We start from the raw sequence: 72089 nt of genomic DNA, 5'->3' as shown, positions 1-72089 counted from the left end.
CTGTGACTCATAATCAGGCTCTCAGCCTCACTCAGTCGTCAATCTCTACAGTCTTACCCACGGGCTCACAATGTCATGGAAGCTAACCCGAAACAATGATATGATGTATTAATAAATAAAAACGGAGGCTGAGATATGATTTGAATGCATGAATATGACTAAGTACGAAATATTAATGAAATCAGTAAGATGACAGCAAGCAACGACCACTCTGGGCCCTAACAATATCAACATAAAGCCTGAACATGATATCTAGCTTGATTGACAGCTCGGTTATTTTATCACATGGTGAAAACGCAGATATCAATAAAATAGGACCACTAAACAATGCCACGAAAATAACAGAATTACAATTCACAGGGTGCACGTCCAAACGCATGTCACTAGCATGTGCGTCACCTCATCATCAATCACATAACATGTAATTCGGGGTTTCATACCCTCAGCACTAAGTTTAGAAGAGTTACTTATCTTGAACAAGCCAATTCCAACACCGAGCAAGCCAAAAGATGCTCCAAAAATTCCATCACGCGCGTAACGACATTCGAACGGCTCACATCTAGCCAAAAGCAACTCAAATACATCAGATAAAGCCCAACGAAATAATTACAAATGATAAATATCGAATCCTACATCAAATCCCAAATCCAGCCAAAAATCACACCCGAGCACACACCTCGGAACCTGGCAAAACTCCTAAAATCTGACAACCCATTCAATTACGCGTCCAACCATACTAGTTTCACTCAATTCCGACTCCAAATCGATGTTCAAAACTCAAAAATTCATATTATAAAACTTTAGGCCAAAACTCCCAATTTCCTCTTTAAATTTCATCAACCAATTGCCAAAAACGAAGATAGATTCATGAAATGTAATCAACACTGAGTAGAGAACACTTACACAAATCCTTTTGATAAATTTTTCTTTAAAAATCGCCTCAATCCGAGTCCCACATCTCAAAATATGAAGAAAGAACCAAAACCTCAATTTTTATAACTCTGTCCAGCACTTCCGCATCTGCGCTACCTTAGCCACTTCTACAGCGTCGCTTCTGCAACATGAGATCCGCTTATGTGGACTCCACTAGCCACTGACCCCTCGCACATGCGAATCAATATCCGCTTCTTCGCTACTGCAGGTGCTAAACCAAACACGTTTATGTGCTAAATCTTGCTTCTGCGCGCAAGATTTTTGCTTCTGCAGGGCCGCAGATGTACCCCTATTCCCGCTTATGTGATCCATTCCAACCAAGCCTTCCTTCGCTTCTGTGATCGACTGTCCGCATCTGCAAACTCGCATCTGTGTGAAATCTTCCGCAGATGCGGAAACACTAGAACTAGCAACCTTTAGCTATGCACTATGAAACGAAGATGATCCGAACCTCGTCTGAAACTCACCTGAGCCTCTCGAGACCCCGTCTAAACATGCAATCAAGTCCCATAACATAACACAGACCTATTAGAGGCCTCAAAACACATATAACAACATCAAAACGATGAATCACACCTCAATTCAAAATCAATGAATTTGAAACTTCAAACTTCCACAACCGACGCCGAAACCTATCAAATCACTTCCGGTTGACCTTAAATTTTGCACACAAGTCATATTTGACATACAGACCTGCTCTAACTTCCGAAATCGGAATCCGACCCCGATATCAAAAAGTCCTCTCCCGGTCAAACTTTCCAAAATTCCAACTTTCGCCGTTTCAACCCAAATTCTACTAAGGACCTCCGAATCACAATCCGGACGCGCTCTTAAGTCCAAAATAACCCAACCGAACTAACGGAACCATTAGAAATCTAATCCAAGGTCAAATTCTAAAAAGTCAAACTTGGTCAATCCCTTTTAAATTTAAAGCTTGTAGCTGAGAATCATCCAACATGACCAGTCTAGCAACATGACACATCAATACAATCTAAAGCCGCAACTCGTGCAACCCATGCACACATATGTGACATTCCAAATGTACTCAATCGTGGAAAATGACCCAGACGAGAGAATTATCTCGCAAGCTCAACAGGTACCGCCACAATGCAATGCTAAGAACCTATCACACACCATATAACCAAGACACACGAATCTAACATAAGGGATCATGTATCAACATAACTCTGCTACAATGCGTGACCCATCCAAATGCTGGTCCATATTATATACCTCGAGCCACCTTGCTCAAAATCAATAACCCCGCAAATTTCAACATCAAGAACACAAAGTGCATTACCATAACCATGGAAAAGCAAATGACACAACGCCACACAAAACGCAAAAGAGCATAAATAATACGCCATCAACCAAGCAATACCCAATACTCTTCTCGCTCAAATTCCGTTATAAGACCCCAATAGAACCGCACTATATGTGCATATAACCAACGTATCACAACTCCTTATAGCATAGAAGAGTAACTCATAGATCATTTCAGAACACGAATAAGCTCAACAACAACCGAATGACACTTCCCTCAACAATAGTAGTATGAAGCCAACCAATGGACCCCCACATCAACTCTAGTCATCCACAATAGATAAATAACCCTTCGAAAGTCCACAATGACTGAATCCTAACACATTCTATCATCTGGATAGCTTCGGCCATAACTTCACAGTCCATAACCATGAAATAATCTACTCATGAGAACTCCTAGTATCCAAATCCATAAAGCACACGAATCACCATATCTGATCCCAACTCCACCGCCCGAATATCTGACACATCTCTCATACACGATCATCCCGCGAGGAATACTTCTAAAATTCTTCCGTGCCACATAGCAAAATTTGAATATCAACAGTCGATCAACTAGGAGAGTGTCGCAATACCAATGAAGCATCCATAAATCAAAACACATTGCCCCTTTTGAAATGTATACTCTCATCAAGTCATACCAAATAGTAATGTCATTTACCTAGTCATATGAAACTGTCCATGCTGTCTAAGAATTTATGTCCTTCCTTTCAACATTGAACCGTGACCTTAAACATGCAAATCTCAACCCTACACAACACAGCGCACACACCATGCCATCATACGAAAAATACGAGAACTTTGTAATCCACTCCGAGTCACAAGCATCTGCATACTTAATTAGCTAAGAATTTTCCATTTGATCTCATATAGGAGAAATTTACTAAACATCACATGCTCCTCACGCCAGTAGGAAATATACATCTCTAACCGTGGTATAAACCATCAAGAACTCTCTGAATTCCATTTGCACAAAACCAAACCGTCAGGACTGAATCCCTCTAACTCAACCAAGCTACGCCGGCCGTCAAAACCCAAGAGTGTCGCCACAAAACACCTATAGACACTCACCACATCATAAGAACTAAAAGAGACAATCGCATTTGTTACCATACTGATCCAACCCGTTACCAAACTGTCCTTGTAGACATGTAATTTTTGACCCTCCCCAAAATTTTACATATTTTAGTGTTAAATATTTAGTTTAGGCATAATAACGCTATTTCAATTAGTTTTGGCTCTTTTACTTTATTTTTCACGAAAAATAAAAACTACAAAAATATTTTCTCTTATTTAGCTAATTGATATTTTATTTAGTTACTTTTAGTTTATCTATCTTTCATAAAATTAAAAAAATATATACAAAAATAATTTTACTTTTAGTATTTAGTTTTATTCTAGTAATTTATTTTAATTAGGAATGATTTCACAATTTTATAGTTATTATTTAAGAATTAATATTTTTTAGTCTAGTAGAGTTAAATGGCCATCTTAAAAGGTAAATTTGGTCAAAATTTAGCCCAATTCGGATCTAGCCCATAATTTCCAAGCCCAAACTCCCCTAACCTAAAAATAGCCCTAAAACCCTAAACCTAGATTAGACCTAATGCCTAGGACCTAAGGAGAGGATCAGCCGTTATTCATAATCTTGGACCCCAAAAAACCCTAAGCTTCATGATCTTCGTCTCTTAACTTAAGATTTTGGAACCTTAGAGACAAGAAAAGCTTCAGCCAGTTTTCACATAGAGAGAATCTCCCATCGCCGCTACTTCTCATCTTCAACGCACACAGCACACAACCGCGACGAACCAGCCTCGCTGCCATCTCCGCCAGACCTCCTCATCTCCAAAACCATCCTTCTCTTCTTCTCGAAAAATCATACACACACACACATGAAAGAACTAGCAAAAAACAAAGCAAATCAGATTTGTCTTGCTTCATCTCTGCCTCAAATTCGAAAAAATCCAAAAGTAATATAGATTTTCGTCTCTTCTTTTCAAATGCTATTTTTGTTGGGGTTTGGAAAACGGACAGCAACAGAGACGAGAGACGAGGAACGAGAGCTAAGTTCATCCGTTGTCATCTTCTTCACATCACAGAGCCTTGAACCAAATTCCCCATAGCCACCAATTGTAAAGCTCAGTGCCCTCGCTCTACTACTCGAAACCTCCATCGAAATAACGTGAAATAACCCGAAACAACTCCGAATCATGAGTCACTATTATGGGGACCATTGGTTTTGTCTTTCTGATTTAGTTCGCATTTTTCGATGGGCTTTGAGGTCGTCGGAGGTCGTTGTGCAAGGAGTCCATTTCAGTTGTGCGTCGAGGCACTGTCTACTGGTTTTCGGTTCGAGTTTCGTCCGGATTCTAGTGGTTTGAGGTCTATTTCTCCCTTATTTTGCTGTTTTGCTTAATATTGTGCTTTCCTTTGTTTCAGAGATTGTTGTTTCGTTGTCTTATTGATCGTTTGAATTGATATTCTATTGTTCTGTTTGGTGGCGTCTAAGTTTAATGCTTTGTTGTGAGTTCACTGATCTAGATGTTATTGAATCTTGTTCATTTTGGAGTTCCATGAATTGTATGATTCAAGTGATAACTAATTTATATGTGTTGCCAAAGTTCTGGGAAAAGAAATTGCTTTAGTTGTGAAAAATAATCGTTCATTATATTTAAGGATTCATGATATGCTTTCAACTGTTTCATCTAGTTTATTTCTAAAATTAAAGGGATAAGTGGGTCGGGAATATAACTAATAAATCATAAAACTAGCATACTTTTCATATTTAATACACTCAGATGCCTCTCAAACAATAAATGCCTTAATCTATGAACTTGCAATAATCTCAAATTTTAGAAAGAACAACTTTGAACATTATAGCTTGCTTTAGGCGTGCTAATTAAATAAATTGTCATAGCTACGGGTATGGTTCCCGTGACGTAGTTGTGATACCTAATTTCCAAATCAGGAGGTACATTTATGTGATCCGGCCACAATTTCTAATAATGCTAATAAATTAAACATGTTGTAGATCGTGAGCACGGTTCCCGTGATACGATTTGCAATGTGTACCAAACAAACAAGTGTACGACAAAGGTAAGTTGTTCCAGAATAGTTCCATAAATAATTAAAAGTGGTCAAAGGTTAAAAATTCACTATAGGTATAAAAAATATGTAATTAATCAGATAATTAGGCCAATAATAATAGTTGAGCGACCATGCTAAAATTCCGAAATTCGGGAATGCCTAACACCTTCTCCCGGGTTAACAGAATTCCTTACCCGGATTTTTGTGTTTCACGGACTGTAAATCAGAGTCAAACTTCCTCGATTCGGGATTTAAACCGGTGACTTGGGACACTATAAATTATCCCAAGTGGTGACTCTAAATCTGAATATAAATAATCCCGTTTCGATAATTGTTACTTTAATTGAAAAAACTCCCCTATATCCTTCAGGGTAGAAAAAGGAGGTGTGACATCCTAACTCTCCGAGTTCCTTCCGAATTGCCTTCAAATTGATACTTCTCCTCGCCATAATATCACAATCCTCAACCAAGACTCACCACACGAAACTCAAGCATAAAACCACACCTCCCTAAGGCTCATAAGCGGTTGAATGCTCTCTTAAGCACCCCACAAGTACCACAACCGAGATACCCACTCTTAAGAGATCTTCTGTGAGTCTAAAGCTATTTATTTTACCTTCCTAATACTGAAATGTAGAATCTATAATAATATAGAAATACTACGAGTCTCGACACTATCCAATGTTTCTCATATACCCATAGAGCATAACACAACACTTATCCAAATTTTCCTTTACTCGAGTCATCCTCGATCTCAACCTCTGTAAGCCATACTGATTCGCCAATATACCTTAAGCGGAAACCAATACAACACATACCGCGCAATCAACCCATCGATAGTAGACTCCCCCACTTGGCTCAAAGCCAAGGAATAAAGCATCTGATAACTTACAATAGCCACCCCCATACTGGCATAACACCACTATAGGATTCTACTAAATCATTCCTAAGCTCATATAACACAACCATATAATACCTCAAATCATTTGCAAATCTCGCATTCATCTTCGTAACAGTCAAGCCAACTTCCACAAGTGATCCAAACTCAAATTGCACTATATATAATTTACTAGTAAAAGAGAACTCTCAACTAAACAACATAGGAATCACATAACCTCAGGACATCCTGCAGGAGATAACCCACCTGCTTAGCCTCAAACTGACATCTTTCTATACCCTTCCATAGTCATAACTATTACGCAACCACTTAATCTTTATGAGTCTGAACTCATATCACGACATAAAAATCTACTCCACTCCTCAACTAAACAACATGAAAATGATCCTTCAACACACCCATAACTCGAGACTATACGTCAAATAAAGATGAAAATCAAGAACCAAATAGTTCTTTCTACACCTCAAGCAAATCCTTCTCATCACATTCAAATCATATGGACACATCTCGCAGTCACATCATACTCATCACGTAGCCATCCAGCCACAAATTCCACTAATAGGGACACTATTGGACATATAAATCCAAAAGCACGTGCTCATGCAATCAACATCTCTGTGCTCAAGCTACAGTCAAAACCCAGCCTCAAGTCCTCCAGACTGGCCCTTCATCAGCATACTGAAATTATATCTCGCACCTCATCTATGGGATCACAAGCCGTTGATGCACAACTAATATCGAGCGCTCATGTGCGCATACGAATGCGTGGAAGGAATTCAAAGGATTACGCTTCAAGATTAATCAATGTTGCACGATAAGGAAAGAAAGATGGGAAGTATATCCTAAATGCATTGTAGACTCTCGAAGATAGGTATGGACGTCATCATACCGATCCACAAGATTCTACTAGACACTTGCTCATGACTTGTAGAACCTGTGAACCTAGAGATCTGATACCAATCTATCACGACCCAAAATCCACTAGTCATGATGGTACCTAACCCAACCTGCTAGGTAAGCCAATTAACAATTATCCATTTCCAATTAACTTAATAAAAAAATTAAACGAAGGAATTATCTAAATCTTATACATTTCCCAAGGACTGGTAGTACAAATCATGAGCTTCTAAGAATAGAGTTTACAAAGCTGATATGAACTAAATACACTTTGTGTTTGAAAAGTACATAAACAGATTTTTAAAATCTAAGGCTGCCATGAACAAGAGGTAGCTACAACAGGGACGTAGGTATACCTTCCAATCCAGCTCCCATCGAACACAGCAACATCGGTGTGTGAAATTTGCATGCAATGTGCAGGAAGTATAGTATGAGTACAATCGACCCCATGTACTCAATAATTAACAAACCAAACCTTAGGTTGAAAGTAGTAATGAGCTGGAACATGGTCGGGTCCAATACCAATAACCAATCAATAATTTATAACAATGTAGAGCATATGAATAAGGAAGCAACTCAAAAGTAAAATGCTCAGCTTTTTCACAATTTTACGAAAATAGCTCTATTTTTCAAGAATAACAGTGAAAACCCAAATCCTTTACCGAAATAGTCGAAAAATATGAGATAGTTTGAAAACGATAATTTTTTCAAAATCCTCTTCACAATAGATAATATGTTTCATTTTCTTTCCAGATAGCAAGAGTGAAATACCCCTCTACACCCACATATCAATGCGTGTAAAAAGTCATGAATGATGTGATACCGTACAACATAAGAAAAAATGCATCTCTATGCTGTATGTCATGTGTGCATGCAAATGCCATGTATCTTATAGATGAATCATATACTCACACTCTCAGAGTACTCAATCTCACTGCCTCACACTTTCCACTCATCATGCTCAACCGCTCGATACTGTATATGGCCCATACGGCCCAGGGAAATCTATACCGGAACATATATAACACTGACTATAAGTCACCAGTACCGAGAAGGGCAATCCAACCATGTGGAGAAATCCATCTCCAAGTATTAAGTACTTCGGACAAATCCATGTCTAGGGAAATCCATCCCTCAATAGCATTATCCGTGCTCACTGGGGGTATGTGCAGACTCTGAAGAGGCTCTTTCAGCCCAAGCACTATCATAAATCAATATAACCGATGTGGCGTGCAATCCGATCCTATAACTATCACTCATAATCAAGCTCTCGGCCTCACTCAGTGGTCAATCTCTCTAGTCTCACCCACGGGATCACAATGTCATGGAAGTTAACCCGAAACAATGATATGATGTATCAATAAATAACAAGTGAGACTGAGATATGATATGAATGTATTAATATAACTGAGCACGAAATATCGATGAAATTAATGAGATGACAGCAAGCAACGACCACTCTGGGCCCTAACAATATCAATATAAAGCCTAAATGTGATATCTAGCATGATTGACAGCTCAGTTACTTTATCACATAGTGAAAACACAATATCAACAAAATAGGACCATTATACAGTGCCATGAAAACAACAGAGTCACAATTCACAGGTTGCACACACACACGCCCGTCACCTAGCATGTACGTCACCTCATCATCAATCACATAACATGTAATTCAGGGTTTCATACCCTCAACACTAAGTTTAGAGGAGTTACTTATCTTGAACAAGCCAATTCCAACACCACGCAAGCCAAGTGATGCTCTAAAAATGCCATCACATATGTATAGACCTTCGAACGACTGACAACTAGCCAAAAGCAACTCAAATACATCAGATAAATCCCAAGGAAATAATTACAAATAATAAAGATCGAATCCTACATCAAATCCCAAATCCGGCCAAAAATCACGCCCGGTCCCGCACCTCGGAACCTGAAAAACTCATAAAATTTGACAACCCATTCAATTACGAGTCCAATCATACTAGTTTCACTCAATTCTGACTCCAAATCGATGTTCAAAACTCAAAAATTCATATTATAAAACTTTAGGTCAAAACCCCCAATTTTCTCTTTAAATTTCATCAACCAATTGCCAAAAACAAATATAGATTCATAAAATGTAATCAATACTGAGTAGAGAACACTTACACAAATCCTTTTTATAAGATTTTCTTCAAAAATCGCCTCAATCCGAGTCCCACATCTCAAAATATGAAGAAAGAACCAAAATCTCGATTTTTATAACTCTGCCCAGCACTTCCGCATCTGCGCTACCTTAGCTGCTTCTGCAGAGTCGCTTTTGAGACTCGAGCTCTACTTATGCGAACTCCACTAGCCACTAACCCCTCGTACCTGCAATCAACATCCGCTTCTGCGCAACCGCAGATGCTAAACCAAACATGCTTCTATGCTAAATCTCGCTTATGCGCCTAAGATTTTCGCTTCTGCGATGCTGCAGATGCGCCCCTTTTCCCGCTTCTGTGATCCATTCCAACCAAGCCTTTCTTCGTTTCTGCGATCGACTGTCCGCATCTGCAAACTCGCATCTACGTGAAATATTTTGCAGATGCGGAAACACCAGAACCATCAGCAATTATCTATGCATTATGAAATGAAGATGATCCAAGCATCGTCCAAAACTCACCTGAGCCTCTCGGGACCCTGTCTGAACATGCCAACAAGTCCCATAACATAACACAGACCTACTCGAGGCCTCAAAACACACATAACAATATCGAAACGATGAATCACGCCGTAATTTGAAATCAATGAACTTGAAACTTCGACAGCCGATACCGAAACCTATCAAATCACATCCGATTGACCTCAAATTTTGCACACAAGTCATGTTTGACATTACAGACCTACTTCAACTTCTAGAATTGGAATCTGACTCCGATATCAAAAAGTCCACTCCTGGTCAAACTTTCCAAATTCCAACTTTCGCAATTTCAAGCCAAATTCTACTACGGACCTCCAAATCACAATCCGGACGAGCTCCTAAGTCCAAAATACCCAACGGAGCAAACAGAACGATTAGAAATCCAATTCGACGTTAAATTCTGAAAAGTCAAACTTAGTAAATCCCTTTTAAATTTAAAGCTTCTATCTGAGAATCATTCTTCCAAATCAATTCTGAATAACCTGTAAATTAAAACCGACGATCCATATAAGTCATAGTACATCATACTGAGCTACTCATGCCCTTAAACAACCGAGAAAAATGCAAATATTCAAAATGACCGCTCGGGTCGTTACAAGTTGGTAGTTCTATAATTGAGAAATCAAGGATGGCCTCATAGAAATATAGTTGTATAATTGAGAAATCAAGGATGTCATCATAAATTTTTTCTTGAGTTTCACATTTAGTATTTTATTTTTGACTTTTATCATGATCTTGTAGCAAATTTATATATATTAGTTGTAGGTGAATGCATCTTTGTAAAAGAAAATGTATAAAAACGTTTTAGTTCTTTAATTTGTCACATGAATATATATCTATCAGTTCAAGTAGCATAAGAGTCTATTGTGCTAGTTAATGATGTTATTTAAAGAAAAGGGCAGCCCAGTGCACAAAGCATTTCACGTTTACGCAGGATCCAGGGAAGGGCAGTATCCCAAGGAAGATGATGTAGAAAACTTATCACAATGCAAGCATTAATGTCTGATCCCACGACTCGAACCAGTGACCTATAGGTCATACAAAAATAACTTTATCGTTACTAATTAATGGCGCTGTTTAAACCAACAAAAGAAAAAGTTAATGACATTGTTGAGGAGGTGAAGAAGGAGATTGTTTTGGGGGCAAAAAGGTCTTTATAGTTAACATTTTGACTATTTTACTATGGTATTTTTACATACCTATACACTATTTAAAAATTTATTACCCTCCCTACTCAAGTTTTAATTTAATTACATCCTATATACAAATTTACCAATTATATACACTTTAGGAATTAAATGAGTATCCCTTTATATTAGGAATCAATTATTTCCCATTCTTATTCTCTCTCCCTCATGATCTCTCTCTCTCTCTCTCTCTCTCTCTCTCTCGTGCTCTCTCTCTCTCTACTTCTCTCTCTATCTCACAATCCCTAATTTCAGTAATATACAACAAAGGAAAAGAGAGCAAAAAAGAATTAGAGCTTAATTCTCAAAATGCTCTCGGCGCACGTTAGTTAAACGTACGCCGAGCTTGTAGCCATGGCGAAAGGAAGAGGCATAGGTAGAGGACGACCCCGTAAATACCCGCTAACGACAATAGAGAACCTACTGACGACAGTTAAGCAACCATTAATGGAGAAAGTAGCTCCATTAACCACTCCACCAACTTCGGTTCAAAGCATAAATCCATCTACTGGAGGTACTGCATGTTTAATTGGCTCAACTTCACACCAGTCTAATGTCTCTAAGAAGCTGGATCTGGCATCTACAACACCAATTGGAGCAATACCAGATCCGATGAAAGTTTCAACCAATGAAACAGTAACCATGCAACATCTAGAGCAGATTCAAGTCAACTTAGCAGAAGAACCAGTGGAATCAGTGGTAACAAACAAAAAAGCAGAAAAATCTAAACATTCATGGGCAACGCTTTTTCAAAAGAACAAATTTGTTACAAATGGTATGTCACTATCTTATATTCCACCGCTAATTGTAGATGGACATCCTATAGTTGAATTAGACAAATTAGAGGTAGAAGAGGAAGAGAGAAAGTGGAAATGTGCATTGATTGCTTACATCTTAGGAGAAGGGCCAGGGTATAATGTGATGAAGAGATACATCAAATTATATTGGTCACATGTCCTAGAACCAGATCTATTCTATCACGATGAAGGCTACTACATAATCAGATTCAAAACTTTGGAAGATGCTTATGAAATTTTATGTACTGGACCTTATTCCATAGCTAATAGACCTATAATTCTGAAGCCGTGGATCCCTGATTTTGATTTCACGGAGGAATTTCCTACTGTTATCCCACTATGGGTTAAATTTCCCAAGCTTCCTATGTCTTGTTGGGGAATGAGATAATTGATCAGGATAGTCAATGTGTTTGGGAAACCTATTTTTGCTGATGAGTGCACAACCAAGCAAACTAGAGTCTCTTATGCTCGGATGCTTATTGAGATTAATGTTACCAAAGAGCTGTCAAGTGAAGTGTGGGTGATGGATCCAAGTGGGAAGAAATTCTTGCAAAGTGTTACTTATGATTGGAAACCTACTTATTGTGACCAATGTCAAGTAGTAGGACACAGGTGCTCAAGCCCAGTGAGACCTATTACACAACAACCTAACCAAGTGAAGAAAACTAAAATTACACAGGAATGGAGAATCAAGGCCACAGTACCTGCAACACCTGTTCAAAGAGAAATAGCCCCAGCTGAATCACAACAAGTTACTGTTAATAAGGTAACTGATGTTCATAGTTCTAAGAAAAGCTATGACCTACCAAGTATCGTTCCAAATGTTGAAAGGCAGGAAGATAAAGGAAAAACAGTCCAAAGCCCATGAACCTCATTAATTTTCCTCCCCTGTCCCCCCATTCCTGTGAGAAATAGATTTGAAGCACTTTTCAATAGCAAATATGAAGTGCCACCTAGGGATAGAGGTAGAACAAGCAATCAACAATGAAGTGGTTATTCTGAAATATTATAGGTGTAAATAAAGGTATAAACAGAAGGAAGTTAGGGAGTATATTAGATGCAATAAAATAAAGTTAGTAGGATTAGTGAAAACTAAGGTAAAAGAAGATAATGCTGAAAGAATTTCAAAATTTCTTGTTCCTGGATGGGGTATGCTAACTAATTATAATGAAGCTAGAAATGGTAGGATATGGATACTATGGAATGCTAATCATCTTACTGTTACTAGACTTATGATGATCCTCAAATGATTCATTGTCTAGTAAGAAGTATAAGGGGGATATATATTGCTATCGCACTATTGTTTATGGTTTCAATGGGATAGAGCAAAGAAGATCACTGTGGGAGAATTTGCAACAAATTTCAACAAGTATCACAAGGCCATGGTTAGTTGCAGGGGATTTTAATGCAGTTTTATATTCTAATGACAGACTATCTTGTAATCCAGTTAGTTACTCAAAGATTTAAGAATTTGGCTACTATCTTCAGCAAGCAGGACTAATAGAATTGCCTTGGAAAAGAGAGTACTATATTTGGACAAATAGACAACCTGGAGCTGACAGGGTATGTAGAAGGTTAGACAGAGTTTTTAGCAACTATGAGTGGATGATGACTTGGATCCATGTGGAGACAATATATGATCTACCTCAAATTTCTGATCATAATCCTATGGTATTGACTCTAGCAGCTTCTTGGAAAGGAAGGGTCCCTTTTAGGTTCTTTAATGTATGGGCTACTTATGAAGATTTTCATCAGATTGTGGCATCTATCCGAAACTCTTCAAATAATTTTGGTTCTTTGAAAACAATATGGACTAAGCTTAAAGCATTGAAAGCTCCTCTAAAGGCTTTGAATGCTAAGGATTTCAAGGACATTACTCAGAGGATTGAAAAGACTAGATTGGAACTGAAAGAAATACAAGAGCAGCTTGCAAATATCTATTCTGATGGCTTACTACATAAGGAGAAAAAGACATTACTCAACCTTGAAAAGTGGTCTCTAATTGAAGAAAGTGTGTTGCAGCAGAAAGTAAGAGAAAAATGGATTCAACTAGGTGATTCCAACACCAAGTATTTCACTGCAGTTATGAAAGAAAGATCACAAAGAAAACAGATTATAGAAATTATAAATGGTCTAGGAGATAGGGTAACTGATCCTGCAGCTATTAAAAGGGAGATCCTGGGATTCTATAAGGCACTCATGGTCTCAGCAGCTAAATAACTTCCTGCCATAAATAGATTATATATGTCTAATGGTCTTATTCTATCTCAGCAACAAAAAATGGAACTATGTGCAGAAGTAACTGATCAAGAAATTCTGGAGAGTCTTAAAGCCATTGGAGATGATAAAGCTCCAGGGATTGATGGTTATAATGTTGTTGTTTTTCAAGAAGGCCTGGAGTATCATCAACAGCCAGTCAAAGAAGCTATTAAAGAGTTCTTTTTAACTGCCAAGATGTATAAACCAGTGAATTGTTCCACCATTACTCTAGTACCTAAAGTTTCTAAGCCCACCACAGTCAAGGAATACAGACCAATTACTTGTTGTTTAGTGCTATATAAAATGATATCCAAAATCTTAGCTTCCAGACTACAAAAGGTCATGCCAAGTATAATATATGAAGCCCAAGCTGGTTTTGTTCATGGCAGAAAGATAGCTGATAATTTGATCCTGGATCATGAGTTAGTCAAATCCTATACTAGAGCCCATATATCTCCTAGATGTATGATTAAAATTGATCTCCATAAAGCATATAACTTAGTGGAATGGATTTTTCTACAACAGGTAATGGAGGATATTAGCTTCCCTACCAGATTCATTAAATGGATTATGGAGTGTATTAAAACAGTTAGTTATATTGTTCTTGTAAATGGAGAATCTACTGAACCTTTTGGGCTGCTAAGGGACTCAGATAATGAGATCCTATCTCTCCTTTCTTCTTTGCAATTGTAATGGAATATTTGAGTAGATCACTTGCTCAGCTGGGAAAAGAGGCCAAATTCCAATACCATCCCAGGTGCAAAAACTGGGCATAACTCACATGAGCTTTGCTGATGATCTCCTTCTATTTGCAAGAGGAGACCTACCTTCCATTGTTGCTATGTACCAGTATTTCTCTCAATTCTTTGAAGCCTCAGGACTACAAGCTAACCTAGGTAAAAGCTCAGTTTACTTTGGTGGAGTGAAGCAGAAAGTGAAGAAACAGATTCTAGATCATCTTGGATTTGTACAAGGAGAGCTACCATTTAAATACTTAGGCATTCCTTTATCCACTAAAAAAATTGCTTTGATCCAATGGCAACCTTTAATTGATAGAATCACAGCCAAGATCTCCTCATGGACTGCTAAGAAGCTATCATATGCTGGTCGAGTGCAACTAGTTCAATCTGTTATTTTTGGCTTCCAAGCCTACTGAGCTCAGTTGTTTATCCTTCCAGTTAAAGTGCTGAAGATGATTGAGGCTTTATATAGAAGCTATATATGGTCTGGTAGCAACACTATCACTAAGAAAGCATATGTGTCTTGGGAGAGAATGTGTACTCCTAAATCTGCTGGTGGTCTGAACCTCATCAACCTTCTTCTGTGGAACAAGGCAGCAATTGCAAAAATGTGCTGGGATTTAGCTCATAAAGAAGATGAACTATGGATCAGATGGATCAATGCCTACTATGTTAAACAACAACAACTGAAGGACATGCCAATTCCAAAACAGGCTAGTTGGATGGTCAGGAGGATAATTGCTTCAAGAGATATTCTTCAACAAGCTCAAAGTTCAAATGATCACATTGGCACCATCAGACAGCTATACTTACAGCTATTAGGAGATCTACCAAGAGTAAGTTGGAGGAATCTACTATTCCAGAACTCTGCTCGTCCAAAGGCTGTCTTCAACTTATGGTTACTGCTACAAGGAAGATTACCTACCAAGGACAGGTTAGTTAACTGGGGATTGAACATTAACCAACAATGTATTTTATGCCAAGGACATGTGGAGACAAGAGATCACCTCTTTTTGTTATACTCGTATACATTAATGTTGTAGAAACAAGTAATGGGGTGGATTCAAGAAGATCAATCGAATAATCACAACTGGGATCAACATCTTCAATAAATTATCAACAAAGCCAAAGGGAAGTCAAGTAGGGCCAGCATTTTCAGATTGGTGGTTACTGAAGCTTCATATGCATTATGGATGAAAAGGAATACACGTATTTTTTAATAGAGATATCGTAGTAGTGAAGTTTTAGCACGAGAAATAGCTAATATATGTAATGTTAGAGTAGTTCCTAGAACTAGAAAACAAATGCAACAATTTTTGATAGTAGAGTAGCTTAGTATAACTATTTTGTAATCGAATAGATTAGTTGATGATGAGATAGTCAACAGAGTTATATGCTAGACTATGGATTTGTAAAGACTGATCTTTGGTGATCAATACAAAAGAAGTTAATTACCAAAAAAATAAAGGAAAAGAGAGCAATAATTCCACCATTGACAATCATTAAAAAACTTTGAAGCTTTGAATTCGAATTTGGGTTTTCAAAAATATTATTTATTTGAATTATGTGTTGTTGCAAACAATTGAAAAGGAAAAGAGAGGAGCAAAGCCACCATTGACAGCCATTACAAAGCTTTGAATTCGAATTTGAGTTTTTAAAAACCATTATTTATTTGGATTGGGTGTTGTTGCAAACAATTGGGAATATTATTTGGAGTTTATATCTCAATTTTGAGGGTGTTTTGGTGAAGATTAGACTTGATTTTGGATGAATTTCAGATTGAAATTCGAAGAAGAAGAAGAAGAAGAAGAAGAAGAAGAAGAAGAAGAAGAAGAAGAAGAAGAAGAAGAAGAAGAAGAAGAAGACATGACATACATTATACTTACGAAATTGTAGTAAAATTGTATAAAAATTGTATTCTGGTGTTTATATATATTTTTTTATTTAAATATTGTATGAAAGTGGAACAATATTGTATAAAAATTGTATTTAGGTTGTATGTAGATAAGTTGTATAATATATAATTAGTTGTATGAAATTTATTTTTACTATGTATAAATCAAATACAAAATATACAAAAGACATATTGTATAAAATTTATATAAAAATATTGAATTTTCTTAACTTTTTCGCTAGAGTCGTAACCATTAGGCTGCACTTCCAAATTTCTCCTTTAAAAAAATTATTTTGTTTTCTTAATTAGAATTTTCAATTTGAGATATATTCACCATATCCAATTATCGTCCCTCCACTTTTTTCACATACCTTTTCCCTATTAAGATTTTTCAATCACTTAAAAAAACAATCTTTTTCTTCATGACTATCTAGTCAATCCAATTATCGTCCCTCCAATATTTTTGATAATTAAGGAAAATGTCAACTCCAAATTAGGTGTGGGTTTGGACTCCTTTTGGCTCTTCTTGTGAAGCATCATCTCAAAGGAAATTTAAAATTTACCAATTTCAATTGGGAGGCCAGTTGGAAGATCAGAGGTATGATGAGAGCAAGAGGCGGTGGATTGTAGTGTGTGAAGGCAATAAGTGATGGGAATGATAAATTAATTTAATTTAATCTAATATTTTTTTAAACTATTATTGTTTTTATGGGATAACAATAGTCGAGAAATCACAATTTAAATTACGTAGTGGAATGCAAATAAACAGAAGTCTCATCCTGTACACCAGACTTCATTGTAGAAATTGCTGGAGTTATCGAATTCAGTTTGTAAAAAATGGCATTACTGAGAATACGATGATTGAAGGCACTACCGATGATTGCAGAAAAATAAGAAAAGAGAAATAGAGAAAAAAAGAAGGAAAAGGGTGTAACTAAATCCCTTGATTGAAGACATTAATAATGGATTGAGAGTCTTTTAAGGTGAAATGTATATATATTATAAACAAAATTTGTGTAGGTCGGATAAATAACAAAACATGAATAATTTTGATAATAAAATTTCCAATAATGTATAAGTACGTAAAAATCCCTTTCACTATTACTTTTTTAAAATATGGATAAACTCTAAAAGCAGGTAGAAAAAGTGACTACGCAGCCCATTTCCCCCCAAATCATTTAGGGGAAGGAAGCTGCTATCTAGTGGGCCAATTTTTCTTAATTGGACAGTCCGCATAGTTCAAAGGGCATTTATATCTATACCCATTTTTTATGTCATATTTTAACTTGTGTCTGTTTTACAAAAGAATTTACAAGTGTACCCATTTTTTTGCATAACTTCAGCATACGAGGCTGAAGTAGCAAAGGCAATCATACAAACTTCAGCATTCTAGTAATCGGGCCTGAAGTTCAGCTCTAGAGCTGAAGTTTTTGTTTTGTAACTGGAAAACTTCACTGGGTATATTTGCTGATATAATCATCTTTGCAGTCCATTTTCCCTAGAGTTCAAAGTTACCATTGTAATAACCTTTCAGTCAGAGCAATCGAAGTTACATCCAAAATCCAATTTCAAAACTCTTAGATCATGGGTGAGCATCTTTGTATCTCTGTCAATAGCAGCATATATGTACTGTGTCTAAAGTCGTCATCTTATCTGTACCACGCAGCAGAAAGTTAGCACCTTGCAATGTTATTAATAACATATAAATATAGCCTTCTTAAATATGTTCCAAGGATGCTGAAGTTTTTGCGTATGTAAATGGGTGAAAACTCACTTCCTCAGTATATTTGCTTTAGCTTCATTAATCAAAGAGAGCAATGTTGAAGACATCGTTGTAGAAGAAGAAAAAAGAAAATGAAGGAGGAAAAGTAGGAGGAGAAAGGGAGCTGAAGTTGTTTAAAAAGTGATACAAATTAAAAGTTTTAAAAAAAATGGGTATAGGTTAAATGGAGGCGACCAAATAGGGCGCCCCGTGCAATTTTTACTAGTTCAAATATTTAATTGTGCTGGTCTTGGACAGGCCAGTCTGTATCACAAACTCTCACCTTCCCTAACCGTAAGACAACTAGAAGTTTACTGGGCTTTGTCAATTATGAGCTCTTAAAACTAGGAGAAATTCAAAAATAGCCAGATTTATAAGCGGTCATTCAAAAATAGCCACAATTGTAAAAGTAATCGAAATTTAGCCATTTTTCATGTAAAGATAAATATGAACGAAAATACTGTTCAAAATCTAGAAAATACTCCAGAATAATATACTGGAATTCCATTATAATATACCGGTCCAACATAATATGCTGAAAGTTCATACACATGTGCTCGATTTTCTACTATATTATGCTGGAATTTTCCGCGTGTTGGAGTTCCAGTATAATATGCTGGAAGTTCATGCACAAGTGCACCGATCTCCAATATATTATGCTGGAATTTTTCGTGTTGCAACAATATAGTGACTATTTTTTAATGACTTTGCAAACACTAACTATTTTTGAAGGACCAATCCGAAAACTGACGATCCCGTGCTATTTTTACCTTAAAACTCCAAACTAGATGAAAGGCCCTTACTGAAATCTATTGCGACTCTAGCAACACTAAAGTGAAGCTGGAAATTTTAATATGGAAATTTAATGATGTCCATATAGTCAAATGAGAAAAGATAAGAGAGCTCAATGCTGATAGTCTGATGTCAGCCCTTATGTCAGCTACGTTTTGAAAAAGTAAACATTATATACATTGACCACAATTTTCAAAAAGCAAATGAAAACCTCGGAATGCATTAACTAGACACAAAGTGACAGTTAAATTACTAATTCGTGCTTTAATCCATCTTTATCAGATCATTTATTATTGAAACAAAGGAATACGTAAGCACTTAGCTAACTTTATTTTTGAGTCAATCATCTGAAGATTATCTTAAACGTGATGCTACTTTGGAAATTTCAATATACGAAAAAACTGCCACAGTTCTTCTAACTTCCATATATGCAGTGCATCCTTCGTAACTTGAAAATGGGGGTATTCGTGCACAAATTCAAAAAATCGGGTCAAAACTTAAATAGTGCCAAAAAAAAAAAAAACACATGTCGGTGAAAATCACCCACTTATATATAAGGATTTTGTCTATGAGAGTCTCAAACCTTCGGAAATCCATTGCAATCCAGCAAACCTTATTTGGGATTTTCTATAAATATTGGTGTTGGCTTTCTGAGATCTATAGAAATTTAATGCTGTCCATATATATAGTCAAGCAAGAAAAGAATATGAACTCCATTTTTTATGCAAGTTTACTTGTACTACATATAAGTGATACCGTAATCATTTTAGATTGATGCTTACCTGTACATATGAGTGACTTATGTGCTTATGTCACCCACTATTTTAGATGCTTACCTTATAGTTATATCTCTAGAACAATAAGATAACTTATGTGCTTCTGTCACCCACTATTTCATCAAATTATTAGTGGTTTGCTTTTCTTGTCTTTTTTAGATACGATGAGGAAATTCATATGATTAATTATTGAATAATTAGGGGTGGACATCGATCGGTTCGGTTCGGCTGTGAATATTATCGATTTTGCATATCGGTTATTGGTTTATAAATATGATAAACCGATAATCGAATCAATAAGATATTGCTTATCGGTTATCGGTTAATCGGTTATTGACTATTATCGGTTCGGTTATCGGTTTACCCGATAAGATAACTCAATCTAGAGTTAAGCAAAAAAAAAAAAAAACGATTCACTGGAGTAAATAATAAAAGAAAAGAATTCACATAGAGTATACTACCCATTTCTGTGTTCTGGCCACAACTAATATTTGAAATATGCTTCATTTTGACAAATTCAAGACCCGTGCAATCTAAAAAATTGATACTACATCTCCACAAGCATTTCATCTCCAATTCGCTGGAAAAAGAAGTTAACAAGAACATTAATAATAATTTTTTGGTTTCCTGCCAAACCATAATCAAGAGATCAATGTCTTTCTTCAGAGTCTAATTGTAGCAAGAGTAACAAGAGTATTAGTAATTCAACAGTTGTCCAAACACAACTAAAATAGTACTAATTCTTATTGGGTTATCGGTTTACCCGTTAAGAAATTGGGCAAACCGATGCTCGAACCAATAACCCAATAGTCAAAAAATATTAAATCATTACCTAATCGTTAACCCAATAACCCGATATCGATACCCCAATAAGTTTTTTTCGGTTCGAGCTATCGGTTACGCCCGATATATGCCCAGCCTATGACCAACTAACAAATTATAACAATAACCCGAGACAATTCCTGTATTCTAACAAGTAGTTTTATTAGGATCAAGAGAATGCAAAATCTAGAGTCAATAATTCTAAACGAGCTTAAACTTAGATAAATATATATTATAAATTCTTTTCTTTTGCATACGTAAATACAATTAATCTATAGAACTCGTTGTAGATTGATAATTTTATTCTGACACATAATTCGAAACTTCATAAGATGAATGAGGATGTGTTCATTTGGGAGCGGAAGCAGAAGCTGCAGCAGCTTGACAGCGAGATCGGTAAAAAGCAAGCAACTCATCTCTTGGAGGTAGAGATTCCTTGATTTGGCTGCAGTTAATGTACTCACCTCTCCACTTACAAAAATTTGGAAATTTTTCACTTGTCACTAAAACAACTCCAGAGGCTTCTTCGAAAACTCCTAGCCAAAATGCCACCAAATTTGCAGCAATATCAGCAAACCCAAATTTGTCACCCACAAAGAACTTCTTATCCTTGAGCTCATTGTCAAGAACTTTCAGCATCTCACAAACTTCCTCTTTATCTTTCTCTTGCTCCTCCCCTTTGCGCAAGAAAGTCTTCACTACTGCTGGCACCTGCAAAACGCTCTTGGCTTAACAACAACAACACTATGTCTCAATCACAAGTAAGTTAGAGTCGGCACCATTTAAATCCGCACAAATGCTATACAAAATTATGAAAAGTATTTCAAGCTGTTTCTATTTTCAACTTACAAATAAAAATAACATGATTAAAAAATTTCTAGAAAATATAAGACCCAAGTAAACGTATATACTAACATCACTAAAACATATTCTCAACTAATTGATACCACTTATATAGAGATCTTGTATTTCATTGTGCAATATTTTTTCCGTAACATCTGCATAAATTAGGAGATATTGTATGTATTTCAAAGCAACTTCTTCCAGTACGATTTTAAATCTACCTTGTCCCTTTTTAACTCCACCACTATAATAGTTTCACACTATGTAGATGTGAAGACTGACGCATGACATGATTAAACCATCATATATGGAATAAAACATTCAAAATTACTTTAGTCTCAAATAAAAGTACTAAATTATGCAGATAGGTATTTACCTTATCGTCAAGGAACTTAGCCCAGAAACGAGCTAAAGCTCGATCATAGGGGTCTTTAGGCAAAATGGAAGGGCCTTCAAATGTCTCATCAATGTATTCAAGAATAACCATAGACTCAACAATGCGTTTTCCATTGTGAATGAGAACAGGGACTTTTTTGTGAATAGGATTGGATTGAAGAAGTAGAGAGCTCTTGTTATCTCGATCTTCTTCTATATATTCATATTTCACGCCCTTTATCTTTAGAGCCCACTCAACTCTGCGACTAAATGGACTATACCAAAAACCTAGCAACTTCACTTCTGCCATCTCACAACTTTGGTTCTCAATTTTTTTGCTAATTTACTATGTTATGGAATTTCCAGTGGTGGTTCTCTCTTGAACTGTGGTCTTCTTTTATAGAATGAAAAATCAATGAAGTGTATTGCTAACCAAGTAACGATTTAATGTTTCTTTTTGAGAATTAAATTTTCTAATTTAATAAGCACAAGTCTCAAAATTTGAGGAAGTGGTTGAAGGTTCTTATTTTATTATTTTCTTTACCAATTCTTCTTATACTATATATTTTGGTTGCGTTTGCCCGGCGCCAAACATTGTTTAAGACTTGAAAAGGCAAATGATTAATTAAATAAATTAATTCATGTTTGTCCAAGACTTGAAAGACATACGTAAGCACTTAGCTATACTCTACTTTGACTCATCTCCCCGAGATTATCTCAAAGGTTATGCTACTCTAAAGATTTCATGTACAAGAAATTTCTTATAGGGGTTTCGAATTTGAGTTATGTGAATGAAGAAATTTATATCGGGAGTACTTTTTCCTTTAACAATGTGTATATAAATTAGCCGGGTAAATGAATACCACATACATGAGTCTTCCAAAAAAAAGGAAGAACAAATTCTACATATTATAATAGGAATATATATATCTTTTGTGGTACAAAATGCAGGGGCAGATCCCGTCCTTTGGTACTAGGTTCAATTGAACCCAATATTTTCATTGCAAAATATAAATCTAAGTGTAAAAATTCAATAAAATTGTAACAAATAGTAGATACAAACACATAACTTTAAAAAAATAATAAGCTCAATTTTAAAAACCCATTATTTAGGTTTCAGACTCTCATTGTGATACTAGCTTGGATTCTCGGAGATATTTTTTTTTTTTGGTAATATTTGCTAATTTTGCGGAAGTTTAGTTGGTTGAAGGAGCTCTTTTGAATGTTGTAATGCACCACCTAGTAGGTTGATGGAAGTATCTTCCTTCTGTGTATTGATATCTATGTAAAGTATGCAACATTTTGACTAAAATTTACAGTAATATATTCCAGTAGCTCTTTTGAATATTATAATGTACCCCTAAGATGAGTACAAGTTGAACTACATTTTAACTATAATTTTAGCATTCAGATATTCCCTTTTTTTGCAAATTCATTGCTCATAATAGTCCCAAAAGTTAAATGTCAAGAAAACATCTATCTAAAATATTGTTGGAATATCAAACAACATAAACTACAGTTTTTTTTATAGGTAAAGTCCACTGGGCTTGAGCCTAGGGTTTGTTTTCATAAATAAGAAAATATAAAGTACAACAATGGAGGGGACATAAACTTTACCTCCAGAAGAAAGTTTGATGTACACTTAGTCATCCAAACATGACAACCAGGTGCACCCTTAGAGCTATGTGAAGTTAAAACTATGATGGGCTACCAATTGTCTATCCAACATTGATAGGCACTTGGGTAAACAAAAGTATTGTGAAGTGTTGCTCCCAAACGCACACACAAGTATACATTCTCGACAAGTAATATAGGATTGTAAGTCCAGATATCGTACCCACAGGGACTTGTGATTAACTATCAACTAAATTAAATGAAATAATTAATCTATTCAAGCAAATCCTAAAGTATGAATATTTAGCTAAAACTAATCTAGAATAACAAACTAAGAGATTAGAGAAAACAACGACAAGCTTAAAGACGAATTCAATGGGAGAGAATATTCTAGAGCTATGAGTTAGCTAACAACCCCGTTGAATTTTCCACTTAAATCGTCTAATTAATTTATCTGGTTTATTGGTTGACAGGGTTAATATTGCTCGTAGCCTTCTCTCGAAGTACAACTCGCCTATTCAAGCCAATCTAACGCTTATATTCCTATAGAATTAGAATTAACAAGAACGCATTAATAATTCCCGTATAGTAACCAAGCAAGGCAATTAGGTATATTCCTATCCTAACCCCAAATTCGCCCCCTCAGAGTATAGATCTTGTTCTACTCAATCTTATATGCAATCTAGAATTCCCTCTCTCGAGTTTAATCCTAGATTCTTAGATAGTATTCAATTGGTGATCAAACAATCAAAATAAGGTGAGGGACCAGGGTCAATACTGACCTGGGGCTCTTGAGAGGACCCCTGAGTTGGATCCTCCGAGGAGGGATCAGGTCCTTCATGAGGAACCCCAGTAGTATGATCATGTGCCGATTGAGCAACATGCACAAGTGCTCCACCCTCTACCACGATCCTAGACTCTTGCCCCTGAGTCTCAGACTCAACCTTACTTTCTTCAGCAATAACCCCTTCACCAGTTATGGACATCATGTTCTCTTATTGCTTCTCTCTCTTGTACACCTATGGAAAACTCAGGAGAGGAATGAGTGTTACCCGTGGACACAAGCTCTGGAACAGTCTTTGTTGAGTCAACATTCTCAGAACCATCAGTTTGATCTACCTTTGACCCTTCTTCCACAGGAGAACTTGAAATTTCTTGATTTTCTTCTTTGTTAGCAGTACTTTTTTCATCCCCCTTTTTCGGCAAAACACAAGGAGAGCTCGGGGCTATAAACCTTTTAGGAGTCAGGATTTTGTGACTCCTATGAGAACCATAACTTGATTGGGTAGGGGAGGAGATGGAGTGTGGGTGGGTGACTCTGCTCTAGGGTTTTGGCTAGTGGTGGTGTCACTAGGGGCACTTGAGGTTTCGTGATTTTCAGCCATGGAGAGGAGTGATGAGTTGAGAAGCAGAGATGGGTAGTTTGAAAGGGAGAAAGAAGAAGGAAGGTTTTAGTGTTTGATGTGAGGAGATTTGACAGTGATGGATGCATTTAAGATTGATGAGGGACCGGTTAGGAAAATGCGCCAATTTTGGGAGTCAGATCAATTTCTAACGGGTGAGACATTTGGGTTCAAGAGACGCAAAGAAAAGAAACTAACACACTGATGATGTGGCACTTGTTTTAACCATTCAAAATTGTACATGAGAGAATAGAGAAACTACTAACCTGTGTCAGGAGAACCTGGTTCCCTAACTAATCTTGCATTTGTAAGCTTTGCTTTTTTACTAGGGTATTGCATCAACTGCCTATTTGTTCTGTAATCACCATGTGTGTCTACCTATAACGGTATAGAGGTGAGTTAGACTTTGCTAAAAAACACTTTTTAGCTAACTTTACCAAAACATTTCTTTCATAGCCAATCATTAAGGAACCAGATTCTCAATTGGGTTTTATCAACCCCAGTGCCAGGCAATTTTTCTCTAAGTGTTCTCTGCTCTGGGCTTTGATAAATATATCTGCAATTTTATCTTCAGTGCTATATAATTTCATGCATATAAGCCTTTTTTTCAACATTGTCTCTGAGAAAATGATGATGTACATCAAAATGCTTGGTCCTCTTATGTTGAACTGGATTTTTTGCCATGTTGAGTGCACTTGTATTATCACATAAGAGAGGCACACAATTTGAGAACACTCCAAAGTCTTCCAACTACTACTTGATCTACAGTAGTTGAGCACAGCAAGAGGCAACTGCTACATATTCTGCTTTTGCAGTTGAGAGTGCCATTGAGTTCTGCTTTCTTGTACTCCATGAGATTAGGCAAGAACCCATGAAATGTTCCATTCCAGACGTGCTTTTCCTGTCCACCAGATATCCTGCATAATCAGCATCAACATACCCATTAAGGTCAAAGCTGTCACCTAAGGGATAGTAGAGAGCCAGGTCCTGCGTTCCTTTGAGATATCTCAATATTCTCTTGACAACCTTAAGATGAGATTCCTTTGTATTGGATTGAAACCTTGCACAAAGACCCACGCTGAAAACAATATCTAGTCTGCTTGCAGTGAGATACATGAGCAATCCTATGATCCCTCTATACATGGTCTGATTTACAGGGGAACCATGTTTATCCATGTCTAGACGGGTAGCTGTGGCAATATGAGTGTCAATGACTTTTGATGCTTCTAAGTCAAACCTTTTCAGCAGCTCCTTGATGTACTTCTGCCGACTTATCAATGTTCCCTTATGAGATTTCTTCACTTGAAGTCCTAGGAAGAAATTAAATTCTCCCATCATACTCATCTCGAACTCACTCCCCATGCGTTTTGCAAATTCTTCACAAAGAGAGTCCGTTGTGGCTCCAAAAATAATATCATCAACATATACCTTAACAATGAGCATGTTCCTCCCTCGTTTCTTTAGAAAGAGAGTATTGTCAAGTTTCCCTCTTATAAAGCCATTTTCTAGAAGGAATTTTGACAACCTTTCATACCAAGCCCGGGAGCCTGATTTAGCCCGTACAATGCCTTATCCAGTTTGAACATATGCTCTGGATGCTCGTCATACTCAAATCCAGGAGGCTGCTTGACATAGACTTCTTCTTTCAGATAGCCATTTAGAAATGCACTTTTGACATCCATTTGAAATAGTGTGAACTCCATATGAGATGCAAAGGCAATAAGAATTCTAATGGCTTTCATTTGAGTTACTGGAGCAAATGTTTCATCATAATCGATCACTTATTCCTGATTGTAGCCTTGAACTACAAGCCTTGCCTTGTTTCTTGTTGTATTTCCAAACTTATCAAGTTTGTTCCTGAATACCCACATGGTTCCTATGATAGTTTGATCTGCAGGTCGAGGGACCAAGTGCCACACCTTGTTTTTTTCAAATTGATGCAGCTCCTATTGCATGGCTGTGATCCAATCTACATCTTTCAACGCTTCTTTGATATTTTTGGGCTCTATTTGGGAAAGAAAGGCTGAAAAGGCACGTAAGTTTCTTGCTTTTGATCTGGTTTGAACTCTTGAGTCAAGAGGGGTGATTATGTTGGTAAGTGGATGTGAGCTTTTGTGCTTCCAATTTGGTACCTGAATCTCATTAGTAGAAGACTCAGGTATGTCTGACTGCGGTTCTTGGGCGCTTCTTACTTCAGCAAGTTGAGTACCTTGGACTGCATCAATAACTCTATTTTCAGCTTCAGTTAGTGTGATCATGGAACCAGGTTCCTCTCCAATTGATGGAGGTGCACCTGCATCATCTTCACTGGATTCCTTTACATTACTCATCATGTTTGTTTTTTCATTTTCCATGTCAATAACTTCTCTTGGAACAGATAAGGGTTCTCCATCTCGATCAACATGTCTGTTTTTCTCACAGGAAAGGTGAGATTCATCAAAGATCATATGTATACTTTCCTCAACATATTGAGTCCTTTTGTTGTACACTTTGTATGCTTTGCTTTGAGATGAGTATTCCAGAAAGATTCCTTCATCACTTTTGGCATTGAATTTTCCAAGAGCTTCCTTTACATTGTTGAGAACAAAGCATTTACACCCAAAAATCCTTAGATGTGTCATCTTGGGCTTTCTTCTATTCAGAAATTCATATGGAGTTTCGTTTAGAATGGACCTGATCATGCACCTGTTCACCAAGTAGCAAGCAGTGTTGACAGCTCCTGCCTAGAAATTCTTTGCAATCCCACTGTCAATCAATAATGTTCTTGCCATGTCTTCAAGAGTTCTATTCTTCCTCTCCACAACACCATTTTGTTGAGGTGTTCTTGGAGTTGAGAAATTGTGAGTGATACCATTTTCAGTATAGAACTCATCAAATTTGGCATTGTCAAACTCTGTCCCATGATCAGACCTGATGCAAGCTACCTTATTGCCCATCTTCACTTGGATATTTTTGACGAAAGCAACAAACACTTCAAAGGTTTCATCCTTGGTTTTGAGAAACAAGGTCAGGTGAATCTGGAGTAGTCATCAACTATCACAAAGATATACTTCTTTCCTCCTTTGTTTGGCTCCTTCATAGGTCCACATAGATCCATGTGAAGGAGATCAAGTGGCCTTGAAGTACTGACTTCCTTTTTGGGCTTGAATGAGGATATGACTTACTTTCCTTTTACACATGCGTCACACACCTTGTGATCCTTGAAGCTTGATTTGGGCAGACTATAAACCAGGTCCTTCCTGACTAATTTGTTCAGCAATGTGAAGCTTGCATGACCCAGCCTCCTATGCCATAGTTCAGCATTATCATCTACGACGCTTAGACAACTGAGATCACCATTTTGTAGAGACTCAAATGAGCAACATAGACATTTTTGTATCTTTTTGCTACTAGCACCATCTCACCAATCACTAGGTTTGTGATTGTACAAATTTTTGACACAAATTCCACCTTGTTTCCGTTGTCACAGATCTGGGAAACACTTAGTAAGTTGTACTTCAACCCGTTCACTTAGTACACATTTTTGATTGAGTGTGAGAGAAACTTCCCAATCCTTCCAACTCCTAAAATGTATCCTTTCTTTCATTTCCAAAGGATACACTCCCTCCTTGCAGGGCCTTAAGTGAAAGGAAATCATTTGTACTTCCAGTCATATGCTTTGAGCAGCCACTATCCATGTACCATTGTTGGTTGCTTCCTTTCACTATTCCCTACACAAGAAAATCAGGAGTTAGACTTAGAAACCCAAACTAGTTTGAGTCCCTTGTAATGAGGAAAAGGGTTAATGAGGGATCTTCTGGTCTATGCAGGCATCATGTGTTTTTTATATGAAAGACCAGGTTCTCGACCAGTAGTTACTTTTCTAGTAAAGGATTGGTTTTTCTGCTGTGACTGAAATCTGTCCTTACAGTTTTCTTTAAAGTGCCCATTTTTACCGCAGTGGGTGCAAAGCCAATTGTCAGGTACAATAACGTACTTGCTATGAGGGTTGTAGGGAATCTTTTCCCTTTGAAACCCAATTTCCTTCCAGTTTCCCCCATTGTTGGTGTACATGGCAGTGATAGCATCAGAGGTCCAGGTCCATTTGAGTGACTTTTAAAGATTACTCTTTACTTTGCCTAGTTCTTCCTGAAGTTGTTTGTTTTTCTCAAGCCCAGCACACAAACTAGACTTCACTGAATTTAACTCACTTTCAAGCTTAATGTGTACCTCATTTTCAATTTCCTTTCCCTTTTAAGAATTTTCAAGCCTACTCTCCATTTTAAGTTCTCCAATTGTTTCCTTCAAGTCCATTACCACCACTAATAGGTCATCTATTTCATGCTCAAGTTTAGTAATTCTCTCAACTAAGACTTCTTTTATCCTTTTTACACACTCAATGGTTTCTTTTAGGTCCACCACAACAACCATTAGATCATCTCTTTCATGTACTATATTTGCAATTTTTTCACTAAGGCATTCTTCTCTTTCTTCAGTTTCTCAATTGTTTCCTTTAAATGAACTACAACGACTACTAGGTCATCTCTGGTCTGTTCTACTTCTCCTAACTCTACAGTTAAATCATCTTTATCATTTATAAGACTATGATAAGCATCAATTAACACATTTGCTAATGACATGAATTTTTTAGGAGAGTAAGATTTCAGATTTCTCTGAACATCCAAGAAATTTTCCTCATCATCGCCGTCATCTTCATTATCATCAGACTGAGCAATCAAGGCAAAGATTGAATCATACTCAGTTGCTTCACTTTCCACAGCCATCATTGAACTATGACCATGATCACTTTCTTCTTTAGATTCGCTGGAGGAGTCTCCCCATGCAGCAAGAGCTTGCTTTACAACATTGTCAACGACATTCTTTCTCTTGAAGCGTTTATCAGGAATCGGGGTTCCTCTTGGTTGCTTTGTCAAAGTTATTTTTGTACTGATCTTACTTTAGGAGAGGAAAATCCTTGATGAAGTATCCTGGCTTGCCACATTTATGACAGAGGTCATAATTCTTTGGCTTGCTAGAACTTCCCCTTTTTGGAATGCCTCCATTCCTGCGAACCATCTTCTGGAATTGTCTTGTCAAGTAAGCCATATCGCCATCCTTACCACTTGAATCATTGTTGTCCGTCTTGAGGATCATGTTCTTATCCCCCGTGGGCTCTCTTATTTCATTGTCCTTCTTCTTCTTCTTCTTCTTCTTCTTCTTCTTCTTCTTCTTCTTCTTCTTCTTCTTCTTCTTCTTCTTCTTCTTCTTCTTCTTCTTCTTCTTCTTCATTTCATATATTTTCATATTGTCGACAAGCTCATCAATGGTTAGCTCCTGCAAGTCCTTTGCCTTTGTAATAGCATTCATTTTGCTTTCCCAAGAACTGGACAACACACTAAGGATTTTTCTGACAAGCTTGTTTCTTGGAGTGATTTCACCAAGAGAGTGAAGCTCATTAATGATAGAGGTGAACCGAGTATGCATGTCTTGGATGAATTCATCATCTTTCATCCTAAAGAGCACGTATTCAGTTATGAGAATGTCGATCTTGGATTATTTCACCTGTGTTGTTCCTTCATGAGCTGTCTGAAGGGCTTCCCAAATTTCATTGGCTTTCTGACATGCTAATATACAATTGTATTCGTTCGGACCAATGCCAAAAATAAAAAATTTCTTTGCATGAAAATTCTTTACTACTGCCTTTCGATCAACGTCATTGAATTCTTTCCTTGTCTTGGGAATGGCTACAACTAGGCCGCCAAGATTCTTGGTAGGAACAAAGTGTCCATCAAAGATAACATTCCATTAGCTCTGAATCTTCAGCCATGATGAAGTCATGCATTCTAGCCTTCAACCATCCATAATATTGTCCGTTGAACCTTGGTGGTCTGTAAGTAGACTGGCCTTCTTCTAAGTTTGGCGGAGCAACTATGCGGATCCTTTCTAGGTGTTAACCTGATAGAAAGAACCTACTCTAATACCAATTGATAGAATTTAAGGGTCCACCAAACTCTATAGAGAACCAGGTTCTCTATCAGTTTCAATAGAGAACCAAGTTCTCTATTAGTTTCAATAGAACACACGCATACTATAATAAGTAAATGACAAGAGGAGTTTTACGTGGAAAATTCCCAGCTCAACGAGATTAAAAACCACGGCCTACCCTTGTAGGATTTCAACTTCACTATTGAGCAACTTTCAGATTACAACCTATGCAACCTAAAATATCTCTTAATCTCTCACTAACTTGTAATACTTTATTACAAGCCACTTTGTAAGAACTCTATTACAAAGACTTTACAACTTGACTAGCTCTAGCCAAGACTCAAACACAAGGGTTTAAAAATTACAAAGGGTTTTCTATAGAATTCTTCTAAATAAGATAAGTATGAATTACAATTGAAGAACTATTATAAAGTTACAACTCAACTAAGGACATACAATGGCTTGATGTGGGGAACTGGTCCGTAGTAGTGTTGTTCTTTGTTCTTGATGCACTTGAGAATTGTTTGCTTGATTATCAATGACCGTAGGGTGCTTAAGTAAATTCTCTAAGTATTTAAGTTATTTGTCTTACCTTCCTTGATGTTAATAATACATTTGTGACATCACTTGGATGATGTAAGAAAGGTAGGTAAAAGACACTCCCCATAAAGTTGACTTCTGCACTATTTCTGCACTGTAGCTTGTGCAGCAACTTTATAACTGGGACAGTTGACTTGTTCAGTTTCCTCGGGAAATAGTAGCTATATGTTCCCTCTATTGTTCCTCTAACTCTGAAGAGTTGAAGCATATCCTAAACTGGAACCTTTTGATCTTAAGGTCTTGAGAATATGTAACAGGTTCCTTATCTGATTCTTGACAATAAGTTTGTTAGATCATCAAAACATAAAATAAGGTACTTGTAACCTATCAGAAATAGTAATCAAATTAATGAAAATAAAGAAAAGCATGTACATACAACTAATTTGTACCCTTTTTTATTATGGCTAACTTGCTAGCAGTTAGAACATGTCATGCTTTCCTGCATCTCTTTGATGCTTTCCTGCATTGATCTTTTTTCTTGGTTCATTTTGTCCTTTGGTCTACCAGACATTGGTTTTACTTCAGGTGACTTTGTTGATGGGTTCTTTGATCCAGGCCACATCTTCATATTGGGGATTGGTTGAATGAAGTACTTGTACGCATTTAAGTATGTATTTTTCTGTATCAATGCTCAATAAGACCCTTGTAAAAATTAAAAATGAAACAGGTCAAGAATGCGTAGATACATAATAAAAAACTAATAGGCAAAATATTTAATATAGTACCTTTTATATATCTGTCATTACTATTAATCCATCTCTATACCAAGCTTCAACTCCTGAATGAGATGGCTTAAGAACCAACTCCAAGAATATTTAGTTTTTTGGTCAATGACTGTCAGGCTATTGGGTACATTTGCTTGTTCTCATTCTTTCCAATAGCAAGTAACAATTCTCCCTTACAAGCCCCTTTCAAAAAATAACCATAGGGTTACCTCCTACAACCTTCTAATGACCCCTTCTTCAATGTATCAAAAGATACATAAAAATAACATACATAGAAATACTTGAATAATTATCTTTAGGGACTGCCTCATTACCAGTTCTGACCCAACAAAAAGTCACATGATTTGTTCTCGTAATGATATCAGAGTAGTCCAATAGCTTTGAAAACTCAAGAGCCCAGTCACCCATGAACTTACAAATAACACTAATTTTCTTCTTATAACCGATTAATCTTTCCACCTATAAATGCCACTCTTTTCTTATTATTTCTTGCAGCTCCTCTAATGTTAGGTTGAGAGATTATTTTGTCTTTGAATTTTCTAGTAATATATTTGGCTGAACATATCTTGTTCATGTTCTTTGTATTACATTTATGGGCAGGATAGTACTTTTTTTTCGGAAAAATCTCCTAAATCTTTATCAAAACTAGCATAGATTTCTCACTTGCACAACTTTCCTTTGAATTTTGCCCTTATTTTATGTGGTTCATTGGATCTTAGAGTTAATTGAACCTTCTCCTGAATAGCATAGCTAGCCACAACTTGTCTAAAATTATTTATATTTTCAAATATCACACCTAATTCAAATAAAGTATACTTAGTTGTTCATCATACCATAACTTTCAGCTTCTTCTGGAAGGAAAATCAACACTCAATTGTGCAAGAACATCTAAGCCTTCACATCTGTATTCACTAGCATCATCAGATGAGTTAATAAAGTCTTCATCACTACCCAACTTTCCAAAAAAATCTGTTTCTTATCCATCCCTAAATCCTCAAATCCCTTATCTACCCCAGCTTCCCCAAGCTTCAGTTCATAAAGCATATTATATTTCCTATTTTTTGGTCTTCCATGCACTTATTTTTTATTTCCTAATAGCCTCTCTGAAAGCTCTCAATTCCTCATCAACTTTACTGTTATCAATATAAGGAATATTCTCCAAATTATCTTTTTCAAAGTCTTCATTCCCACTATTATCTTCATTATTAAGAGATTATTCTACCTCCCCTCAAACTCACTGCCTCTTTAAGGTCTCATTTTTAGCACCCTCAATCTGTGTTGCCCTATAATGCACTCCACTTTCTATATTATTTTTTTCTTGGTATATATTACCAATCAGTGGACCTACAACTTTGCCGGCAAGGACGCCATCTTTCACTATTACATGTTTTACATACATGTCAATAATGGACCAGTACTCAAGTCTTTAAAAATATTATATAGTTGGCTATCAGTTTTCAATAAAATAAGTTTAAAAGTGGTAGGGTCTTTGACATAAAAAGCTTCAATTTTATCATACCCAATATACTGTGTATATTTCATCTCGGTCTGAGACAAATGGTCTTTATCTATTATAAATAGAGCCCTAACATATAGCCTTTCAATAAACCACCACCGTGTTGAAAAGCAGCAAATATAAAGCGACTAATATGAACTAACTCTGAAAAAAGACAAGAAACAAAAGTCAAGATTTCCTACCATTTAACCGACTAAAAAGCCGAAGCTTTCCCCAAGAATATCAAAAATTCCATTTTCAAAAGCATGAAAAAGCGTTAAAAAAAGGTAGAAATATGCATACCTCTAAGAAAATGTCTCATGTTATTTTTCTTCAAGCCCCCTCTGATTGATATCGACAAATCCTTCCAACAACGACTACTTAAGACAAAAGAACGAACGCAAATTAAACACAAAAAAATAGATAACGTTCTAGTTCTTTAAGCTTTATCAATAATATTTAAGTATTTCCCCCAATGTTGAATAGATCGATGACGATGTATGTGGGAATTTGGGTTTTCAGTAAAAAGAAATTTACTGAAATGAAGCATCCGTTAACTTTCCTCTCTTTTTGTTTTCTTTTTGATTTTTATTTATCTCTTTTTTTGTTTAACCATGTGTAGTCTACGTTTTAAATTCCGATAGACTCATTTAATCATGTAGGAGCGATTGTGTCTCACACATTATTTCTTTTGGATAAGTGCACTTCTGAGACACACGTAAATCAACTTAATGAAAAAAAGCATATCCGCGAAAGTCACCCACTTAACTAGAAGATTCCTGCTTTTTGTCTATGAGAGTCTTAAACCTTCTGAAATCCGTTGCAATCTAGCAAACCTTATTTGGGATTTTGAATAAATATTGGTCTTGGCTTCATGACATTTATAGTAATTTAATGTTGGCCATATATAAAGTCAAGCAAGAAAAGAATATAAACTCCATTTTTTACGCAAGCTTAGTTGTACTACTTATAAGTGATATCATTTTATAACTTACATTACATGTACATATGAGTGATTTATGTGCTTATTGTTGGGAATAAACCCCTTACCAAAATAATATTCACGGTAATAAAGCGGAATAATAATGTAGCACCGAGATACGGTAATTAACAAGAATAAAAGAGTAACAATGACACCAAAATTTTTACGTGGAAAACCCTTCTGAATAAGGGAAAAAACCACGACCCCGAGAGGAGCAACTGATATCACTATAGTAAGGAATTTTACACTTTGTAGGTCGGAGGTAAATACTCCAAAGACCACTACAACACTCAAAAGAAATAACCCTCTTTTGATATTCTCACCTCACTACAATATCGCTCACTCTCTATTTTCCTCACAGACTATTTTCTTATACCTTGTCTGTGAAACCTCACTCTTTCTTTCTCTCTTTGTTGGTGTGTAGAAATGAGAGTTGAAGCTCTCCTTTTATAGCCAAAGCTTCACTCTCTAAAGCCTACCATATTTGACAATTTACACACACTTTTCACAATTCAACAAAGTTGGCTACCAAACCAAAGAAATTCAACAAAGTTGGCTACCAAATCAAACTAATTCAACAAGGTTGGCTACCAACCAAACCAAGTCAACAAGGTTGGCTACCAAACCAAAGAAAACTTTTATTAGGCACATGGTCTAATACTTCTTCAATGAGATGGACCTCATCAATCTCCCCCTCCAGTCTCATTCATCTAGAGGAGGTAGCACTGTCTTCTAGTTTGAGTGCATGCCGACAAGTTCTTTGCATAGTTCGAACTTGTTCCTTGGTACCACCTTGGTCAGCATATCTGCGGGATTCTCACTTGTAGAAATCTTCAAGACTTTTAGAGATTCATCATCTACCATTTCTCGAATCCAATGATATCTCACATCAATGTGTTTGGTCCTTGCATGGTACATAGAGTTCTTGCTAAGGTCTATTGCACTTTGACTGTCACAATAGACGACATACTCCTTCTGATGCAATCCAAGCTCTTGAAGGAATCGCTTGAGCCATATCATCTCCTTGCCAGTTTCTGTAGCGGCAATGTACTCTGCTTCAGTTGTTGAAAGTGCAACGCACTTCTGCAACTTAGACTGCCATGATATAGCTCCCCCTGAAAATGTAAATAAATATCCAGTAGTAGATTTTCTGTTGTCAATGTCACCTGCCATATCAGCATCTGTATAGCCCTTCAAGATTGGATCAGATCCTCCAAAGCACAAACAATCTCCCGTGGTACCTCTCAGGTACCTGAGTATCCACTTGACTGCTTCCCAATGTTCCTTTCCAGGATTTTCAAGAAACCTGCTGACAACACCAACTGCGTGAGCAATATCAGGTCTAGTACATACCATTGCATACATCAAGCTTCCGACTGCTGAAGAATAAGGAACTTTAGCCATGTTTCCTTTCTCCTCCACTGTTGTAGGACACATCTTCTTACTCAACTTTAGATGACCAGCAAGAGGTGTGCTGACTGGCTTAGCATTCTTCATGTTGAAGCGTTCTAGTACACGTTCAATGTACTTCTCCTGAGATAGCCACAACTTTCTACTTGTTCTCTCTCGAACTATCTTCATCCCTAGAATTTGTTGTGCTGGGCCCAAGTCCTTCATATCAAATGACTTGGACAGATCTCCTTTCAACTTTGCTATCAACCCCTTGTCTTTTCCTACAATTAACATGTCATCCACATACAACAACAATATAATAAAGTTATTCTCAGAAAATCTTTTGAAGTATACACATGGATCAGAATAGGTCTTTAGGTATGTTTGACTTTTCATGAATGAGTCAAACTTCATGTACCACTGCCTTGGTGCCTGCTTCAATCCATAAAGACTCTTATTCAATTTGCACACCATGTGTTTCTTTCCAGCTACTTCAAATCCTTCTGGTTGCTCCATATAAATCTCCTCTTCCAAATCTCCATGAAGAAATGCAGTTTTCACATCCAACTGCTCCACTTCAAGATCTAGGCTAGCTGCTAAGCTCAAAATTGTTCGAATAGAAGTCATTTTAACAACGGGGGAGAAAATTTCGTCAAAATCAATACCTTTCTTCTGTTCGAAGCCTTTAACCACCAATCGAGCTTTGTATCTGACCAGCTTGCCATCTCCATCTTTCTTGAGTTTAAAGACCCATTTGCATTTGAGTGGTCTTTTACCCTTTGGAAGTTCAACCAGCTTGTATGTGCCATTTTTCTGTAGAGATTCCATCTCTTCTTGCATAGCTTTCATCCACTGGTTCTTTTCTGGATGGGACAACACCTCCTTAAGACTTTCTGGCTCCCCCTCATCACTGATGAGGACATACTCTGTGGAAGGGTACCTGCGTGACTCTACCCTTGGCCTCTCTGATCTCCTCAGAGGTTGAGGTTGTTCTTCTCCCTGAGTGGGGTGCTCCACTTCCTCGACACCTTCATCAAGTTGCTCCCCCTGCTCAATAACCTCACCAGGTTGCTCCCCCTGCTCGGCAACCTCGTCGGTCGTACTTTCTGCACTTGTGGGATTGTTAGAAGTAGAAGGAATAGTAACAAAGTTAGGAATTATACCATTCTTCGCCTTTTCTGACATATCAGCAGCAGTTCCAACTTCACTTTCTCGGAAGACTACATCTCTGCTTCTGATGACCTTCTTCTTTACAGGATCCCACAGTCTGTACCCGAACTCTTCATCTCCATATCCGATAAATATGCAGGGAACAGATTTATCATCCAGCTTTGTTCTCTGCTCTTTTGGTACATGTGCAAAAGCTCTGCAACCGAACACCTTCAGATGCGAGTAGGACACCTCCTTGTTGGTCCAGACTCTCTCTGGGATTTCAAACGCCAACGGAACTGATGGACTCCTATTGATCAGGTAACAGGCTGTCTGAACTGCTTCACCCCAGAATGACTTAGGCAGTTTAGCCATTCTGAGCATGCTTCTCACCTTCTCCACAATGGTGCGGTTCATCCTCTCGGCTACGCCATTGTGCTGTGGGGTTCCAGGAACTGTCTTTTCATGTCTGATCCCATGACTTGAACAATACTCTTCAAATTCCCTTGAAGTGTACTCACCTCCATTGTCACTTCGGAGACGCTTTAGCTTTCGACCCGTCTCCCTTTCTACTAGAGCATGAAACTTCTGGAAAACTTGAAACACCTGATCTTTGGTTTTCAAAATATAAACCCATAATTTTCGTGAAGCATCATCAATAAAAGTAACAAAATATTTGTTACCGCCCATTGATTCAATTTCCATTGGGCCGCAAACATCAGAATATACTAAATCAAGTATATTCAATTTTCTTTCAGACGATGTCTGAAATGAGACTCTATGCTGCTTACCAAATAAACAGTAGTCACAAGGTTTTACAGTTGTACCTTTGGCATAAGAAATGAGTGATTTCTTGGCAAGAATCTGCAATCCCTTCTCGCTCATATGACCCATTCTTTTGTGCCATAAATCTACAGAAATCTCATCTTGTGCCGCGTTCAATTCACCTTGGCATATTTCTGCATTTGTCCTGTACAACGTGCCACGAGCAACTCCCTTTGCAATCACCAATGATCCCTTAGTGAGTCTCCACTTTTGATTTGCAAAATAACTCTCGTATCCATCTCGGTCTAAAGCAATTCCCGAGATCAAGTTCATCCGCAAATCAGGTACATGCCGCACATCCTTTAGAACCAATGTGCATCCGACATTTGTCTTGATACAAATGTCACCAATCCCCGCAATCTTTGAGTAACTTGTGTTACCCATTTTCACTGTGCCGAAATCACCTGCTACATATCTGCAAAAAAGATCTCTTACCGGTGTGGCATGGTGAGATGCCGCTGTGTCAACCACCCATTCCGACTCTGAACCTGACAGGTGCATGCATTCCTCTTCCTCATTTATAAAGAGGACAACATTATCATTATTTTGCACCATGGCGGCTGTGTTGTCGTCATTCTTCTGGCCACTGGTTTCACCTTTGCCCTTCCTTGGATTTGGGCAATCTCTTTTGAAGTGACCTGGTTGATTACAGTTGTAGCAATTTCTGACTCTTGATTTGGATCGGTTCTTTGACTTCCCACGAGCTCCGGATCTACCATAGTTGTTCGAACTCCTTTGATAACTCCTGCCTCTACCTTCTGTGATGAGAGCCTGTCCTTGATTTTCAGGCTTCTTTCTCATCTTCTCATTGAGTAGAAGAGCCGATGTGACATCTTTCAACTCAATAGTAGTCTTACCATGCAGGATAGTTGTTGCCAAATTATCGTACGAAGATGGCAACGAGTTCAATAGCAAGATGGCTTTATCTTCTTCCTCGATTTTCACTCCGAGGTTGGCAAGCTGTGTGATTAGTCCGTTAAACACATTTAAATGTGACAAAAAATTCGTACCTTCACTCATGTGTAGGGCGTATAACTGCTTCTTCAGGTATAATTTATTTGTCAGCGTTTTGGACATGTATAGGCTTTCCAACCTTGTCCAAATTCCTCGTGCAGTGTCTTCATCAATGATGTTATTTACCACATCATCTGATAAGTGCAACCTAATTGCACTAGCAGCTCTTTCATCCAAGTCAGCCCAATCCTCAGCTTTCATGGTATCAGGCTTTTTGGAATCAACATCTAGAACCTTGTGTAATCCTTGTTGGATGAGCAGATCTCTCATCCTTCTTTGCCATGTTGAGAAACCGTTATCTCCGTTGAATTTTGCTACCTCGTACTTTACTCCGGACATTTTTATTTTTCACCAAGTATAGTACTACCGACAGTGAATAGTATTTCAGTGAACGAGCAGAACCTGTGCTCTGATACCAGTTGTTGGGAATAAACCCCTTACCAAAATAATATTCACGGTAATAAAGCGGAATAATAATGTAGCACCGAGATACGGTAATTAACAAGAATAAAAGAGTAACAATGACACCAAAATTTTTACGTGGAAAACCCTTCTGAATAAGGGAAAAAACCACGACCCCGAGAGGAGCAACTGATATCACTATAGTAAGGAATTTTACACTTTGTAGGTCGGAGGTAAATACTCCAAAGACCACTACAACACTCAAAAGAAATAACCCTCTTTTGATATTCTCACCTCACTACAATATCGCTCACTCTCTATTTTCCTCACAGACTATTTTCTTATACCTTGTCTGTGAAACCTCACTCTTTCTTTCTCTCTTTGTTGGTGTGTAGAAATGAGAGTTGAAGCTCTCCTTTTATAGCCAAAGCTTCACTCTCTAAAGCCTACCATATTTGACAATTTACACACACTTTTCACAATTCAACAAAGTTGGCTACCAAACCAAAGAAATTCAACAAAGTTGGCTACCAAATCAAACTAATTCAACAAGGTTGGCTACCAACCAAACCAAGTCAACAAGGTTGGCTACCAAACCAAAGAAAACTTTTATTAGGCACATGGTCTAATACTTCTTCAATGAGATGGACCTCATCACTTATGCCAGCCACTATTTCATTAAATTATAGATGTGGTTTGTTTTTCTTGCTTTTTTTTTTTCAATTCGATGAGAAAATTCATATGATTAATGATTGTATGATCACTGACCAACTAACAAATTAAAACATAACTCTTTCTCCTGTATGTGACTACCTGGGGCTAAGCTAGCTTTTCTAACAAGTAGTTTTGTTAGGATGAAGAGAATGCAGAATCTTGAGTCATTAATTCTGAACGAGTTAATCTTATATAAAAATTATTTTTTTTTCTTTTGCATTAGTATACATAATTGAATATATAAAACTCGTCCTAGATTCACAATTTTATTCTAACACATAATCTCGAAACTTCATAAATGTATGTGAATCTGTTCATTTGGGAGCGGAAGCAGAAGCTGTAGCAGCTTGAGAACGAGCTCGAAAAAAAGGAAGCAACTCATCTCTTAGAGGTAGAGATTCCTTGACTTGGCTGCAGTTAGTGTACTCATCTCTCCACTTAGAAAAATTTGGAAATTTTTCACTTGTCACTAAAACAACCCCAGAGGCTTCTTCGAAAACTCCTAGCCAAAATGCCACAAAATTTGCAGCAATATCAGCAAATCCAAATTTGTCACCCACAAAGAACTTCTTATCTTTGAGCTCATTGTCAAGAACTTTCAGCATCTCACAAACTTCCTCTTTAGCTTTTTCTTGTTCCTCCCCTTTGCGAAGAAAAGTATTCACTATTACAGTCACCTACAAAATGCTCTTAACTTAACAACAACAACGACAATACTATGTCTCAATCACAAGTTAAAGTCGACTACATACATATATAAATTCTCATTAACAATGTCACTCCTTTTAAATCCACACCGTTGCTATACTAAAATATGAACAGTATTCCAAGCTTTGTATATTTTCTTCTGACACCTAAATATGACATTATTAAATATTTCTAGAAATATAAGATCTAGGTAGACTTACTAACATCGCTAAACCATTTTCCCAACTAATTGCTACCTATATAGAGATCTTGTTTTTCATTGTGTCGTAATTTTTTTCTTCGTAAAATCTGCAGTAGATATTTCGAAATAACTTCTAAGTCTACCTTGTTCCCTTTTAACACCTCCATTGGAATGGATTTACACTTACGGATCTGTAGATCTGAAGATTGACGCATGACATGACTAAACCATCATATATGGAATTAAACATTCAAAATAACTTTTGTCTCAAATAAAAGTTTACTAACTTATGCAGATAAGATTTTACCTTATCGTCAAGGAACTTCGCCCAGAAACGAGCTAAAGATCGATCATAAGGGTCTTTAGGCAAAATGGAAGGGCCTTCAAAAGTCTCGTCAATGTATTCAAGAATGACCAGAGACTCAGAAATGGGTTTGCCATTGTGAATTAGCACTGGGATTTTCTTGTGAACAGGGTTAGATTCAAGAAGCAGAGGGCTCTTGTTTTGTAAATCTTCTTCTACTAATTCATATTTCACGCCCTTAAGCTTTAGAGCCCACTCAACTCTGTGACTAAATGGGCTATACCATAGACCCAGCAACTTCACTTGTGCCATCTCACAAACTTTGGTTCTCAATTTTTTGCTAATATACTATGTTAAATAATTTTCAGTGGTGGTTCTCTCTTGAATTTTGGTCTTCTTTTATGGAAGAAAAAAATCGATGAGGTGTCGTAGCAACCAAGTAGTAAATGATTTAATGTTTTCTTTCTTGAGAATTCAATTTTCTAATTTAATGTTACCATATTGACCGAATGCTTTTAATAAGCATAAGTCTCAAAATTTGAGGAAGTGGTTGAAGGTTCCTATTTTACTATTTCTTCATCAATTCTTCTTATAGTGTCTAGGGGTGTGCATTCGAATCGGTTTATCGATAAATCGAATCGATTATTTGTTATCGGTTTATCGATTTCGATTTATCGGTTTATCGATTTCGATTTCGATTTCAAAATTTTCCTTATCGATTTATCGATTTCGATTTCGATTTTGTCCTCTTCGATTATCGGTTTATCGATAAACCGATAAGCTACAGTAAATTGTTTTTAATATTTTTTTTTAATTTTTTTTAATTTTTTTACCCTTATTCTGTAATACCCTTTCCTTTACCCTAAGTCTCTAACCCTATTATTTCCTGTACCACTTTTAAGGAATGATCATATTTAAAGCTCAAGGGAATGAAGTTCAAATTAATGGAAAACAGAATTAGCCGTGATAATGTATTTTGATTTTTTGTTTGTTTATACCGTTGGAGTGTTGGTGACATACATTTGATCTCTTACTTTAGTTTCGTTGCATGTGCTTGTTGACACAATTTTTATGTTATAAACGGTGCTCTTCTTATTTTAGCTTCCTTTTGTCCATATTAGTTAGGTGTGTTTGCAGCGATATACTTTCCGTGGAATCCCGTAAATTTTCTTATTGGTGTAATCGATAACTGAATCGATAAGCCCCAAAAATCGATAAATCGAAATCGAAAAAATCGAAACCTTATTGAAACGATAACGATAAGCATATGTACAAATCGATAATCGATAAGTAATTATCGATAAGGGTCAAAATCGAATCTATAAATCGAATGCACACCCCTAATACTGTTTTCGTTTCAATTTAAGTGAACCCATTTGACTAAGCACGAAGTTTAAGAAAAGAGAGAAAACTTTTAAATTTGTGGTGTAAAATGAGGCAAATATATTTTGTGTGGCTATAAATCATTGCATAAGGGTAAATTGTTTCCCAATAAGAAAATGAGTCATTCTTTTTTACACGGACCAAAAATAAAATAGGTTCACATAAATTGAACTGAGGGAGTATATATTTTGGTTGCGTTTGCCCGGCGACAAACGTTGTTTAAGACTTGAAAAGATAAATGATTTATTAAATAAATTAATTCATGTTTGTCGAAGACTTGAAACACATACGTAAGCACTTAGCTAATCTACTTTGACTCATCTCCCAGAGATTTTCTCAAAGGTTATGCTACTCTAAAAGATTTCATGTACAAGAAATTTTTAACAACTGTTTCGAATTCGAGTTATGTAAATGAAGAAATTTATATCGGGAGTACTTTTTCCTTAACGATGTGTATATAAATTAGTCGGGTTAATGAATATTTGATTCATGAGTCTACCCAAAAAAAAGAACAAATTCTACATATTATAATAGGAATATACCTTTTGTGGTACACGATATAGGGACAAATCCAGCCCTTTGCTACTGGGTTCAACTGAATCCAGTACTTTCATTGTGAAGTATAAATTCAAGTGTAAAAATTCATTAAAATTATAACAATTAATAGATAAAAATCCATAACTTTAAAAAAAATAATTGTATTGAAAAAAGTTAAGTTTATATAGGGAATTTATTGTAAGATGACACGTCATGACACGTGGGCTGGTCAAAAGATGATGCTTGGCCAAGAATAATCAAAGAAGCACGAGAGGCACGAGCTTCAACAGGCACGAGTAGATATTCAGGAAAAACAAGGAAGATAGATGCTCAAACCTCTTTATGATTGAAGAGAATGAATCTGATAGTAAATAAGGAATAGATACGTATTACCGGGCATTAAATACGAAAAATATTAGGGAATCTGTATTGAATCAAATATGATTACCAATTATAACGTTTCATTAAAGGTCATTAATTGTCAATTATGGCTCTATTATGATAGAAACAAAACGTATTACCTAGAGATGACTATAAAAGGAGAAAAATGATCATTTGTAAGGACACAAAATACTACTGGAATATATTGATTTACTCTGCTTTATATTCAGCTATTATTTGTCAATTATTCTTATTTTTATTTGATTATTAGTAGCCCGAGTTCTTCTAAAACAAGCTTTGACCGAAATTCCTATTTTTGATTAAACAAATTTGTTCCGTTACCGGAAATTTTATTATCGTTTACTTTCTTAGTCAATTCCTTCATCAAAAACCTTATCATGTCGAATGTCAACGACAATAACCAACACAATTTACCACTCCAAGATCCTCAACATCAGGAGAATGATGCGGATGATAGGACCCACTTCCATCACCGCATGATTCACAACGACAGTCACGAGAGGGAACTCCAGATTGTTCCAAAACAAATAACGGGGTTGCGGACCAAAACAGATTTGAGGCGAATCAAAATATTGGAGTTGCGAACCAAGAAGCACTCGATGATGCTCTGAAGAATCTAATTGCTCAGCAAGTTAGTAATGCCCTCTGGGCTTTTACCAGTCAATTACCAGTTGCGCCACCAACACCAACTCCGAATCATAATACTTTGGAAAACCCATGTTCTAGACTCTTCAATTCAGGCACTGGTGGAACTCCCAGCGAGTCTCGTGATGGCGAACCAGGTAACATAGTTAATTCTAATTTACAAAACTTAGTTCTAACCTTGCAGAAGCAGCTCAAGGAGCAAAGCGATCGCATAGAGCAAATACCTGGAGCACCGCCTGTGATCAAAGGAATAGACATAGATAAATACTTACAGAAGCCTAGTGCTGCTCCTATGCCAATTCCGAAGAAGTTCAAGATGCCTGATATTTCAAAGTATGATGACACAACTGATCCACGAGACCACGTGACTGCATTCACGACCGGTGTGAAAGGCAACAACTTAACCAAACAAGAGATTGAATCAGTATTGGTCAAGAAATTCGGTGAAACACTCACCAAGGGAGCGTTGACATGGTATTCTCTCTTACCCGAAAATTCTATAAATTCTTTTGCTGAGCTTGCAAATTCATTTATCAAAGCACATTCGGAAGCTCAAAAAGTCGAAAAAAGAATGGAAGATATTTTCAAAATAAAGCAAGGAGATTCCAAGCTGCTTAGCGAGTTCGTGGATAGGTTCCAGCGTGAAAGAATGACGTTACCACGCGTACCTGATAACTGGGCAGCTATGGCTTTTGCCGGTAATTTGAATGAGAAAAGCTCAGAAGCTATAAGACGACTCAAGGAAAGTCTGCGTGAATTTCCAACAACAACCTGGAATGATGTTTACAACAGATACATCACGAAGCTAAGGATAGAAGAAGATACCATCTCCCGATCTCAAAAAGAAGAGAAAGTGAGTTCAAGACGTGCAGAAACCGAAAAAAGGTCCGGTAAAAATAGATACGAACCATACATGGGCCCAGCAGGGAAAGACTCACGATCGAAGCAGGACAATTCAAGGTATGATCATAGATCAAGAAATAGAGAGCCGGGTTCGTCATCAAAGTTTGGCAACGATCGAAACACATGAGAGTCGCGAGATGATGATAGAAGCTTGAAGGCAAGATTTCGCGATTACAATTTTAACGTCAGCACTTCAGAGTTAGTAGCAGTATTAAAAAGCATGGGTGATAAGGTGTGTTGGCTAAAGGAAATGAGCTCAAATCCAAATAGGCGTAACCCTGATTACTGGTGCGAGTTTCACAACAATCATGGTCATAAAACAACAGATTGTAGATTGCTGCAAGGAGAGGTTGACCATCTATTAAAGCAAGGGTATCTTACCAAACTATTTAGTGAAAAAGGTAAGCAAGCATACATGAAGAACAGGCAAGCGCCCCCTAAACCCCTTCCCTGAAAAGAACTGTTAATTTTATAAGCGGGGGCAAAGAAATCAACGGTGTAACATATACGACGACCAATAAAGTTTCTAAAGTTACAATTACACACGGGAAGCAGGTCTGGCATGTTTTGGAGGAAAACGTATTACATTTGATGATGCATATGAGGACGACATGTTAACTCCGCATAACGATGCACTGGTAATCTCTCTACTTGTACATGATACTAATGTAAAACGAGTTTTGATTGATCCAGGTAGTTTCGCGAACAACATTTTTCTAAGAGTACTAAACGAGATGCAAGCTGAAGATAAGCTAGTACCTAAGGCACATACTTTGTCTGGATTTGATAATTTAAGCGTTGTGACAAAAGGGGAGGTAGTACTTACAACATTCGTAGAAGGGGTTGTCAAAGATACGAAATTTCAGGTGGTAGAGATGGAAATGGATTACAATATGATTCGTGGGAGACCATGTATCCACGAGATGGATGATGTTCCATCTACTTTACATCAAGTTATTAAATTTCTATCACCATAGGGAATACGTCAAATCCGGGAGGATCAACAGACATCCAGAGTCATCAACTCTGTAGCAGAGTCAACTACGAAAACGACGAAAAGTAGCAATTACAGAATCCAGTTGAGGATACCACGGCACAAGCCTCAACTGAACAAGGGCGAACAAATGTAGAATCAAGGCCCGATTCCATTCAAGAACCAGAAGAAAATGAAAATATCAAAACAACAATTGAAGAACTGGAGTATGTAGAATTATTTACACAATGGCCTGAAAGGAAAGTCTACATTAGGGCCAACTTAAGCCACGACATGAAAGGTAAGTTGATTGAGTTTTTGAAAACTAACATGGATTGCTTTGCCTGGTCCCATTCTGATATAATAGGAATACCCCTAGAAGTAATGACTCACAAGTTAAATGAAGACCCATCGTATCCACCTATCAAACAAAAGAAGAGAAAGCATGGGACTTTCAAAAATCAGGTGATTCAAGATGAGGTTCAAAAACTATTAAAAATTGAGTCTATCCACGAGGTAAAGTATCCTAATTGGTTAGCCAATACTGTAGTAGTGTCAAAAAACGAATGGCAAATGGTGAGTTTGTGTAGACTATACCGACCTTAACAAAGCTTGTCCTAAAGATTCTTTTCCGTTACCACATATAGATCAACTAATTGATGCTACTGCAAGACATGAATTGTTAAGCTTTTTAGATGCGTATTCAGGATATAATCAGATCAAAATGGATCTCCTAGATGAAGAAAAAACTTCATTTATAACTGACAGAGGGACTTACTGTTATAAAGTAATGCCCTTTGGCCTAAAAAACGCTGGTGCAACATATCAAAGGTTGGTGACCAAAATGTTCCAGGAACATTTAGGAAAAACTATGGAAGTCTACATAGACGATATGCTTGTCAAATCTCAACAATCAAGGGATCATATATCGCACTTGTCTGATACATTTCAGATCTTGCAAAAATTCAATATGAAGCTAAATCTCGAGAAATGTGCATTCGGCATTTCATCAGGTAAGTTTTTGGGTTTTCTTATTTCTAACCGTGGTATTAAAGTAAATCTCACGTAGATTAAAGCCATTGAAGAAATTCCTGACATGCTTACAAGTAAGAAAGAAGTGCAAAGACTAATGGGAAGAATTGCAGCCTTTGGAAGATTTATTTCCAAATCATCAGAAAAATGTTTTAAATTCTTTTCGACTCTTAAAAAGCAAGATCAGTTCAAATGGTCCGAGGAATGTCGACAAGCACTCAAAAACCTGAAGGCATATCTGTCAAATCCACCGTTGCTCACAAAACCAAAAGATAGGGAAATGTTACTTATCTATCTAGCTGTTTCAGAAGTAGCGATGAGTTCTATTTTAGATCGTGAAGACCAAGGTAAACTGTCTCCAATTTATTATGTTAGAAAATTATTATTAGATGCGGAGACACGATATCCTCAATTAGAAACACTTGCACTAATCATGGCATCTAGAAAACTAAGGCCTTATTTTCAATGCCACCCTATTTCCGCAGTAACTACTTACCCATTGCATAACATATTACACAAACATGAGTTATCAGGTAGGTTAGCCAAGTGGGCCCTAGAATTGAGTGAATACGACATCACATATTAACCCAGAACCGCAATAAAATCTCAGGTGTTAGCAGATTTTTTGGCTGATTTTAGTCATGGGATACAACTAGTAGCTGAAAAAGATCTACAAGTATTCAATAAGTCTAATCTGGGAACTTGGACCTTACTTACTAATGGCTCATCTAATGTGAAGGGGCAGGTTTAGGAATTGTTTTGGTACCACCTACGGGTGAAACCATTCGGTAAGCCATAAAATGTCATCCTATAACTAACAATGAGGCAGAGTATGCAGCTGTGATTGCAGGTTTAGAACTGGCACGTGAACTTGGCATTGATCAGATCGTAATCAAAAGTGATTCGCAACTCGTAATTAATCAAATGTTGGGGACTTATACAGCCAGGGAAGCACGAATGCAGCAGTACTTAGAGAAGGTATGTGATTTGGTTAGGCAATTCCAAACCTGGAAAGTTGTGCAAATACCAAGAGAGAAAAATGTCGAGGCAGACGCTTTAGCCAATCTCGCATCCGCGGTAGACGTGACGAGTACGAAAATGCTTCTGTAATTCATTTGTTTCATTCAGTACTTGATCTAGACAAAAATGAGGTAAATTTCAATAACTTAATCTGGGATTGGAAGAACGAGATTATCACTTTTTTGCAGTATGGAACCGTCCCTGAAGACAAGAAAAAGGCTCATGCGCTTCGTAAAAAGGCTGCTCGGTACTGTTTAAAGCAAGGCAATCTTTATCGAAAAATGTTCGGTGGTCCTTTAGCAAGATGCCTCGGGACTTCTCAAACGAAATATGTAATGAGAGAAATACACTAGGGGCATTGTGGAAATCACGCAGGAGAATCATGATTAGAGCAGGCTAATATTGGCCCAAAATGGAAGAAGAAGCGGAACATTTTGTGGCTAAATGTGATAAGTACTAGAGATACGGTAATAACATACATAGACCTGCGGAGTTGCTATATCTGGTCGTTGCGCCATGGCCTTTTATGAAATGGGGGATGGACATCGTGGGTCCACTACCACAAGCAAAAGGCAAGGTAAAATTTCTGCTCACTGGCTACTTTACTAAATGGGTAGAAGCAGGTTCCTTTAAATAGGTACGAGAAAAGGAAGCCAGAGATTTCATTTGGGGAAATGTCATATGTCAGTTCGGTGTAACTAAGGAAATCGTGTGTGATAATGGCCCGCAATTTATAGGTGCACAAATCATAAATTTTTTTCAAAGTTGGTAGATCAAAAGGATTACCTCAACACCTTACCATCCGGTGAGGTAAATGGACAAACTGAATCAACAAATAAAATCATTGTCAACAATTTGAAGAAATGATTGGAAGAATCCAAAGGCAATTGGCCATAGTTGTTACCTGGTGTTTTATGGGCGTACCACATGATAGCAAAAACAAGTACGGGTGAAACACCATTCTCATTGGTATATGGAGCTAAAGCCTTAATTCCAGTTGAGATAGAGGAACCAAACACGAGGTATATGCAAGTGACTGAAAGATCCAATGAATAAGAAATACGAATAAACCTTGATTTACTTGAAGGAAAAAGGGAAGCTGCATTAATAAGAATGACAACACAAAAAAAAGTCATGGAAAGATATTATAATCGGAAAGCTCGCCTAAGATACTTCAAGATTGGGGACTTCGTACTTAAGTAAGTTTTTCAATCCACAAAAACCGCTAATGCAGGAAAACTAAGTCCAACTTGGGAAGGACCTTACAAGATTCACGGTATCGCAGGAAAAAGGAGCATATGAACTGGAAACAATGGATGACAAGATATTACCTTCACATTGGAATGTCGTTCACCTGAAGAGATACTATTTCTAAGGAGTACCCACGGTCAGGTATCCTCATTCTAAAATTTTATTTTCGAATTGTTAAAATTTTACTAACGATTTTAGATGATAGGCAAAAAGCTAACCCTTACTAAATGATGAATCACGACCTGCAAGGCACGTGGAAGAATATAAATTCCCGGCCTAGGGCTACACTATTCTGATAGAAATTCAGACGGGTTAAGCAGTCTTCATCTATAATCGCACCTCCGAGTCCCGTATATTTTTTTCCTTTTCAGGAAAAGGACCAGATGTGAGGAGTAATCAAGTGCTCGAGACTTCATACTTCAAAGCTCAAACACTTGAGGGACTATATGAATATATAGACATATATGCAAAGAAGGCAAAAAAGATTGAGATATAATCAAAGTTCAAGTCAAAAGCCCGAAAAGTCTAGTCAAGTGCAGAGCAAAGTTACGAGTCAATAACATAAAGCCAAAGAAAACCTTATCATAGTTAGGTTAAAGGCAATGTATAGAAACGAGTTATGAATAAAAACTTTGTGTTTAATTTTCTTTTTTGAAATCTGTTGTACAGAAAACAGTTACGAAAAAGTTATAGAAGTTATTTAAATACATGCAAGAAATTATTGACAAAGTTCAAATAAAAACTTTATCAAAGTTGTTTCAAGAAACATGTGTGTTCCTATTTCTTTTGTCGTACATTTACACCATTATGAAGTTGAGACGTTTTCTTCATTAAGTGTCTAATATAAAAGGGCCCTCTTTTATGACATTCATGTTTGATTTAAACATCCATGAATTTAAGAAAGCATTTTCAGGAATAAAAGTGCAAATTATTCAGTAAAGTCCTTGAATATAAAGGCAAGAATGAGCAAAACAAAAGCTCAAAATGACTAAGTCAAAATGGAAAACTTCTTAATATTGAAAAGTTTAGACTAAGTATAAACTCAGTCATAAACTGATTACAAAATGCCCTGAAAAGGTCTGGGGGCTTGTTGTTTTCAAAAAACTAAACCCTCAAATGGGACCGAGGGTTATCACCACATTCCACCAAAAAAAATAAAAAAAAGGAGTCACATATCATAAACTTGTCACTGAGGAGTTGAAGAAGAATCTAGAACAGGGTCACTAGCAGCAGAAGGTTCGAATTGGCTTGAAGGAGTTGGAGCATTCACTATACCCATATCATCTTCAATATGCTCGGGAATATCAGCCATGGGAGAGGGATAATCTTGGCCTTGCTGAATCTTTTCAATAGTTTCTTTTATCTTAGCTAATTCAGCCTCCAAGTTAAAGCCCTCTTGGCTAGCCTCCACAAGGGTATCATGGCGAGTGTTCAAAAATGCCCAACTCACTTTAATTGCAGTCTTATCCTCCAGAATCTCATAATCTTTTTCCCATTGATCAATCTCGTTTTTAAGTTTTTCATTCTCAGCCAAGGCAGAATTATAAGAAGCTTGCAAAGGAGCAAAGGAACTTTCTAAAAAATTGACCTTATCAGAAGTCTTATGGAGATCTTCTTGGGTCTGAGTAAGTGTTTGTACGAGTTCTCCAGCATAAGCTTCTTTCTCATTCAACAAAGCCTTCAACGCTCTGTTTTCTTCACTGGCCTTGGAGAGTTGCTCAGAAAAAGATGTTTCAAGAAGATTCTTATCCTTATCCGCTTGATTTGAGAAAGCCTTCTCAATTGCCAATTCTGAAGTCAAAACCCTCAATTGCTGCTCTAAGGTTCACTTGTTCTCTTCTAATACTTCTATATCAATTTGAAGACTTTCATACTGTTCCCTCCAATTGTCTACTTTAGTTTGATAATTGTGTATTAACTGCTATGTGTGAGAAACCCTCTTCATAATTTCTGTGCCAATCAGATTGATCTAAAAAAGAAAAAGAGAGGTAAGAACTCTAATAGAAGAAGGGTGAAATAAAATGTAAAAAATAATACCTTTAAAGATGAATGCACTATGTCATTCATCAAAGTCAAAGAGTTGTGTCTCTCAAGTTTGGATCTCTCAACTGGCCTAATCAGAGGTTTCTTTTCCACTCATCAGCCTGACCTGATTTTCTCAAAAGGTTACTATCGGCGGGAACCTCGATGATAACTTGCTTCATAGCTCTACCTCCACTTGAGGAACTAGATTCAGTGTGATGAACAGTTGTAGGAGGAACTGAGGAAGTAGTGAAAATAGTTTGGGGCGGAGTAGCAGCGGCAGCAGACAAAACTGGTAAAGGGGATACCACAGGAGTTGGCATGGAAAATGAGGCAAGGGGCGCTTTCTCAGAAACTGGGCCCAAATTCCCATCATCAAACCCACGAGCAAAAAGTTGCTCAACGGAATCACGAGCAGCCACGGGAGTGTCATCATCAGATATCACCAAGGTAGTTTCAACAAGCTCGGTTAAAAAGACAGAATCGGGGGGGGGGAGATGCTTCATCATATGAAATAATGCGTCTTCTAGCTCGTGGCCTTTTTCTCAAAGAACCCTCGTCTTGTTATTCTTCTTCCTCAGAATCTTGGTCGGCAGAAGCTTTCCTTTTCGATGAAGAACCCAAGATTTCTCTTGGGCCCTTTCCAAAGAAACTCTAGAAGCCACAACAGCCTTAGCAGTTATGCCTCGAATGGGAAACCCTGACAAAAAGAAGGGTCATCGTAATTTCTTAGGAAAGAAGTAAACAGAAATACAAAAGGTGCAAAAAGAAAAGCACTTACCGTGAGTTTTCACCTTCCAACCAAACTGATGAGAAAGGTTTTTCCAAGATCTACCATCCATCGGAGCAACACTTAACATCTTTTCTACCCAATCACGAAAATTGAAAATTTCATCAACAACTCCCATGGTTGCTGAAAAAGAAAAGGAAATTAAAATGACTATCATCAAAATTGAGAAAAAGGTACGAGAAAGTTATAAAAAAAAACTCACGTGCAAAATTCCACTTCTCAGTAAAGGGAACATTCTCTTGACCCACTAAACCAATAGTGGGGGCAGCAACAAACCTAGAATACCAACCACGGTCCTTATCATCCTTTGGGATGACCAGAACTCTTTTACTTCTCGCTACTAAAGTAAAAATTCCTTGACGAAAGAGTTTGGGTGAATAGAGATGGAATAAATGGAATAAAGTAAAAGGCATGCCAGCCATGTTGGCCAAATGCCTTAAACAAGCAACATCCCTCCATACGATGGGGCCAATTTGTCCTAAGCAGACATAAAAAAAGCGACAGAACTCGATGATAATAGGGTCAATAGTAGGTTTGAAATTCAATGTGAAAGGGTATGTATAAACGAAAGAGAACCCAATCAAATAAGAAGTGATTCTTTGGTTTGCATTGGCGATTATAATGGGGAAATCATGATTCCAATGGAAATCTCTACGAACCACAAAAATCAAACCTTCAGTGATCTGAGTCGGGTAAATATCAGCACAATTTGATGAAGATATAGAAGAAACTTGGTTTCTAATATACTCCCTATCATTGTAAAAAGACAGTTCAACGGGAACAATTTCATCTACCAAAGGTTCACGAAGAGTTTTAGTAGGTTCTTTATTTCTAGATGAAGATCTTTGGGAAAGAGAACCTCTGGTTCTAGAAGGAGGAGTAGAACTCGTCGAAGGGATAGAAGGACCTCGAGAAGACGAAGACCTTAAACTACGAAGTCTTCCTCCTCTCCTACTTTTAACAGGAGCAAGAGGAAGGTTATCAACGATGGGGACTCTCCGAGGGTTAGGGTTTGAAAAAGACATAATAGTACGAGGAAGAAGAAAACAAGAGTTGAATATTCCAAACTTTTTGTGAAAAAGAAAAAGGTAAAAAGTTATATTTATACTCATAAGCAACCGTCGAAGGAAAAGGTGCAATGATGGAAACGTCATGATGAGAACTGTCATTTCGTAATTGGTGAAGCCGTAAAAAAGCCTTAAAAGACGCTGAAAGATTGCAGAACCAAACAGGGAATGCCATGTATCATGGGCATTAAATGGAAGTGACAGATGAAGCGTCAGTTTCAGAGAAGAATTAATGGCGGCAAATATTACCGCTTTAATGAGATCCACTTCCCAAATATTCTATTGATAAATAAATGGCAAGTGGGGGGACTATCTGTATTGGGAAAAATTAAGTTTTTATAGGAAATTTATTGTAAGATGACACGTCATGACACGTGGACTGGTCAAAAGATGATGATTGACCAAGAATAATCAAAGAAGCATGAGAGACACGAGCTTCAATAGGCACGGGAAGATATTCAGGAAAAACAAGGAAGATAGATGCTCGAACCTCTTTATGATTGAAGAGAATGAATCTGATAGTAAATAAGGAATAAATACGTATTACCAAGCATTAAATACGGAAAATGTTAGGGAATCTGTATTGAATCAAATATGATTACCAATTATAACGTTTCATTAAATGTCATTAATTGTCAATAATGGCTCTATTATGATAGAAACAAAACGTATTACCTAGAGATGTCTATAAAAGGAGAAGACTAATCATTTGTAAGGACATGAAATACTACTGGAATATATTGATTTACTCTGCTCTATATGCAGCTATTATTTGTCAATTATTCTTATTTCTATTAGATTATCAGTAGCCCGAGTTCTTCTAAAATAAGTTTTGACCGAAATCCCAATTTTTGGTTATACAATAATAAGTTCAATTTTAAAAACCCATTATTTAGGTTCTGAACTCTCATTATAATACTAGCTTGAATTATCACAGGGCATTTTTTTTGTAATATTTGCTAATTATACGGAAGTTTAGTTGGTTGAAGGAGCTCATATGAATGTTGTAATGTAGCGCCTTGTAGGTTTGTGGAAGTATCTTCCTTTTGTGTATTGATATCTATGTAAAATATGCCACATATTGCATCAAATTTACAGTAATATTTTCCAGTAACTTTTTTGAATATTGTAATATAACCCTAAGATGAATACAAATTGAATTACATTTTGACTATAATTTTTGCATTCATATATTCACTTTTTCTCCTAATTCATTGCTCAAACCATCAAAATAGTCCCAAAGTTAAATGCCAAGAAAACATTCATCGAAAATATTGTTGGAATATCAAACAACATAAACTGTAATTTTAGATTCATCAGTATTACCTAAATGAAAATACTTGAACAAAATACATAAAGTGATATGTTCTCTAGTGGGCCCTTTTCTTTATGGTTTACATCTTCCTTTGTTTCTGAAGTTGGTTTTCAGTAATAACATTCTGTTCCCTTCCATTTCAATCCAGGTAGCTTGAATCCAAGATCAATATTTCTAAATGATGCACTTTTAATTGTCCCCCACTATAGCTAACTCTTTCACTTGGTCTTCTTGCCTGTAAAATTGAGAATTGCATAAACAGAATAATATACATGAATAACTTGTGAAATAGCTATCTTATAAAGATGTGAAAAATCTTACATCAAGGACTTGTACCAGATTATATATCTATAAATACCAAATTTTATTTTTCTTGTTCTATTTTTTCTAACAGCAGTAAAAACAGATCTTGTAGCAGTATCAAGAGAAGAAGTAGTTGTAAAGCTATCAACTGCCTTTACTGTAGATGTTGTTATACTTATAGAATTAGAACTAGCTCCCCTTCCCCTTCATTGATGTCACGACCCAAATTTCCCTCTGTAGGATATCGTGATGGCACCTAGTTTTTAAAACTAGCTAAGCTTAACACTTACTAAATTAATGGCAAAATTCAACCAACAACTATTAAATATGAAACAGAAATTTTTATACAAAGCCCACAATCAGAAAACCGGTAATACAAGTCATAAGCTCAACTGAGTTCACTAGTAAATTTCTAAGTACAACTGTTCTGAAAAAAGAAATAAACTGTACAAAAATAACTTCTGAAGGTGATTCCGAGGCATGCGAACGCGACAGAGGGTATACCTTGAAGTTTTCACAGCAATATCTGATCCGCTATCTAACAATAAATAGACTCCAAAGTGCCTTGATCTGCGCAAAAATATACGGAAGTATAGTATGAGTACAACATGGTCGATACCCAGTAAGTATCAAGACTAACCCTGGTAGAGTAGTGACGAGGTATAAGTTAAGATACTCACTAGACAAAATAACTTGTGCAGTATAGAAGTATAAAAAAACTAATAATGAAAAGCATAAATTAGTGAATGGCAACAAAATCAACGTGTGATATAAACAGTGAGCAACAAGATCATCGCAAAGTATCATTGAAACCAACTAAGGAACACAGAGAACAATCAATTAATCAAGTTGTGCTAACATAAGGTTCACAACAAAATCACCCCGTAATACGTCATTACATAGTCACGGGTCTCAACCCACCATCATGTACTCATAGCATCTTGTGCCCATATCTCGAATCACAACCGCATGGACAACTCACGCGCCAACATCTCAATCTGCCCTGTATGATCACAGGCTCACACTCACAATCCGCCTTGCAGGGTCACAAGCTCACAAACTCACAAGCACAATTCGCCCGGTGTGGTCACATGCTCACAATCACAATCCGTCCGGCATGATCACAGGCTCAATATTAACATGGAAATAGATAATACAAGAACACATGAGCATGACCAATAAATATCAAGTTTCATACTCCTGAGCTGGTAAGTGACATACTACAGTGTATGCTTGTGCGGGTGTACTACTGCAGCCCAAGTCAACAAGTAATAACAAAGACATCGAATAACTCATCAAAACAACAAAGAAAGTAATATAAAGTGTATGAAAAACACAAGGAAAAACACACCATCACACGAAAATCACTATCACAATGTCTCCAAACCATCACACATCATCCCTGATATTGCCACCCTTATCCCTATGATAGCCACCCGTATCATTTCGCCCAAACATTATCCTTAGCCATCCTTATCTCTCCTATAGCCACCCGTATCACTCCGTACATTCAACAATAGTGAGATGCCACCCTCATGCCCCACATAAAAACAATGGTGAAATGGCACCCTTATTCCGCATAACAACAACCAAAAAAACAACAATTCACATGTGTTATCATCACAACAACACAACATATCAACTCGTATCACAAGTGCCCGCATGCCACAACCTTTCCAAGGATTCAACGATGTCAATATTATCACAACAAATTGCCCACAGCTCAATACAACGTATATAGAATTGCAATAACAACAACATGAACAGAAAAGTATCTCAACAAGGAGCAATGCCCCCTTTAAACACAACTTCAATTAAAATAGATTAATGACTCTCGATACTTCAATTCCAATTAATTGTTTAAGGATAACCTCAATAGTGAAAGTACTTCCATGAAATGACAAACTTTGGACTCTAGTATATGAATTAAGCTAACAATGAAGGAGATGCCATGAACTAGTACTACGTCTAAATTCATGAGAACAACCCGACAACAAAAGGATATCATGTGATGATAATTTCAACTAAGAGAAGCTCCACAATAAAGGAAATCACATAATGATAAAAGTGATAACAACTCCAAATAAAGCATATAAGAGAAAATTCGACAAGTAAAGAACGTGACATGAAAATGACAACTTCAAATAAAGCATGTGATAGTACACATGATGAATAAAAGCTATAACATGTGCTAACAATTCCAAATAAGTACATAAAAGATGCATAACAGTCTAGACAGGTCAATTTCCATATATAAGCTCGAGAATGTACTCGTCACCTCGCACACGGTTTTCACATGACACAATTAGCACAAACGACTCGAATCCTAAGAGGTAGTTCCCCCCACAAAGTTAGGCGAGATACTTACCTTAAAGAAACTAAACTGATACTCTAAGTTTACCCTCTCATGTGAAACAACCTCAGGACGGCTCAAATCTAGCCAAAATAACTTAATATCGTAAATAAAAACCATAGGAATTAATTCTGAATAATAAAGCTTCGATCTTTAATTGAAAACTAAAAAGTCAACCCAAAAAGTCAATCCCGGGCTCGCACCTTGAAACCCGACAAAAATTTTAAAATTCCGAACATCCACTCCTATACGAGTCCAATCATACCAAAATTATCCAATTCTGACATCACATCGGCCTTCAAATCCTCACATTACATTTATTAAAGATTTTACAAAAATTCCCATTTTCCTCCCATCAAATCACTAATTTAATGTTAAAAATAAACATGGAATCATGAAATAAGATCAAATCTGGGTAAAGAACACTTATCCCAAACCAACACGTGAAGAACCCCTCCAAAATTGCTCAAATCTGAAGTCTACAACTCAAGATATGATAAAAATGGCCTAACCCTCGAATTATACTCATTCTGTCCAGCATTTCCGCATTTGCGGACCAACACGTGCACTTGCGCTCTCGCTTTTGCGAGCAATTCACTGCATCTATGCCCTTCATTTAACAACCCACGAATCACACCAGTGAGCGACCCATCGCATCTACAATACCGCAGAAGTGGACCACTATTGTGAGCCTCCATTTCTTATCTGCGTTCATCATTCCGCAGATGCAATATCGCACATGCGGTTACTCACTTGCAAAAGCGGAAGTCCTAGACATGCCCCAATGTTAAAATGCGACCCACATTCCGTAGAAGCGACACTGCACCTGTGTTTCCTCTTGCGCAAAAGCGAAACACCAAAACTGGACTTGCCCAAAAACAAGGAAACAATCCGAAACACACCCGGGACCCCGTCCAAACATACCATCAAGTTCTATAACATAACACGAACCTGCTCGAAGCCTCTAATCACATTAAAAAACATCAAAACTATGAATAGCGTCTCAAATCAAACTTAATGAACTTATGAACTTTCAACTTCTACAACTCGAGTCGAAACTTATCAAATCAATCCGGAATGACGTCGAATTTTTCATGCAAGTTCCAAATTACACTACGGAGCTATACCAACTAACGGAATCGAAATCTGAACTCAAAATCATCAAAGTCAACTCCCAGTCAAACCTCTCAACCTTCCAAACCTTCAACTTTCCAATTTTCACCAAATTGCATCAACTTAACCTACAGACCTCCAAATCCAAATCCGGACACACTCCTATGTCCAAAATCACCATACAAATCTATTGGAATTATTAAAACACCATTCGGAGCCGTCTTCATAAAAGTCAAACTAAGGTCAACTCTTTTCATTTAAGCTTCTAAAACAAGAACTATTCTTCTAAATCATTTCCCAATCACCCGAAAATCGAACATGGCCACACATGCAAGTCATAATGCATAATATGAAGCTGCTTGAGACCTTAAGCCACCGAACAGGGCACTAATTCTCAAAACGATTGTCTGTGTTGTTACATCATCCCCCTCTTAAACAAACGTTCATCCTCGAACGTGCCAAGAACCTTTCCAAAGTTATCAAATCAGTGAATGAACTTACCATACATATACTTGCAAGTGATCCCATGTCACCCCAATCCACATAGGCCTAACAACACCATCTCAACTGAAAGTTTCTCCTCTAGCGGCACTAATAAGCCTTAGAAATTATTCACTATCCGATCATTTCCCAAATATCTGGTTCCCATATCAACACACAGTATCAGTCTTAACCGGCTGCAACAACTCATGCCTACGCCCACAAGGTACAACCACACGATGTAACACATCTCACATAAGCTCCTAATAGCATCTCTGACCACCATAGCTACCCATAATCAAATATAGCACCGACAAATAACCCCATCTCAGCTAAAACCTCACCCCAAACCTTCACAACACTGACAACGATGCAAGAAGCATGATGACCTCATAACCATTCACCTGAATCAATAAGTCACATCTAATTCCACCTGGGCACATACCTTGTAAGCTAAAACCCAATAAGCACAACACGAATATAACTAAATTATTCAAGAGAAACACATGAGAGAACTATCAAACAAGACCGACATGCACAACTCACTATCGACACCATACTACGAATCAATTCCACAAGGGTGAATCAAAATATATGAACTAATCACAAGGATCTCATCCTAATATAACTCCATTGCAACATGCAGCCCAGTCCAAACATAATGAACCGTATAAAAGCGTGAGGGTCTCAACATTAACTCCGGATCACAAGTAGAATACACCTCACACCAACCGAAAACTTCCACTAACTCAATTCCGCAAAACAAAACCACAACACACACTACTAAAAATCAAGTTTTAGCGACAAACCAATTCCATAGCTAAATAGAAAAATATGTTGTTTATCATATTTAGCGACGGATTAGCAACAAATTATCAATAAATTCTGCTAGCTACGAACATTTTAGCAACATATTAGTTACAATGTTCGTAGCTAATTCCAACTTTTTAGTGACATAACGAACTCCCTATACCGATAGAGCATCTAAATCACAAATTGTAACCAAACCATCCAGAAATCACATCAAAACCTACCGTAATAAGTAACAGAAAGTCACTTCTAATCTCATAGTTCTCAATAGTGAACAAAAAAAAATGATAGACACATGCTATCACTACAGAATCGCCCAACAATGGTAAACACATAAGCATAGTACAAAATTACGAAACTCACCCATATGTGAAGCAAGATAGGAGGACTCACCCTGATAAGCAAAGCCGAATCAAATAAGAATGATGATCCTCTATAACAAATCGAAATCATACCTATAACGACATCATCTAGTGTAGCAGTCTCAGCCATACCACAAAAAACATACCAACGGGTCGGGCCTCCCCCTCTAGGGCACCTTCTACTCGCCTGTCCTCCACCCATAACTGGTTGTGCAGGTAGAGTAGCAACTGGAATGGAGCCCGTAGCCTTAGTGCTCTAATAAAATCCGTACCTCCCGAGTCTGGGACAATCTCTCTTTATGTGCCTGGCATCACTACACTCATAACAACCCCTCTGCGGGCGTGGCTGCTCGTACCGAGTCTATACCAGATAACTAGAATAATCACTGTAGGAACCCCGTGCTGGTGGTGCACTAAAAGATGACTATCCCACATGAGTACCCTTATTAACTGGAGCACCATGAGTAGTCGAAAGTGCGGACTGGATTGGTCGGCTACCCGAGACTCTGCCATGATGGGTCATAGCTGAAGAGTAGAATCCGTTGAACCCTCCAGAATCTTGAGATCTCTTAGTCTACTTAGTCGCCCTTTTCTCACCCTGAATACACTCTAACATCCTGGAAATCTCCACCACTTGATGAAATGGAGTATCAATCTGCAACTCCCGAGCCATGCAAAATCTAAGATCATAACTTAACCCCTTAATGAATTTGCGGACTCACTCTCTGACTGTAGGGACCAAAGTAGGTGCATGATGGGATACCTCACTGAATCTGATGGAATACTCTGACACCGTCATAGTACCCTGACGTAGCTGCTCAAACTCTACACACCATGTATTCCGAAGGGTCTAGGGAGCAAACTCTCTCAAAAATATCTCTAAAAACGGAGTCCATGAAAGTGAAGTTGCATCTGTTGGGCTACCCTCCTTGTAAACCTGCCACCATTGATACGCTACTCCTAATAGCTGGAATGTAGTAAAAGCAACCCCACTCGCCTCCAAAATACCCATGGTGTGGAAAATACGGTGGCACTCCTATAGAAAACCATTTGCATACTCTAAAGCCAAACCACTAAAAGTAGGAGGCTAATTGTCATGACCCGAATTTTCCACCCGCGGGAGTCGTGATGGCGCCTACTAGTGAAAGCTAGTCAAGCCAACTATTCTGATTTAATTACCCTTTTCAAGTCTTTAAGTCCTTATAATTTCAAAACAACATATCAAAACAGCAGAAATAATAATATCAATAACAAAGCGGAAGACGAAATCTGATAATTTAACTTAATACAAACTGCGGAAGTCTAAATACAACTCTACCCAGAATTTGGTGTCATAATTTCACAGACTGTGTAAGAATACTACAAATAAAGTCTAAATAGAAATACACGAATCTGTCTTTGAATAAGTAAAAATAGAAAAGAAATGATAGAAGGAGACACCAAGGCCCACGGACGCCTGTAGGACTACCTCGGGTCGCCTATTGGACTGAAGGCAGCAACCTCACTGCGGTCCAAATGTTTCGGTACCAGTATCTGCATACAGTGCAGAGTGTAGTATTAGACCAACCGATCCCATATGCTAGTAAGTGCCTAGCCAAACCTCGGCGAAGTAGTGACGAGGCTAGGAACAGACTACCAAATAAACCTATACAGTTAAATCATATATAACGGAAAAATGGAAGCAAATAATTACAGCTAGAGATAGGAGGGGGAAAACATGTTGCGAGGAGTAACAGATAACAACAGAATAGCAAAGAGGAATGTAAGGAAACCAAACCTAATAGCTAACAAGGATAAGGAAAACAAACACCTAATTTACTTTCATTTCTTTCTTGTTGCAGGTGTGCAACCCGATCCCATTCTAGATATCACCGTGGCAGTGTGCCACCCCATACCATTTCATATATCTTGATGCAGGCGTGCAACCCGATCCCATTTTATATTTCTCGTTGTAGGCGTGCAACCCGCTCCCATTTCATATATCTTATTACAGGCATGCAACCCGCTCCCATTTCATATATCTCATTGCAGGCGTGCAACCCGCTCCCATTTATAATTCAACATCAGTCATAAAAGGATCCCGGCAAGGGAACAAGAATATAACAACAACATCTCGGCAAGGGAGACAATATCATAAATAATAACTGGGAGCACATGATTTTTGCCCTATATGAGAATTACTCCCAAAAATTCAAAATAAAACAATTTTCCTTTGTGTGCAATGTTTGAATTTTCGTGGCACTTTTGGATAATTATTTATATTTTGTCTATGCATGTTTATTTGTTAAATTAATAAAAAATATAAAAAATATGTCACATTTGCATTTAATATGTAATTCTACAATTAGGAGTAATTAAGTTTGTTTTACAAAATAAAAAAATCATAAAATAATGCACGTTGCATTTTTAGCATTTAACGTCCAAATTGTGCAATTTTATCGGTAATTGCTATTTAAATGTGAGATAATTGTTGCTAGGAATTAATTAGTATTTTTGATAAAGTCAATTTAGTTTATAACTTAATTTAGAATTTTAGTTTTATTAATTAGGAAGTAAAAAAAAAGAGAGCAAAAAAAAAATACAAAGAAAATCGGAATTGGGCCTCTTCTTCAATTTTAAACCACAGGCCCAAAGATACCCAACCTTCCCCTACGACCCGGTCCATTTCAAACCGGGTTGACCCAGTCCATAACCCCAAAGACCCAACCCCTTTCTTCATTTTTTTCATTTTTCATTTCCCTAACCTAAAAAACCCTAACCATCCGCCCCCCTCTCTTCTTCTTCTCCAAGCTTCACCAAGAACCCCTCCCATGGCTGCCTTTCCCCCCATCTTCCTCCTTCAACCACGACCACCCCTTAGTCATGACCACCGTCGACTCTAGCAGCCATGGCTGCTGCTTCACCCCTGTCTTCCTCCTTCAACCACGACCACCCCTTCGTCATATTCTTCAACACACGCACACACAGCAACACACACACACACAGCAACACATACACAACACATACACACACACAGCCCTCTTCATCAACACCCCTCGAACCCCAATCCGCCATGACTGCTGCCTTTTCTTCTTCGTCAAGCTCCAGCAGCCATCGCGCGAGCTGCCAGGCTTCACCTTCTTCGTTGTCGTCATGTCGCCGGAAAACCTTCGTCGAGACCCAGCTCCACCAAGACAGCCCGTCACCTTGCTGCTTCTTCATCATCTTCGACCAAACGACCCTACTGTGTCATCACTGCTGCTGCCCGTCGTCCATGGCTGCTCCAGCAGCGTCGCTGCTGCTGCTCCGTCCAGCCAGTAGCACGCCACTGCTACGTTCAGCTGCTTCTTCGTTGGTCGTCGAGTTATTTTGGTGCGATAATTGTTTCCGGGCAGATTTGTTTCCGTTCGAGTTCGTCGTTGTTCCAATCCGGTTAGTTGGTTTAAGTTTTATTTCTGTCCGTAATTTGTTTGATATTTTTGGATCTGAAATCAATATATGTTTGATATTAATTTCGTGTTTATCGTTTTTATTTTATTTTATTTTCTTCAGTTTGTTTCATTTTTTCTTGTTTATTTTTTATGTAGAAATTGTTAGTTTAATTATAATGTTGTTAGAGTTAAGTTGAAGTTCAATTAATTATTTCTTCAGTTTATTTTTATTAATTTAAAAGGATTTAGTTTTAATATAGAGTGTTAGTTTAATCGCTTGAATCTGTTCTTTGTTATTTAATTTAGATTTAATTCGTGTTCATTTTTTTGTTTGAAGTTAGTTTTAATCCAGTGATTTAATGTGAGTTTATGTTTTGGTTTTTAATTTTTTGATTTAGTTTGAATCATGCATCTTTGTTGTAATGTTGTTGGATTTAATTTGAAGATCAATTGATTATTTGAGTTTAGTGATTTGAATCTGTTTATTTGTTTTGTTTAAGTTTAATTTGAATTTGAGCTCAATGATTTAAATATATTTGTTTGTTATTGTTGTTGAATCTGAAAATAGGTTTGTTGTTAAAAATATTGTTCAGTCAAAATAATTCTAGTTGTTTCCTTGTTGTTCATCATTTAGTTTAAGTTTGTTCATAAAATTTAATTAGGAATTGGTTATAGCTGCTGTATTTTGGTTAGAATTGATTAGGTGAATTGGTTATAGCTGACGGGGTTAGAATGGTCAATTGCAATATTTTCAGGGGTAAAATGGTAATTTCAGTAATTTCAGAGGGGTATTTTTGGAATTGAAAATTTGAACAATTTTTTTTATTTTGAGTGCTCTGTCCATTAAGATTAATAAATAATATTTAAATAATATTAAAATAGTATATGGTGGGGGACAAGACATAATGTAGTGGGGGAATAATATAATTGTTTAAGGTAGGCATGAGGGACAAGATATAACGGAGGGGATAATGTATTTGTTTAATCAGTAATGGGTGACAAAACATTAGGTAGTGGGAAATTAAAGGGGGATGGGTAGAAGATAGTGAGATTTAATTTTAAAATACTGAAAGTTGGTAATAAATAGGGAGACTTGGACATAATTTAGGGAGGAGAATTAGCTGGATATTGAAGAGAGAGGGAATTCCGAAAATATTAAGACTTCCAAAAAATAAAATAAAAACATTCTGGAAATGTAAAGAGAGAGTAGTATACACCTGATATACAATCTAAATATTCTGATATACGGATTCAGAAATTAAGGGTTAAACATTAACTAGTCTTTCAATCTGAAAAGATTCCCTTTACTTCTGCCCGTTGATTATTGTTGGTATCTCTGGATTTTCGTTTGATTTGTTCCTTGAGTTTGGTTGATTGTTTGCCACTACTTCACTGGTTTGCTGGATTTTTATCTTGATTTAAAAATCTATCACTGGTTTCTCATTGCTGGTTGTTACTGGTTGCTGGGTGTTGCTGTTGTTGTATGCTACTGCATTTCTGCTGATCTTCCTTTTATTCTGCTTCCAATATCAGGTACACAACTGACACGCTGGTTAATGTAAACTGAAACGTGAAGCATGAATACGAAATGAAGAGTTGAAGTTCTGAATTTATTTTAATTATATTCTGAATTTTATTTGTATATATAAATTATTTAGCTTACTCTAATCAGAATCATGTAGCTGTTTAATATATATAGTGGAACATCTGACGATAGCTTAGCGGACGAACTATCTATGTATTGCCTAAAAAATAAATATATGGTGTAGTAACTCTGTCTAGTTAATTCGTTATTGTTGGATGATTATCATGTCTCAAAAATCATGTTAGATGATTTAGACTATCCTTAAACATTCAACAGTTAGTTAATTAAACGAATAGACCGTTTCGGAATTTGTAGAAATATTGTTTAGTTAAATACTATTGGTTAATTTCAGCATGTAAATGGTCTAGGATTAAAATTAGATTGCCAAGTTTTTTTTAATTTGACAAACTGTGAACATGCCTAGTATAATGTAACTAGGTAGTAACATGTGAATGAGATGGCCCAGGTCCAGTTTTGTGCCATACACGTTGGGCCTGGACCCGCATTGGCAATAGACTGCCCTGCTTGCATCATTTTCAGATTTTACGAATCATATTCGGAACCCAACTATAACAATTCGTAAGCATGTAAATAAATTAGGACCTTTTCTCTTTCATTTTGTAGAGACAAATTTAATAGAAAAAATGTAGGCACTTTAGGATTATCCTGTTAAAATAAATGAGATGAGCCTCACCCAATAAAACGTATAAGTTGCGGGGCCCTCAATAAAAGGTTAATAATTGTATAGACTTCGGGATCGGTCGTTTAGCAAATTTCACGACCTTACCCCAAAAATAATGATACGCTAGTCGCGCCTTTAACAATTTATTTTCTTAAACTCGGGTGCACATTTATGTGACCCAAATCCAAATCTCAACAGAGTCGAAATATGTCGATAACCATGGGTACATTGATGTGATGTGGTTCGAGATATATTTTCACGATGTTGCAATTCTCGATAAAAATAATAATAATAATAAAAGCAGTTAAAAATCAAAATTCGCACATATGTTCAACATGTATTATATCAGATAATCAAGCCGAATATAATAGTTGAGCGACCGTTCTAGAACCACGGAACTCGGGAATGCCTAACACCTTCTCCCGGGTTAACAGAATTCCTTATCCGGATTTCTGGTGCGCAGACTGTTAAACAGAGTCAATATTTTCCTCGATTCAGGATTCAACCAGTGACTTGGGAACCCATAAATCTCCCAAGTGGCGACTCTGAAATAAATAAATAAATCTCGTTTCATTTTTCCTTTAATTGGAAAAAACTCCTTTCCGCGCCCCTTGTAGGCAGCGCGGACAAAAAAGGAGGTGTGACAGCTCTGGTGACTCTGCTGGGGAGGATACCCAGAACCTCTGGTTCGGGGTTAGAAATCGAGCTTAGAATAAATTGTTATATTGAGCTTTATCTGTTTTGTTACGTGATCGGTGCTTAATATGCTAGTTGACTGCTTTTACCGCTTTGATATTTCGTGAACTGTATATAAACTGTGTCGAAACCCATCTCCTCTCTGATTCTTCTAAATCATGAAGAAGGGTGCACTTCGTGTGACTTCTTTTCTATTTAGAGTCAATCCCATTTTTAGAACGAGGTTCGGATAAGTTGCAAAGCCGGGTTGAGCTTCTGTATCCCCGGTACACTGCCCCCCGGCTCGAGCTGTCCGCTCGGGTAAGCCAGGTCTAAAACCAACACCCAGGTTCTGAACCTAGAATAACTCAACTTCATGCCGGATCCCTAGTAGGAACGCTTATCTGCATCATGTGCATTTTTGACTTAGAGGACTCAACACAGGGGTTGGGTCCGTCTAGGAATAGCAACCTGAAATGGAAAGGGCCATCCTGAGGCATCCTACTTACGCTCTGTGCATTTATTTGTTTCGAACCCGCATGTTGACCGACTTTTGAATCTAGGGGAATGTTAGAAAATTTTTGAAAAAATTGAGAAAAAGAGAAAAATAGCAAGTGGAGAGTTAGATGATTAATTTAGAAAAAACCAGTGTCCAAGTACTGTCAGAACTCTGCCGAAATTTTGAAAAAAATAGTTTACTTTTAAAAATTGTTTGTTTACCCAAAAAGCAAAAAGTGTGTAGGAAAGAGTCCTTTATTTTAGTTTGCTTTGTTTTCAAAAAAAAAAAAACGGAAAGGAAAAATAGTTTCTTTTGCTATAAAAGAAAAAGGAAAAATATGTTTGTTTTAAAAAATTAGTTAGTTTATTTGGTGAACTACGCTGATTTGATTCTCTCCGGATGTGAGATACGTAGGCAGCCCTAATCGGGTCCAACCTCCCCTTTTGCTAAAAAAAAACATGTCAAAATTTTAATTTTTGTCATAAATAAGTCGGGTGATTTCCAACCTCTCCTTTGCAAAAAAAAAAATAGCAAAAATATAAAAAATATATATATAAAAAAAAATAAAAAAAAAATGTGTCGTATCTTTGTCATAAATAAGTCGGATAATGCCGCTCATGTCAAAATTAGCCGAATGTTCTCGAAAGGGACGCCGGAAGGCTGAAGTTGTATAAACAGCCACCTTGGGTCATTTTTTAGAATTTTTGACCAGTTAGCCCATACAGCCTTATAATCCTCGTCCTCGAGGCTCTGTAGGGCCGTATTTTCAAAGGACGGGATGATATTTTAGATAAAACGGGAAAAGAGTCTTAAAAATAATCGGGTGACGCTGTTTTGTTAATAGTAGCCAAATGTTCCCGAAAGGGGCGCCGGAAGGCTAAAATTTACATCAAGCGGTCATTTTTGTTTTTGTTTTTTTGAATTTTTCTGACCAGTCAACCCTCACAGCCTTAAAATCTTTGTTCATGAAGCGCTGAAAGGCCGTGTTCGGAAAACCAGTCTTTCTTTATTAGGTTTCCCTTTTGTCTAAATCACCTTAATAAATGTGCAGGATGAGCACGACCGAAAATAAACCCTTCACGGCCCTTAAAGAGATCCCTCTGCAGCTCCATATGTGGTGGAATGATTTAGAAGTCGATAGCAGAAAGGCAGTGATAAAAATTTTGGGTGGCCTCGTCGGTTTATTGGATGTTGAGCCGAAGGTGGATGTTATTGAGGCGCTGATACCTTTTTGGGATCCTGCACACAACATATTCCGGTTTTCTGATTTTGAACTTACACCCACCTTGGAGAAATGGCGGGTTATGCGGGTCTCAGCCCAAATTTCAGAACTCTTTATCCTTTGGCACCAAGGCCGGTAACTCCACACAAATTCTTGGACTTGTTAAGTATCAGCTGGAATGCCCAGGAAGAGAAGTTAGCAACCGGGTATTGCACATTTCAGTTTTTGTATCGGCGCTATGGTAACCCTCGAGGCTTTGAAGAGCCCAAACTTGGTTTGACTCACATTGGAAACAAAGACAAATGGGAGGCCAGATGGGTTCTAGCTTTCATGGTAGCTTTCATGGGAGTTGTTGTTTGCCCTCGGGAAGACGGTCACATAGATATCGGCCTTGCTGGAATGTTGGATGTTGCGACCAAATGAGTCAACAACACAGTGGTTCCTTTAATCGTAGCTGAAATCTATCGAGCTTTAACTATATGCCGAGAGGGAGGGAAGTTCTTTCAAGGTTGCAACCTGTTGCTGCAATTGTGGATGCAGGAACACTTTTGCCATCGAGTTGGGTACATAAATTATGTACTGACGGGATTGAGCTGTATTGAAGAATTTGGGACTCGGATAACATGCATTGAGTTCCCCGAAGGAACAGAGGCTTGGCTATCGCTTTTGAGATCATTAATTGCTGACAAAATCGAGTGGACCCTAGGGTGGCTTCCTGATACAGAAGCTATATATACTTCAGCTGGAGTTCCCTACATCCTTTTAATGGGAGTTCGAAGCATCCAACCTTATGCCCCTTACAAGGTCTTGCGTCAACTGGGAAGGTTTCAAACTGTGCACAATGACGAAAATCTAAGCAAGCAAGTGATTGAACTAGGCCCAAAAGATGTCTTTCTTGAAGGAAAAATCCGTGAAATCTGGAATCGATATAGGTTCCTCGAGCCTAAAACCATAGTGCGAGATCGGGCTAAGGGCGAGGTAGACCCTAAGTACAATGCTTGGTTTGGAAAAAGGTTCTTGATTCCGTAGAGGCCCGCCAAAAGGCCCCACGTCCAAGATTTCACTGAATCATCTCAAGCACAATGGGATTGGCTGGCAAGAGAAGAAGGTTATCGAGCGGAAATTGGTAAGTTGAAGCAACAGGTTGAAAGTCTGAAATTCGAGAACGGCGCGTAAATTGATGCGGATCAGGGTGAAAAGAATAGATTGACCCGGGAAAATGAAACACTTAGGGCCCAAATCTGGAAATCTAGAATGGCCGCTGATAAACGACCGAGGAGTCGATCAGATAAGCAATTGATAAAAGGGCTAAAAAATGAAGTCAGGGGATATCGGGATAGGTTGGAAAGGTCTGAAAATGTTAGGGCAGAGCTCAAAGCACAGTGGGCTACGAGAGCAGATAAACGTCGCCGATACTTGAATCAATTGAAATGGGACCACGAGAAAATTGTTGCCAATATGGAGAGAAAGGTGGCTACACTTGAGTGTAAAGCAGTTAAGCAGGCTGAGGATTTCCAAATTGAAAGCGGACACTATTACGACCTGTTGGCCCAAATGGAAGTAGAAGTGCAGCAACTACAGAATTAGCATATGCAGGATTCTCAGGCGTTAAAGACATGCAGTAATCAGATAAAACGCCTACTTATAGAAAAGAAGCAAGCAAGGGACAGGATTAGAGCCATTTCTCGCGCCATTTTCAGAAGATGTCGAGCTTGTGAGGACATGACCCCTACTACTTTTATCTCAACAGTGCTAATCTATGTGAAGTGGACCATGAATGAATTAGAGCAACTCAAAAATGATTTGGAACCGAGGCCCGCGGCGAAGCCGAGCGATGCCCCGCGGGCACCCATATTTGAAGCTTTAGAGTATGCGTAGTTCGTGCCTGTATTTCTCTATATTTTTAGCCTGTGGTTTGTCTGTCCGTTGTCTTTTTGCGCCAAAATATTTTTGTAGTATTGGAACTTGTATTTGACCTCAATTTGCGTTTGTTATTTTCTTTCTGCAAAAAGGGTTTTAGTTTGTAATAGTTTGTTTTAAGTAATGAAAAATTGAAAATTTTTCTTGCACGAACTACGCCTGGTCTGATTCGTGCGGGGTCACGATACATAGGCAATCTCTATAGGATTCGACCATAATTGAAAAAAATAAGAGAGAGAGAAGAAGAAAAGAGAGGTCTTTGAAACACTCGAAAGAGGCACAAATAAAATAAGTCGGGATGATGCATGCGGTCAGAGCAAAAACATATTAGAAATGGTTAACTGCCTAAGAACATTGCATCCGCCAACGTGCAATTACAATATCTATTGAGACTCTAACACTAACAAGTTTGTTGTTTTTCCAATCTATATCAGTTAGTTTGTTAAAGCGTACTGGCACCGTACCATTATCAAACAAGATCAAAAGGGCCCATACCAGAAAGCATTATTGGCTCAGACAACAGTGTTGAGTCGGAAAAGACGACAAATCAGATGCTGAAGGAGGCCATGGAAAAAATGGAAAAGATGAGGCTGGAAATGAATGAAATGAAGATAGCCTTAGCTAGAGCCCAAAAGGGGCATGAACTACCCGTTACTCCTACTCTCCAACCAGGACACACGCCGGAATATCCCTCCACCGGCCCTTCAACGAGTTTCCCAAGCCATCACTACTATCAGGGAAGAGAGGCCTATGATCCCCAAGCTCTACCACCCAATCAGAATCCTCCTCCACCAAATGTTCCCGTCTTTGTGGCGCCTTCCCCATCCCCATTGCACAGATCGTCTAGTGAGCCGTTGTTTCAGGCTCACGATACACAATATTACCCCCTAAACTCACATTCAAAGCACCCGAGCCACATACCTATAATCCCCACTTTGAGGTCCCGACGGAGATTGAAAAGCCGGCTAAGAGCCCAGAGCAGGATGAGGTGATGCAGAAATTTAAAAGCCTAGAGCAGTCCTTCAGGAACATGCACGGGTTAGGCAACCAGGTTAGTGTGGCTTACAAGGATCTATGCCCTTTCCCTGACGTCCAATTACCAGCAGGGTTCAAGATGCCCAAGTTTGATTTATACGAAGGGCATGGTGATCCTATGGAACATATACGGGGCTTTTGTAGCAAGATGAGGGGAGCGGGGGGCAAAGATGAGCTACTGATAGCTTACTTTGGCCAGAGTTTGAGCGGGTCGGCACTGGAGTGGTATACAAGACAAGATCCGAGCAGGTGGTACACCTGGGATGATCTGGCACAGGCTTTTGCAGAACACTTCCAATACAACCTTGAGATAGTCCCAGACCGTCTCACATTGCTAAAGCTTGAGAAGAAACCCGGGGAGAGCTTCCGGGAATTTGGGTTCCGATGGAGAGAACAGGAAACCAGAGTTGATCCTACAATGAGAGAGGGAGAAATGGTAGATTACTTTTTACAAACTCTAGAGCCAACTTACTTCGGTCACTTGGTGATGTTAGTTGGCAAATCCTTCAACGAAGTGGTGAAAATGGGAGGTATGATAGAAGAGGGACTTAAGTCCAATAAGATCCTGAGTTACTAGGCAATTAAGGCAACAACTCAGGCCATTCAGAGCGGCACGGGAGGTGCGCTTGGAAAGAAAAGGAGAGAAGAGGTCACGACAATAGAGGCAGGCAATTGGTCCAGATCTAGAGGTCCTTCCCCTCATTACCAACGCAGACCCCATCATCCAAACTACCCACACATTTCAAATTACCCTCCACAACCCTACTACCCACCACAA

At 37.5% G+C, this 72089-nt stretch overlaps 3 protein-coding genes across 4 annotated transcripts; all 3 read right to left on the bottom strand.

Moving 5' to 3' along the window:
• Window positions 1–21031: 21031 nt before the first annotated feature.
• Window positions 21032–22496, bottom strand: LOC104218416 (probable glutathione S-transferase). 2 transcript variants are annotated; one of them, XM_009768903.2, is made up of 2 exons: window positions 22052–22496; window positions 21032–21543 (listed from the first exon to the last, which is right to left on the bottom strand). In XM_009768903.2, exons 1-2 carry the CDS (start codon window positions 22358–22360, stop codon window positions 21181–21183), a joined length of 672 nt encoding a protein of 223 aa, XP_009767205.1. In that variant the 5' UTR covers window positions 22361–22496; the 3' UTR covers window positions 21032–21180. The 2 variants fall into 2 exon arrangements, with proteins under 2 accessions (XP_009767205.1, XP_070008831.1); XM_070152730.1 differs by having other exon boundaries at window positions 21032–21555; window positions 22052–22480.
• A 7001-nt stretch (window positions 22497–29497) lies between these two features.
• LOC138873904 (UPF0329 protein ECU05_1680/ECU11_0050-like) lies at window positions 29498–30557 on the bottom strand. Its single transcript, XM_070152392.1, has 2 exons — window positions 30120–30557; window positions 29498–29971 (listed from the first exon to the last, which is right to left on the bottom strand). The coding sequence occupies exons 1-2, from the start codon at window positions 30555–30557 to the stop codon at window positions 29498–29500; spliced, it is 912 nt and encodes a 303-aa protein (XP_070008493.1).
• Window positions 30558–40496: 9939 nt separating this feature from the next.
• LOC104218417 (probable glutathione S-transferase) lies at window positions 40497–42011 on the bottom strand. Its single transcript, XM_009768904.2, has 2 exons — window positions 41526–42011; window positions 40497–41006 (listed from the first exon to the last, which is right to left on the bottom strand). Exons 1-2 carry the CDS (start codon window positions 41832–41834, stop codon window positions 40644–40646), a joined length of 672 nt encoding a protein of 223 aa, XP_009767206.1. The 5' UTR covers window positions 41835–42011; the 3' UTR covers window positions 40497–40643.
• Between the last annotated feature and the right edge of the window lie 30078 nt (window positions 42012–72089).

The sequence above is a fragment of the Nicotiana sylvestris genome, chromosome 7, assembly GCF_000393655.2.
Source record: "Nicotiana sylvestris chromosome 7, ASM39365v2, whole genome shotgun sequence".
Classification (NCBI taxonomy): domain Eukaryota; kingdom Viridiplantae; phylum Streptophyta; class Magnoliopsida; order Solanales; family Solanaceae; genus Nicotiana; species Nicotiana sylvestris.
This window is presented reverse-complemented; position numbering and strand designations above follow the sequence as displayed.

Coding starts and splice junctions, on each gene's coding strand:
- LOC104218416 (XM_070152730.1), bottom strand. CDS start 22,360: ATGGCAGAAGTGAAGTTGCTAGGTTTTTGGTATAGTCCATTTAGTCGC. Junction 21,556..22,051: donor CTAAGTTCCTTGACGATAAG/GTAAATACCTAT, acceptor TGTTAAGCCAAG/AGCGTTTTGCAGGTGCCAGC.
- LOC138873904 (XM_070152392.1), bottom strand. CDS start 30,557: ATGAAAGATGATGAATTCATCCAAGACATGCATACTCGGTTCACCTCT. Junction 29,972..30,119: donor CAAGACAATTCCAGAAGATG/GTTCGCAGGAAT, acceptor ACTTTGACAAAG/CAACCAAGAGGAACCCCGAT.
- LOC104218417 (XM_009768904.2), bottom strand. CDS start 41,834: ATGGCACAAGTGAAGTTGCTGGGTCTATGGTATAGCCCATTTAGTCAC. Junction 41,007..41,525: donor CGAAGTTCCTTGACGATAAG/GTAAAATCTTAT, acceptor AGCATTTTGTAG/GTGACTGTAATAGTGAATAC.